This window comes from Muntiacus reevesi, chromosome 9 (assembly GCF_963930625.1).
Source record: "Muntiacus reevesi chromosome 9, mMunRee1.1, whole genome shotgun sequence".
Taxonomy (NCBI): Eukaryota; Metazoa; Chordata; class Mammalia; order Artiodactyla; family Cervidae; genus Muntiacus; species Muntiacus reevesi.
The window spans coordinates 46,087,421-46,159,509 of NC_089257.1; the positions used below are offsets into that span (position 1 = coordinate 46,087,421).

At 38.8% G+C, this 72,089-nt stretch overlaps 5 protein-coding genes and 1 pseudogene across 5 annotated transcripts in view; 1 reads left to right on the forward strand and 5 right to left on the reverse strand.

The window, feature by feature from the left end:
- The first annotated feature begins 3,018 nt into the window (after positions 1-3,018).
- On the forward strand, positions 3,019-3,951 carry LOC136174864 (olfactory receptor 2AG1-like). Its single transcript, XM_065945123.1, has one exon. The coding sequence runs from the start codon at positions 3,019-3,021 to the stop codon at positions 3,949-3,951; it is 933 nt and encodes a 310-aa protein (XP_065801195.1).
- A 6,920-nt stretch (positions 3,952-10,871) lies between these two features.
- On the reverse strand, positions 10,872-11,841 carry LOC136174807 (olfactory receptor 2D3-like; annotated as a pseudogene).
- Positions 11,842-24,580: 12,739 nt separating this feature from the next.
- Positions 24,581-25,495, reverse strand: LOC136174803 (olfactory receptor 2D3-like). The gene has a single exon (XM_065945018.1). It carries the CDS (start codon positions 25,493-25,495, stop codon positions 24,581-24,583), a length of 915 nt encoding a protein of 304 aa, XP_065801090.1.
- Positions 25,496-33,554: 8,059 nt separating this feature from the next.
- LOC136175917 (olfactory receptor 2AG2-like) lies at positions 33,555-34,520 on the reverse strand. Its single transcript, XM_065946104.1, has one exon. The coding sequence runs from the start codon at positions 34,518-34,520 to the stop codon at positions 33,555-33,557; it is 966 nt and encodes a 321-aa protein (XP_065802176.1).
- A 13,308-nt stretch (positions 34,521-47,828) lies between these two features.
- LOC136175918 (olfactory receptor 6B9-like) lies at positions 47,829-55,698 on the reverse strand. Its single transcript, XM_065946105.1, has 3 exons — positions 54,772-55,698; positions 54,382-54,417; positions 47,829-48,173 (listed from the first exon to the last, which is right to left on the reverse strand). The coding sequence occupies exons 1-3, from the start codon at positions 55,696-55,698 to the stop codon at positions 47,829-47,831; spliced, it is 1,308 nt and encodes a 435-aa protein (XP_065802177.1).
- A 16,222-nt stretch (positions 55,699-71,920) lies between these two features.
- The window catches only part of LOC136175919 (olfactory receptor 6B9-like), a 945-nt gene continuing 776 nt past the window's right edge, over positions 71,921-72,089 (reverse strand). Inside the window, exon 1 of the mRNA XM_065946106.1 lies at positions 71,921-72,089. This exon is cut by the window's right edge and continues 776 nt beyond it. Coding sequence (XP_065802178.1) covers positions 71,921-72,089 — 169 coding nt within the window.

Genomic DNA, 72,089 nt, shown 5'->3' on the forward strand with positions numbered 1-72,089 from the left:
TAATAACATACAATAACAGACAATAATAACATCAAAGACACATACTTATGTAGAGGATACAACAGATTGCCAGAGGTGCCTCAGACGGTAAAGAACGCACCTGCAATGCAGGAGACCTGGGTTTGAATCCTGGGTTGGGAAGATCCCCTGGAGAAGGGGACAGCTACCTTCTCCAATATTCTGGCCTGGAGAATTCTGGCTTGGATTGTAATTCCCCCAGGCCTGGGTCACAAAGAGTTGGACACAACTGAGCGACTTTCACACAAAGGTCAGTGAAGGGAAGACCTGGTAATTACAGACTTCACAGAACACAGCCATATTGAATTAAATGGTCCAGTCTAAGAGGATGATAAGAGAGGCCAGGGTTATGGAGGTGAGAAGCAACATTCCACAGATGCCCTAAAACCCACCTTAAATCTGGGGTAGAGGGCTGGCTGGCCAAGAAAGGGACATTTGCTTCCTGCTCAGTTCTGTCAGTAATTTGGAAACGGGCCATCAGTGCCTCCCTTAGGCGAAACAGAAACCCAGGGCCTCCAAGGTCATTTAGTGAGAGAAGAGTGCAGGGATACAGCACCAGGAAACAGGCCCAAAGGGATTCATTACCATCCTGTTTCTACGACCAGCATTTCTAGGGGAGACCATTTCAGCTGAGAGGTTAGGCTACACCCCTCTAAACACAGGGGTAGAATAGAGGGGGTGGGGTTATGGGATGAGGAAACGGGGCAGCTTCCCCCAGGACAGGCCCTGACTTGATATTGGCCCCAGGGACAGTGAGATCAGTCATTGGTGGGTCTCCTTTGAGCAGCCTTTCTAATATCTACTTCCTCCAGATTCCCACTGCTTTCATTTTTTCCCCCCAGACCTCAGCAAGAGTAGCATCAGTACCCATGAACTTTGTCTGACAAATGCACCATGGCTAGATGAGACACTTACTTGAGGAGCTGTGTGACAGAAGCAATTTCTCCTAATTCTCTACAGGTTTGAGAAAAGGTAAGCCATATTCTTGTTCTATAGAAACTTCCAAGGCCCAAGGAGTCAATTAGCTCTCTGTCTGTAAGTGCCACATTTCCAGAGCGCATCTGCAGAGGAACTGAAGGAATAGGAGTCCTATACTTCTCTTGGTCAGACTCCTCAGACTTCTAATCCAACTTAGCGAAAATTTTACAAATTGAATACTGCTGGAAAGGTCTTATCTTCCTTCTCTTCATAGAAAATTTATTTTACTTTATTTATTCAACTTTTTGACTGCACTGTACTGCATGTGGGATCTTGGTTCCCAGACCAGGGCTTGAACCCTTGCTCCTTGCAGGAGAAGTGCAGAATCTTAACCTCTGAACCACCAGGGAAGTCCCCTTCCTTCTCCTTTTCTACTGGATCTTCCTTGACCCTCAAACAATCCCCTGGGTAGTCAGTGTGGTTAGGCAGCTGGGTTTCTCAACCACCTGAGGTAAGAATATTGTCTCACTTTCAGGGATATGTGCAGCCTCTTAAAAGATGAAACCCAGTGCAGACCTAAGAACCTCAGCTACTCTGTCTTCTAGGATCTCTGGTGCTTGGACTCTATACCTCATCCCAACTCCCTCTATTCTTGGCTTTCTAAAAATGAAGAGGAATCAGTGAGGACTGATGGAAGATTCTATGCTACATCCCAGGCCAGGGTATCTACTTCCTGGTGAAAACATCAGGACCTGTCTACAGACCCCATGTGCTTTTTCTGGCTTCTGATAAACATATTTACATTTAGATTATAATAAATGCCTCCAAAGGAACTTTAAAAAGCACCTGATAGGTCTATCACATGCTCTAACACCTTTTTACCATTAAAATCCTGTAAACCCCTTACGGACTAATAGAAACCAGTAAATGTCAAATCTGTGACACGGTAGAGGAAAATGACTTCGAGAAATATGTTTCACTTACAGATTCCTATGTTCAGAGTTGGATTTATCTGCCCAGTTCCTAAGATGCATGAGGCTGATTTCTGTCAACCTCAGATCCCTCTTTGGTTTTCTCCCTGAGATTGGGTACCACACCCCAAGAGCAGCTTCCAGAACAGGAACTCATCTTCCTCCTCTTTGTGGCTCCTCAGTCTTGTGTGGATACCCTGGCCCTGCAGGAGGGAGAAGGGGATCTGGATACGGTGCAAGAAGCTAAGATTATTGAGCCTGATTACAACATACAACACAAACTCTTTTGCTTCTGACATCTTTTACCACTTCTGCCCCAAACAAACAATCTGAATTTCCTGAGTAGGTCCTTATTTTTTTTATCATATTTCTAAGTAATCTCAGGCTGACCTTTTATCATAACCTGTTTAAAAAAAACTCCTTTTTTTTCTTTTGCTTTAGTCCTAAAGATTTAGCTTTAATAGTGACAGTACCTCAAACTCACCAATCTCTAGTCTCAGACAGTCTATCATCCCTTCCCTCTTAGGCTCATAGAGTGAGAGCCTGGTCCAGTGAACTAAGTCACACATAATTTGTCTCTTCTAATGAGGCTGTGACTACAGTTTTGAATGCTGTAAGCAAAGTGTACATAAGTTATTTGGGGAAGTCTATTGAGGTGCTTTATTGAAATCACATTTCTGTACATGTTTTAGTATTAATTTTCAAAACAGACTTATGCAGAACACTGATTGGGTATGTAAATCATTTGATTAAACATTATACTTAAAACCTAAGTACCAGAAAAATCAGAAGCATGGATGTCAGAATATTGCTTTATTGTTAGAAGAGAGGTGATTTGATCTTTCTGGGGAGATACATATTTAGGTTTTAGATCTTGAATAATATTCTCAGGTAGTGACCTCTTATTATTTAGCTATTACTGTGATGCTTATTCTCCAACTAGATGGGTTCTTTTTATCAAGATATAAAGAGTCAGAAATTGAGAGATCAAGAGGAAAAATCAGTTACCATTGGATTGGCCATCCTCTGATGTTACAAAACTATGGAGCTATCATAACAAAAATTCACCTAGAATCTACTTGGTTCCAGGCAACTAAAGAAACAACACAGAATGGAACACTGGAACTCCACCCTGGGAAGTGGCTTCATATTGATGGGGATTCTGAATGACAGTGGGTCTCCTGAGCTGCTCTGTGCTACAATGACAGTCCTGTACATGCTGGCCCTCACCAGCAATGGCCTGCTGCTCCTGGCCATCACAATGGATGCCCAGCTCCACGTGCCCATGTACCTCCTGCTCGGGCAGCTCTCTCTCATGGACCTCCTCTTCACGTCTGTTGTCACTCCTAAGGCTTTCATGGATTTTCTGCTCAGTGAAAACACCATCTCCTTTGGGGGCTGTGCCTTTCAGATGTTTCTGGCACTGACAGTGGGTGGTGCAGAGGACCTCCTACTGGCCTTCATGGCCTATGACAGGTATGTGGCCATTTGTCATCCTCTGAACTACATGGTCCTCATGAGGCCAAGGGTCTGCTGGCTCATGATGGCCACACCCTGGGTCCTGGCTTCCTTGAATGCATTATGTCATACTCTGTATACCATGCACTTCCCTTTCTGCATGTCCCGGAATATCAACCACCTACTCTGTGAGATTCCACCTCTATTGAAGTTGGCCTGTGAAGATGCCTCTAGATATGAACTCATGTTGTATGTGACTGGTGTGACCTTCCTGATTCCACCTCTTGTTGCTATTCTTGCCTCCTACACACTGATCCTACTTACTGTGCTCCACATGCCCTCAAATGAAGGGAGGCAGAAAGCCCTGGTCACCTGCTCTTCCCACTTGACTGTGGTCGGGATGTTCTATGGAGCTGCCACATTCATGTATGTTCTGCCCAGTTCCCTCCACAGCCCCAAGCAGGACAATGTTATTTCTGTCTTCTACACGATTGTCACCCCAGCCCTGAACCCACTCATCTATAGCCTGAGGAATAAAGAGGTTATGGGGGCCTTGAGGAGGGTCCTACGAAAATATATTCTGTGAACACACTTCACCATCTTGGGAGAGCTTATAGCTTGACACCAAAATTCATTCCTCCTCAAAGTCAGAAGCTTTCTTCTAAAAGTGAAATACTTATGGCAAAAGCACCATAGTGGAGAGTATATCTTTTAATAGAAAAATGAAGAATGTAGCTTTACTTGTCAAATGCTATTTTAAATTGTCTTTCTGTGAAGTAATTTATGAGCTATGTATCCGACTGTATTTATTTAATTATTCACTTATTTATTTTTATTGAATTATAGTTGTTTTACAATGTTGTATTGATTTTCTCTATATAGCAAAGTGACTCAGTTATACATATATATATATATATTCATTTTTATATTCTTATCCATTATGGCTTATCTCAGGATATTGAATATAACTTCCTCTGCTATGCAGTAAGATCTTGTTGTTTATTCATTCCGTATGTAATGGTTTGATTTGCTAACCCCAAACTCCTAGTCTATCCCTGCTCTTCCTGCCCTCTTCCTTGGCAACCCGAAGTCTGTTCTCTGTGTCTGTGAGTCTGTTTCTATTTTGTAAGTAGGTTCCTTTGTGTTATAGTTTAGGTTCCACATATATGGGATATCCTATGGTATTCTTCTTTCTCTTTCTGACCTACTTCACTTGGTATGATGATCTATATTTCCATCCATGTTCCTGTTATGTGCTTGGGCTTGGCTGTTCAGTCATATCCAACTCTTTGTGACCCCATGAACTGTGTAGTTCGACCAGGCTCCTCTGTCCATAGAATTCTCCAGGCAAGAATAATGGAGTGGGTAGCCATTCCCTACTCCAGGGGATCCTCCTGACCCAAGGATCAAACCCAGCCCTCTGCATTGCAGGCATATTCTTTACCATCTGAGCCATCAGTGACGCCCCCATCTTCCTATAACCACCCTTTTAAGAAGGTACGTGGGCCTAAAATTTGTACAAAACCCAAGGTCTTTGTCCTTGCTATATGGTCTTTGCTTAGGTTTTCCAGTTGAAATTTTCTGTTTTGGGACCTTATATTGGTTCAGTATGGACTCCTGCAAGTCAGAGGTCTTGTCCCAAGTTTTCAAAAACTCCTCTTCCCATTTAACACTGTAGTTAATTGGGAAAACAAAGAGTAAATTTTAAATACAATATGATCAAATAACAAATGCTGGAGAGGGTATAGAGAAAAGAGAACCCTCCTACACTGTTGGGGGGAATGTAGTTAGTGTAGCCACTATACAAAACAGTATAGTGGTTCTTAAAAAAAAAAATTGAGTTACCATATGGTCCAACAATTCCACTCCTGGACGCCTATCTGGACAAAACTGCGTCAAAAAGATACATGCACCCTTATGTTCATATCAGCACTACTCACAATAGCCAAGACATGGAAGTAACCTAAATGCCCATTAACAGATGAGCAGATGAAGGTATGGCACATATATACAGTGGAATATTACTCAGACATAAAAAGAATAAATTAATTCATTAGTTGTTAATTAAGTCCATGGGGTCACAAAGAGTCAGACATGACTAACTAAGCACAGCACATGATAATTATAATTACTTATTAATATTAAATCAAGTATATAATTAAATCAATAAATGTATACTAGTTGTATTCAATATAATTGTTTAATTATAGTTATTTATACCATAATTAAATGTTGTAATTATACTTCATTATTAATTCATTCTTTTTTATGGCTGTGTAGTAGTCCATTATATACCTATACCACATCTTCACCCATTCATCTGTTAATGGGCATTTAGTTTATTTCCACATCTTGGCTATTGTGAATAGTGCTGGTATGACCAAAGGGGTGCATGTATCTTTTTGACTTGTAGTTTTGTCCAGGTAGATGCCCAAGAGTGGGCTTGCTGAATCATATGGTAATTCAATTTTTCTCTTTTGGGGGAATCTCTATATTGTTTTCTATAGTGGCTGCACTTACATTCCCCCCAACAGTATAGGAGGGTTCTCTTTTCTCCACACCCTCTCCAGTATTAGTTGTTTGATCACATTGTATTTAAAATTTACTCTTTGTTTTCCCAATTAACTACAGTGTTAAATGGGGAGGGAGGTTTTGCAAACTTCAGACATGACCTCTGATTTGGAGGAGTCCATGCTGAACCAATATAAGGTCCCAAAAAAGAAAGTTTCAACTAGGAAGCCTAAGCAAGGACCATACAGCTGATGAGATGTAGTTATCAAGGGCAGAGACTTGAGTTTTATACAAATTTTAGACCAACTGACCTTCTTAAAAGGGTTTTCTAGGTGGCTCAGTGGTAAAGAATACGCCTGCCAATACAGGAGATGCAGGAGACACAGGTTCAGTCCCTGGGTCGGGAAGATCCCCTGGAGGAGGAAACAGCAACCTGCTCCAGTATTCTTGCTTGGAAAATTCCATGAACAAAGGAGCCTGCTGGGCTATGGTCCAGTGGGTCACAAAGAGTTGAATGCGACTGAGCATACACATACGATCTTCTTAAAAGATCATGTTAGCAGCCTAGTTTAATGCCCACACTAGTAGTGGTTTGGATGTATTTGCATCATGTTCACTCCTCCTTTTTCCAAACATCAGCCATCATGGAAACTCCCCTGTCTGGACACTCCAACAAGTGTTTTTTATTTGTTTATTTTTGCTTGTTTTGTTTTTGACATGGAGACTTTTTAATGTTGCCTAAAATTCAAAAAATACTAAAATGAGTAAAAGAGAAAAACAAGGCATCAGCAAAGCCTGCAAGTAAACAGCTATGTTTATTATTTCACAATAAACAAGCACACAAACAAGACTGGTTTTCCATTATCTCAAGGCTATACTGAAATATCCTTACACTTGCAAAAGATATGTTTGACATGTGTAGATGTGTGAGTCTACAGATATGTATTTATGCTGAAAAGGAGGACTCACATGCACATACAAACACATATTATTCTCTAGTAGCTTAAATATGCTGTGCTGCTACCATTTACAGTACAACGAATAATAGACATTGTTTTCTCTTTTTGCTTATTGACTTATTTGCTTATTAAATCCTGTTGGTTTCATCTATACAATACATTCCAAATGTGGGCACTTGTTGCAGTCTCTCCCCAAAGCATCTTAGTCCAGTCACCATAATCTGTTGCCTATTGTTCCACAGTAGCTATTTCTTATTTCCATTCTTGTCCCTCTATAATCTGCTTTCTCCCTTTCTCCCTCCTTAAACTATTTACGATGGTTTAAGGTTGACCATCATAAACGTGTCAGAGCATTTCACTTTTCAAGAAGGATACACATGATCGTGGTGTGTCTACCCAGTCCACATTTGGAACTGTGCTCTCTTACATTCACCCTAACTCCTTTGACCTTCTTATTGTCCATTACACGGTTCAAAATTATTTCTGCTTTAGAGTCAGTTAGTAGCTATTCTTCTAGCTTGTGATGTTTTTCTGTCAAATCTGCTTGTCTTACTACTTCTTGTCATTCACACTCATATTAAAAATCTTAACTTTTCAAAAACGTTACCGATTGAAGTGTCATGCACCCAAACCAAAAGGCATTATCACACACTGTTTTAATTTTTTCATTGTATTTATCATTATGTAAAATTTTCTTACACCTTGGTTTACCTGCTCACTGTTTCCACTTTCCAAAATGAAAATTCCATGAGAGCATGAACTCTGCTATGTGTGTGTCATAGCTTCTTCGCCATAAAAATTGAGGTATGAATATAGAATAGTCTCTATAATAGCAATGTATATGCATGTAAGTGCATGTATATATCTTTGCTGATGAAATAGAGGAATATGCTATGTTTGTACATACAAAGATTACTATTTTATTTAAATACAATATATTAGCTTTTTGCTAAATAACCTATAAATTCAAAGTTATAACTATCAAAACTTTAATGGCATTTTTAAAAGTGAATTTGGATAAGCTAAGAAGTAGAAAATTGTAGAAGAGATGATATATAAGAGAGATGTCCTACCAACTAAAACTATAGTAACTGAAATATAACAAAGTGTAGTAGTTGATAAATATGCAATATTCAAATTGAAATTTAGTATATTTTATGGTGTATTTGATATTAATGGAAAAAGATGAGTAGCCATACTAGAAAAAATAGCTAAATATTTAGGAAAATAGTACCATATAAATTCATAATACATGAATATATATTTATGTATATTCTCCTAAAATAAATTCTAGATTTTTTAAAGATCTAATGGCTAAAGCACAGTCTAATGTCAAGCTGTCCACCCCGGATTCATGTCCCTCTTCTTTCTGTGCATATACGGGACCATGTGATTGAACTTCAACCAATAGAATATGATGTGTGCTCCTTCTAAGGCACAGAACCTACCAATGAAAAACTTTTTAATCTTCATTTTTCTGGATATTGACATGCAAGATAACCATGAAACCTGCAAATAGCAGAACTTCTGTCAACCTAGGTCTATACATCTTCCACTCCATCCCTCAACTAGAATTTGTATAAGTGGAAAATAAGCTTCTGCTTGTTAAACCACTGAGATTTTAGATTTATCTGTTAGAACAGGGATTGATAAACACACCTGGGGAAGTTTATGGGAACACATTCATTTTTGTATTGTCTATGACTTGTTGTCTCACTGCAATAGTAGTTGTGATGGGACAGTGTGGCCTGCAAAGGCTAAATATATTTAGTTTCTACCCCTTCACAGAAAAAGTTTGCTGACTACTATGCTAAAGCAAATAGTGTTATTTTACATAAGGGAAAACTGTAAGCAGATTAGGTAGGGGATCACCAAATAAAGAGAACCAGGCATGGCTTTCTTGACATAGGAAGAAGCCATTTTTCACCTAAAATATTTTGTGGTCTAAGTCGGGCCATATTGCCAGCCCTTGAGCAGGTCTCAATAATTAATGATCTTCAGCAAAAGAATACAGAAAAGGCAAGAAAAACAAGAAATCCTTCCTTCTCTTGACTTTGCCTTAGCTGTGTCTTTTGACTTGATACCCACTGAAAGGTGAATCCAGATTTGGGGTATCAAAACTAGAACTAAAACTGGAAGATGACATAGAATATTTTTGTTATATTAAGGGTGAGAAAAGCCTCTCTTAGTAAAAAGAAAAAGATTCTAGCCTTTTACCACTACCCCCCATCACACCTTTATCTGGTTGACTCTTTGATCCTTCAGGCAACTTAAAAGTTGCCTCCTCACAAATTGATTCTGTATGATTTCCAAAAGTCTATAATTATGCCATTCAATTATTCTGCTGTAATAATCTTTGCCAAGGTCAGTAATGACCAAATTGACAAATTCAATGGGCTTTTATCAAAAATATATAAAACTCTGAGTCATTTGAGAAATCTTTCCTGGACGGTCACTCCTCTCACCACATCTGACCCTCCATCTGTTTCTCTGATTCTTGCTGCCTCAGACTTGATTGGCTATACTTCCACCTTGAAATGTTGGTAACTGCAAGGTTCTGTCTTGGTTTCTTTCCCACTATCTTTCCTGAACATCACATCTCATCCACAATTGCACTTCAGATTTGCTTTGGGATATTGTTACAAAACATCTGTATTGCCTCCATCTTTGCCACCCCGTGGTCTATAATAGGACCAAGAATTTGCATTTTAATATAACTCCTTCAAGATTGCAATGCATAAGCTTGGTTTTCTGATTAAAACCTTTGGCACATATCCTGAGATATGTCAAATTTCACTTGCAAATATATACAGTAAACTTGAAGATCTATTTCTCCAGCCCATATCTCTCATTTAAACTCTAGCTTTATCCATTCATTCGAAAACAATGTTTCTTGAGCAATAACAATGGCTGGATACCTTACTATAAATGATAATGTAGAGATCAACAAAGCAGTCACAGTTTTTACTGCCGTGGAGTTTGCAGCCTAACGGATGACTCAGATGTTAAGCAAATAATTACACAATTGGCTTCTACAAAAGCCATTCCATTACCTAAAATGCAGTGTACAATTTTTAGTGTGCTTAAGAATCACCTGGGACTCATTACAAATGGAGAATCCTAAGATCAACTTCCCTACTCCATCGTGTATTGAGCAATATTTTCAAAAAACAACTTAGGAATCATTTTAAGTCATAATATGTAAAACTATGGTCTGCATTACAAATGTCTTACCAAGGCATAAAGTAGTGCCACAGTTCTCATTTTCTTAACTTCATCTATTACTGTCTTATAAATTACCCATATTCAACATTTTCAGAATTACATGCTGGGCAAATTCTTCAGTACAAAAAAGAGTATTTCTCAGTCTAGATTCTGTCTTACTTTCATCTTTATAGCTCATTATTTTCTTAACATATACATACTCTTAGAAAAATTCTGCCATTTGCTGTTCATTAAATATTCTCCCTTTAAAATTTCAGATATTGTTAAAATGAGAATTTTAAGCTATGCTAGAAATATAACACCATCAAGACTTCACTTGATCTTCCAGAAATATACCTGAAATATATGATGTATTCAAAATATATTTGATGAATGCATGCAAGTATGAAGAAAATGAATCCATTTGCCAGAAATACATTCTTGTGTTTGTTATAGTTTTGTTTGCATCTTTGTTTTTTTTGATGTACAGTTGTCTACTTGTTTTGATTTCCTTATTAGCTTGTATGGACTTGCAGAGTAGTGACTGTTTATTCATCAACTTTTCATTTCCTTCCTTCCTTTCTTTTCTCTTTCCCTTTCTTTCTATATTTTTCTCCCTTCTTTTCCTTTCTATATTACTTTCCTGTGTCTACCAAGGTCTCTTGCTTTGATTGGGCAACATGCTGAACTTATTTGAGAAGACGTGGGAAAATAGGAGAAGAAAACAAAAGTATAGGAATGGAATGAAAATGGGAAAATTTTATAATAAAGTCACTTCTCTCCACATCCCTAAAACTGTCATCAAAATCAGAGATTCCCACATTCAAAAAAACTATTTTGCAGTCACCCTCTTGAGAGCCCCTTTGACATCCTTGTTCCTCAGACTATAAATGATGGGGTTCAGCATGGGTGTGACTGCTGAGTAGAAAACAGAAATCACTTTATCTCTTTCATTTATTATCTTGGAGTTCGGTCTCATGTAGGCAAATATTGCTGAGCCATAGAAGAGGACAACGACAGTGAGATGGGAGCCACAGGTAGAGAAAGCCTTGAGCCGTCCCTCCCCAGATTGCATCTGGATCACAGTGGAGATGATATTCCAGTAGGAGACCAGGATCAGGGAGACAGGAGCTAGGAGGATGGCCACACCCATTGCAAAGATGGCCATTTCTGTCCTGTAGGTGTCTGCAGAAGCCAGCTTCAGGAGGGCAGGAGGTTCACAAAAAAAAATGGTTAATGACATTGTTCCCTCGGTAGGGCAGACACAACGTGAATGTGGTGTCCACCAGAGACACAAATGCTCCACTGGCCCAGGACCCTATGGCCAGCTGGACACATACCCAATGTGTCATGATGGTGGCATAGCGCAGGGGCTTGCAGACAGCTACATACCGGTCATAGGACATCACTGCCAGCAGTGCACACTCGGTACACCCAACCAGAAGTAAAACAACTGTCTGTGTTGAGCATCCAGCAAAGGAAATGGTTTTCCTTTTTACCAGGAAGTGGACTAGCACCTGGGGAACTGTAGTAGTAGAGAAACAGAGATCAGCAAAGGACAAGTTTCTAAGGAAAAAGTACATGGGTGTGTGGAGCCTGGAATCTATGTGAATGAGCACAACAATAAGCAGATTTCCCAGCACAGTCAGCAGGTAGATGATCAGAAAAAGGAAGAAGAGCAGGACTTGTGTGTGTGGGTCCTGTGAAAGGCCCAGGAAGACAAATTCAGTCACATATGTTTGGTTTTCTTCTCCCATGAATATTTAATACTCTTTATAGGTCAGCACCAAGAAAAAAAAAGCACACACATATTGATCAGTTAAAAACTATATGAGTAACAAGCATTTTATCAATCAATATACAAAACTGGGCCATTGACTTCCAACTTTTATCTGCTTCCATATGTTAGAAGAGTTTTCTTTTTGCTTGGTAGTCCTGACAATTGAAATCTATTTCTGATTTTTCTCTGCCCTTGAATCTTTCAGTAGAACCAGAGAGCCAGCAATCATCTTGAATATACTAGATGACCGAGCCTTGGCTGGACTACACATAGTTCTGAGAAGATTATAAGGGCTGCTCACAGTACATCCTTCCTTTTATATGAGCTTGGGAAACAAACATACTGCAGTTGCTTTTAACCTGTTAGATTTTTATATTGCAAACTGATAACATTTGTGAAGGCAGATTTTTGTCTTTATATTTATAAAGTAATCCTAAACAAGTGCTCTGAAGCCAGGAAAAGGAAGTTAAAGGGAGGTATTGTTGTTTGTAACCCTGGTCCTTAAATTCACCTGTCATTTGTTCTCATTGTGAAGAGGACGCTGAGGTGCATCAGTAAAAAATAGCTGCCTCTCTGTGGTGTCCCTTCAATATGCCCTATTCTGTCCTCAACACTCTTTTCTCTCTCTTTGCACAAAGCCCTTTGGCAAGAATAATACTAATTATCGTGTGTCAGGCAATGTCCTGGAGCCAGTCATTATTGTTTCTTTATCCTTTTAATTTTAAATTGTAATTCCATGAATTAATTATTATTATCCCCCAAATAACGGAAGATGAAACAAACTCAGAGAAATTTTCAAATTGGTTCCTCTAAGCCTTTGTCACCCTTTCTATATCCTGCAATTATGTTCCTTTCTTACTAAAAAACTGGTTGTAAAGAAGGTTAAGGTTTAACCCAGTTCTCTCCACTCCTTGAAGATAAATCCACAGACTTTCTCCATTTTAAGGGTTTTAGAGCTCATCCACTATGGCAGAGCTATTTATCAGTTCAATTCAATCACTCAGTCGTGTCTGACTATTTTCAACCCCATGAACTGTAGCACCCCAGGCCTCCCTGTCCATCACCAACTCCCAGAGTTAACTCAAACTCATATTTATAGGCCCACAAATAACAGGCATATTTGAACATATTTTAAAGCATTTTGAGGTGTCTTGCCTAAAGGACAATAGAGAGAATTCATGGAAAAATGTTGAGAAAACTGACAAAGATTATTTGCAGATCTCTAATTGTACATCTTTAAAAAGCTCAAAGGGATCTAAAGCAAGCTGAGTAAGATGAGTAAGTGAAAAATAAGTAGAAATTTTAGTAAAAAAATAATTCCTTCACAGTCACTAAACTTAACAGTATACAGTTAAAAAACATTCAAAGACCTATGTGAAGAAAACCAGGAAACATTATATTTGAATAAATGAATAGGCATATTAATTTTATGCATCAATTCAGTCAGCTGTTAAGTTGTGTCTGACTTACATAGAACATAATCTTGTAAAAATGTTCATTTCATCCAAATTAATCCATAAGTTGATTGAAATTCCAACCAAATTCACAGAAGATTTTTGTAATGGAATTTAATAAGCTTATTTTTAATTTCTTCTAGAGTAGTAATTTTATAGTAGAAAATGAGGTGTGGAAAAGAAAAATGATGGAGTAGAGGAAACATACTCAACCAGATATAAAATATATAATAAGATTTTCCATCCTTACTAATATTGTATATACTGAACCAGTATAAAGCATTTGACCAATAAATATATTATAGAACAGAAATATTTCCTAGTAGGTATGAAAATTTTATATTTGACAAATGTGGCCTCTGAAGTGTATCACTTAGTAAAAGGTATAGAACAATTGGATATTCACTTTAGACTATTACACGTATATGTTTATGTAAGCATATTTATACATACATATAAGTATAAGCAGTAATTAATCCCAATTGAATTATCTAATTTTTAAAATCACTTTAATTTTCTATGTAACTAGATAGTCTATCTATTTTTTTATTTATCTATCTATTGGTCTATTCAATCTTTGGGTAGTAAAAACTTCCCTAAACAAGCACACACATACATACACACAAAGAAAAAGAAATCATAAAGAAAAATGCCCACAAAACTGGCAATTTAAGAATATCAGGATGCTATGAGTGGATGCCACTCTAAACAAAATTTAAAATAAATAAATCTGAGAAAATATTTGCAAACAGTTTAACAGAATTTTAAAATTGTTCTTAACATAAAAAGGACTTACAAAATCAATTGTATATAACTGTATAGCATAAACACATATATAGGCAAATTGTCAGACTTTGTATGTGATACCTCATTTTAATCTTTTAAATGGAGTGTGAATGGGTGTGTGTACCTGTATATACATGTATATTTGTGGCATACGTGTGTTTCCACAGTCATTTCTCCTATAGTGAGAGTCAACTGCTCATGGGCTGCTGCCATTTGTCAGGAGACGGCATAACTCCCTGATGGGCAGTTGGGGCTCGGTAGTTAAACTGCAGGGTTTAAATCCTAGTTTTTCTGGTTGATATGTGACTAATAGCAAATTACTTGGCTTTTCTGTGCCTTGCTTTCCTCATCTGCAAAATGATGAGATTAATAATACATATCTTATAGTGTTTATGTAAACATTAAATAACATACAAAGCATTTAAAGAAATTAGGACAGTAAACAAAGCTAGCCCATAATATTATATATAATATCCCATTACAGTAATGGGATTGTAATCTAGAAGTAACTGAATATTAGTAAAATGAAGGACAAAGCATAGTAACACCTGGCTGCTATGCCTGAGTGAGGAAAATGCTTCTTCTCCCTGCTTTTACACTTTTCCTTCTTTTGCCCTTTGTTCATCTTTTGGAACTGGATCTGTGTTGCTAGCTAAATTCAATGTTAAGGCCAAATATGATAGGGGATGGAGAGGCTTCTACGTATGTGGAATGAAGGGGCAAAGACAAACTTAATAGTTTGATTTAGTCATGTTTTTCTCTCTTTTTGAAAGTCTTACTGTGGAAATTTCCAAACATATATGAAAGTGAAGAGAATAGTAAATAAAATGTCAAACACTTAATAATAAGATTCAAATGCATTAATCAGTTTTGATAATTTGATCATCTAATTTATTAGAGTTTGACATAATAAAATATACAAATAGCTATTTAAAAGCTCCTTTATTGCTGAAAGTCTAAAAGAGAAATTATTGTCATATAAGTCTGACGTTAGAACCTAGCTTTTTCTCAAAATTCAAACATAAAAAATAAAAATAACCATATTTAAAGATTCTTACAAAGTCTATTGTGCTATAAAAGAATAGTTTGTATACATGATTTGTAGATCAATAGAAATTAATCTGTTAACAGTGATTATCCCCAGAAAGTAGAATTCTCGAGGGAGCAGGGCAAGTGACTGAGATCACACTTTTATTTTTTAACCTTATCTATACTGTTTGACTTGTACAATGCAGCCTGCATTTTCTAAGTAAAGAAGAAAATTTAAATTATTTAAAATGAAAAACCTGAAGGAATTACAATGATAATACAGTACAAACAATATAAATTGTAACAATGAAGATAATATTAGAATAATGTAAAAGCTGAAAGATATATCACTGGATCAGAATAAAAATTAGAACCTTCCAAGGCTGTGCAAGAATTGTGTAAATGCTTCTGATAAGTCAGTAAAGCACATATTATTCAGCAAATCATGCTGAAATGATTGACCACAGGCATACCTTTTTGTATTGCACTTCACTTTACTATGCTTTGCAGATACTGCATTTTTTTTAAAATAAATTGAAGATCTGTGGCAATTCTGAGTTGAGCAAGTCCACTTGCACCATTTTTTTCTGAAAGCATTTTTGCACTTAGTGTATCTGTATTGTGTTTTGGTAATTCTCACAATATTTTAAAGCTTCCACTAGCAAAAAGATTACAACTTGCTGAAGACTCAGATAATGGTTAGCATTTTTAGTAATAAAGTATTTTTTTAATTAAGGCATGTACATTGTATTTTTAGACATAATGTCATGACACCCCTAATAGTCTTTAGTATATTTAGTGTGCTGGGAAGCCAAAAAACTCACATAACTCACTTTATTGCAATACTCACTTTACTGCAGTGGTCTGCAGCTGAACCCATAGTATCTCTGAGGTATGCCTAGAGCTGACAAGCAACTGAAATGTGTCCACTTCACTCATTACAAAGAAAACACTGCAGAAGGGTGAAGGACATGTGTCTGCTCATTACACATGGACACACACATATAAATAACCTTAAACATTTAAAAATAAGGTAACTATCCATTGATCTCATGTAGTAGAATACCTTTCTGAGCATTACAACAGAAGTGCAAACTATAAAAACCCTAACTTACTTTACTTCAATTTTAATCTTTACACATTCATTCAAACAGGACAATAGCAAGAAAATACATAACCTGATTTTAAAGTGAAAGAACTGAATAGATATTTCTCAAAAGAAGGCATACAAATGGCCAACAGGGATATGAAAAGAGGCTCAATATCACTAATCATCAGGGAAATACAAATAAAACCACAATGACAAATAATCTCACACCTATTAGGAGAACTACTATTAAAAAGACAAAAGATAATGCATTTTGACGGAATGCGGAGAAAAGGGGACACTTACATTGTTGGTGGGAAGCGATTTGAAAAACAGTATGGAATTTCCCCTCAAAATTAAAAACAGAACTACCAAATGATCCAGTGGTCCCTCTTCTGGATATATGATCAAAAGAAGTGAAATTTGTATCTCAGAGAGACATCTGCACTCCCAAGTTCATTACAGCATTATTCACAATAGCCAAGATTATGGAAGGAGCCTAAGAATCTATTCATGGGTGATTGGATAAAGAAATTGTGGTACAGACCCCCACACACATATGCAATGGATATTATTCAGTCTTAAAGAAGAAGGAAATTTTGCCATCTGTGACAATTTGGATGAACCTGATGGACATTATGCTAATTGAAATAAACCAGAGACAGAGAGACAAGTACTTTATGTCCTAATGTGTATGTGGCATCTGAAAAATTGATCTCATAGAAGCAAAGAGTAGAATAGTGGTTACCAGGGACTGGCAAGTAGGAAAAATAAGAAAATGTTGATAAAAGGGTGAAAAGTTTCAATCAGACAGGATGAATAAATTCTGAAGCTCTAATATATAGCACAGTGACTATGGTTAATAATATTGTACTGTACCCTTATTTGCTGAGAATAAATTTTAATTTTTCTCCCCCTGCCAAAAGTAACTGTGAGGAGACAGATATATTAATTAACTTAATTTTGGTAATCATTTCACAATGTATACATACATCAAAACCTCACATTGTGTACCTTAACTATATGCAATATATATGCAATTTTTATTTGCCAGTTATACCTCAGTAAAGCTGGGGGAAAGTTTTTAATGCATTCACAAAACAAAATTTGAAAGTAAACAACATGCAAAAATTAACTTTAGCAAATGTAGGAGATCAAGGATTAATATTCTTGATATTAATTTTATAAGTAGTATAAAAAGTCTAATGATAATCAGAAAATAAATTATAAATATTATAGGAAAAAGGTATACACATAAGTTGACAATTCATAATTAGTAAATTTCAATCTCAATACAAGAAAAAGCACGTTAAAATTGGATCTCTTTTTGACTATCACATTGGCATGAATTTTTAAAATTTGTAGTATTCAATGATAATGAAGTTCTTGTGTTTTTGGAAACAAAAATATTAAAACCTGCATAATGGGTAATTTGTCAACATAGAGAAAATGCATTAAAATGAGCAGTATACTTTGATAAAGTAAATCAGACTTACTATTTTGTCATGAATAAATATAATAATATTTCATCAAAAAACAATATGGATAAAATAAATCTGTGAGGATTTTGTTACAATATTATAACTACAACTCTTTAAAAGATGAAATGTTCTCAAAAAATCAAATATAGAACATCCAAATGATGGAATACTATGCAGCCCCTGAAAAACTATAAAATGACTTAATATCAAAATTTTGCAAAATATTTAAGAAGAAATGTGAATTATAAAAAAATTTTATATTTTAAAATTTGCCTGGCCAAGTTGTTCATATGTGTGTCTTTCTGGGTGATGGGATTATAAAAATTTTTTCTTTCCATTTTTATGTGATTTTATATCTCTAATAAAAACAAATTATTTTGTATGCAGAAAATAAGCAATCTTTCACTCAATCCTTTGTTCTCTATTTTCTGCCTACCTCTTCACTCTCATCTCTTGCCTCTTCCTATCCTCTGACTTTACATTCTGGACCATTATAAATATTGTTTCTTAAATCTGCTTTTCACTGAGAAGTCCTGCATTAAACTCTTGATAGTCATTATCCCATTCATTCTTTAGAATGATCTTACTCTTTGGTAATATCATCCAATTATTTTTCATAAATAGTGAAACTGAGCCTTAAGATAGTTAAGTAACTTTTAAATTTTAACTACCTTAACTTTTTCCTCTAGGGGGGAAAAAAAAAGAAGCTACACAACCTTCCTTCATCATACTATTCCTTGTTGCTATCTGACTTCTATTCCTAAATTCATCAGTTACTCATTACCCATCACTTCTACTTTTTTATCATATTGTCAGGCAAGTGTATGCTCCTCGGTTCCTGTCTCATCACAACGATGATTTGGAGTGACGGACATTAAAGCCCTCAGCGCATCACAGCTCTCAGGTCTTGGACAAACCGTGTCATGGCTCTTAGACAAATCAGTGTGACAGCTCAATTTTATTTAGAAGAGAGCAGGAGAATCAGAGAGTGGAGGAGTGCACCAGCGTGGGGTGGCAGTGGGGAGAGGGAGAGGGGGAGAGATGGGGAGAGAGAGTGCGAGAGAGCGAGGGCTCCTCTTTTTATATGTTCCCCGCCCCCCCGCCCCCAGGCCTGTCTTATGCAAATTGGGTTTAGTGAGGAGTGCTGTTCTACCTGAAGTCCTCCCTCCGGTCCTCAGACCTTCCTTTGACCTTCCTCTGTTCTATTTTCACGGGCTTTTCCCTTCCTTATCTTTTAGCCACCGCCATTTTGGACTCCTTTTCCCTGTTCTAGCTACCTAACAATATCACTGACTCTTCAAATCCTTTCAGTCTCTTTTTTTATTTTTATGATTGTATTGAAATCAAAGATACTCTTTTGTCCATTCAATGACCTTTTCTCATCCCATATCATCTTCAATGTCTAAGGAATTGGGCATAACTTAACTATAAATATTTCTTTAAAATTTCTCACTTTTGCTATTGTAAGATCACTTTCTGCTCTTCTTTTATTTTTCTACATCTTAATTATGTCTTCTCAACCCCATCCTGAATTTTTACTTATAATTTCTGGTTGTCTCAAGCCATGTGAGAAAACAAATCTAAAAAGTGCAAATGATACTACTGTAGAATTGTGAATTCTCTTCTCAACTTCATAGCATTCTTTTAATTCTTTTCAAATTCTTTGAGTGATCTGTCTTCTGCCAACATAGACATCATAAATTTTCTCTTTTTAACCTATTAGACTAGACTGCAGTCAAAGCAATCATCTATAGTTCTCTAAAACTTTGCATTCCTTCACATAAATATTCTGGTTCCTCTATTTTAACCACCCATTTAGTTACCTGGAGTCAGCTTTAATGTAATCACTTTCTTAAATGTCTGTAATCAGAATACAGAGTAGAACTGACTGTTATCTTCACAATGTCCAGAAAATGATTTATACATCCTTGTTTTTGTGAAAATGTTACACTGTACATGAAGTATTTGATTAAACGTCTATCTTCTTGGACTAAGTTGTTTTTTCAAGATAGTAAAATCTATCTCACTTATCTGTATGCTAACATCACCTGACACATAGTAGAGGTTTAAAAATGAGTTAAATGAATCAATAAATAGACTCAGGCCTCCACAGCACATCAATACATTCACTCTCTCAAGAGAAATTTAAGCGAAAAAGAGAGGGCTATGTTAGCTGTTGGGACGTCAAACTCTGACCTGAGGTGGAAGATCTTGATTTAGAAAATCCTTGGTTAAAGATTAAAATCCTAGGTTAAATCCTGGATTACCAGATTAAAGAGGGTGAGTGAACTGTCAGCCACATCCAAATGAAGGACAATTTCAGTGTGATAAAGGACAAGATACCAAGATCAGTGTATGTCAGCACACACAAATGAGCAGACCCATGTAGCCTTGTGTGGCCATTCAGGGACCTCCAGACACAACAAGATCTCACCAGGACAGGAGGTTCAGGTTCCATCCTTGTCTCCTTTCCTCCTAGTGTTCAAACCTAAGTGGTTAAAAGGAAGGAGGAAGCAGTCTCTGAAAGGAGAGCACTGAGATAGCAATAGGCAGAGGAGAATCTGGCAGATTAGCTTTTGATGCAAAAAGAGAGGCAGTGGGTATCCACAGCCTTGCAGTCACTCTAGTATCCCCGGTTAATAGCTTAATCCTCCTTGGAGTTGCGGAAAAGAATTCATGAGGCCGTTATTCAGGAGAAGCTGCAAAAGATGAGCAAATATTCTCTCTAGAAACCAGGTTGAAAAGAGAGAGGAACAGGAGAGTGAAAGGCAAAGTCCAATTCCAAAGAACAAACTCGAGATTTCAGACTCCCTAAGAGAATCAATGCTCCATAGTTACCCTACCCACTCTCACCTGGGTGATGGGTGGTGAGGCAAACACAGGACAGTGGGATCAGTGATGAAGAGATAAGTTAATGAATGAAGAAAGCTGTGGTTTCTGCAGTCTGCTAATCCATATCCTAATAGTCAACCTCCACTGCAGTTTATAAAATATTCTGAAGGCTTGGACATCACCTGGGCTATAAGTCTTATTCTATACCAAGCCAAGATGTGCCTTTTCACTAACAGTTCAAACTTCTCTGGAGGATTTTCCTTGAAGGAAGTCTTTAAACCTAAGATCCTAAGAGCTATTGTAAACAGGGCATTCCCTGGAGCAACCTGCACTTTTACCTCTTTTTTTTTTTTTTTTTTTTTTTTAACCTTTCCACAAGGACAGATACCCTGGGGCATTCTTTATGGTAATCACAAACTGAAATACCTGAATCTTACCTGATGTCAATTTCTTCACTACTGTTTTTCACATCAGTCTGAGGAACTCTGAGGTCTCCAAGTTCTGTCAGAATTTTTAAAATAGTTTTCAATAATGACGGTATGAATCACATAAAATATAGCTGACATACGTATATGCTGCATTATTTTGATGATACCTCCCAATCTAAAAAGTGCCAGGAGATTTCAGAATCTCTGTCTGCAGCTATACTAAGAATGCTTTAATCATTTTCAGCTAATGGGACAAAAAACTAGAGGTACAAGATGGCATTTAAGATGTCATGACTGTTTAAATGAAAGCTTTATTATAACTACTCAAATACAGAAGACTTTGAGGACTAAACATATAATACAGGACTATATAAATAATTCCAAAGGAGAATTCTTAATTTTCCAACCAAACTCCCCCTGTTTTGAGTCCTCTTCATTATACACAGAATTGCTCAAAGCCTTGGCAGAGACATTTCATTCCTCTCTTTTTCCATCTCTATTTCTTATCTACTCCTAAGTCTTACCATCTCTCCTCTCCTCTCCATTGCTATAAGTCTAGTTAAGACCATCATCTCTCTCCTGGGTTACCAGAGCAAAGCTCAGTCTTACTGATTGCTTTTCTTGCTTCCATCCTTGTCCACTTACAATCCATTCTCCATATAATGCTCAAAGGGAATTTTTAAAAACATATTGGGATGACTTTCTATTGAACATAAAATCAAACACTTTTTTTCAGGACTTCCAAGGTTGTAATGAATTGAATTGTGTCACCCTAAAAGATGCTTACTTGGAATCTCAGAACATGACTTTTTTTGGAACAAAGTTCTTTGCAGAAGTAATTATGGGAAATCTCAAGATGACATCATCCTTAGCTAGTAGACCCTAAACCCAGTGAAGGATTCCTTTTACAGAAAAGAGGCAGACAAAGAGAATGAAGGAACAAGGCATTTTGAAGACAAAGGCAGAGATTGGAGTTATGGTTCCACAAACCAAGGAAGTGCCCTCCACTAGAGTCTTCTGAGAGAGCATAATCTGCAGATATCTTTAACTTCAGACTTCTTGCTTCTAGAACTATGAATTTCTATTGTTCTAAGTCACAGAGTTTGTGAAAATTTGTTATGGCAGCCCTAGGAAGCTAATACCAAGACCCTACCAATCTGTCCTCTGCTTCTGTCTATGACCTCATTCATTGCACTCCCCCTGTCACTCATCAGCCTGCAAACATTCTGATCTGTTTCTGTCCTTATTGCAAAAAAACTCATTCCAATCCAAGCCTTTTAGACTCTGTGTTTTCTCTGCCCAAACACTCCTCTCTAAATCTCTTCTTGGTTGGTTCTTTCTTCTCAACCTTCTGGTCACAGCACAAATGTTGATTTCTACAAGATATAAGATGTCCTTTAATGAAATATCACCTTCTCAGAAAGTTCTTTCTTGACGACCTGCTTAAAACGGCAGCCTGCCTTTCCTTGCTTTTATTTTCTCAAAGCACTTATCACCATCAGACATGTTATGTGTTTTATTGTTTATTCATTTTTATCACCCCCTTCTAAAATGTAAGTTCAGTGGGGATAGGAATTTTAAGCTGTCCAGTCCTATATATCCAGCACCTAGAAGAGATCTCAATAAATATTTAGTTAATAAATCAATTAGATATTCATTGCATAAATAAACTCAAACTGTGCTATTGAAAGCAATACTATATGGGTTGATTTAACACAAAAATAACAGTCATACAACCTGTAGGATAATGAAAGGAAATTTATTTATTTAAGGCTTGGAAAACTATTTTCTCTAGAAAACAGGAGTAGTTCCCAGATTGTGGTGACTTCAGGAGCTTGTTAGTTTCTCACATGCTTTAATTCATCTGTCTTCTGTGGCTCAGACAGTAAAGCGTCTGCCTGCAATGTGGGAGACCTGGGTTCGATTCCTGGGTTGGGAAGGTCCCCTGGAGAAGGAAATGGCGACCTACTCTAGTACTCTTGCCTAGAAAACTCTATGGATGGAGGAGCCTGGTGGGCTACAGTCCACGGGGTCACAAAGAGTCAGACACAACTGAGCAACTTCACTTTCTGCTGCACAGTCATCAGTAGTCTGGCATCCAGTCAGAGGTGGGTGTTTTCTTTCAAAAATGTATCTAAGAATCTGTATTTTCTTATCCTGTTTGAGTTTTCTATAACTCAAAGTGAACCATGGCCACTTTTGCAACCATCATTCAATTATGTGCTACAACTTCCCTTATACTAAATGGAAAGAAAAGAGCAAGTAATGGACTGAGCTTTTGAATGGTCGTGAGGCAGCAGCATGCGTAAGTAGTTGCTGTTGTTTATAACATAGTTTCTCAAATAATCTTTGGAGCAGGATTTTGTTTCCTTGTATAGGTGCATGCTGGTTCACATAATCTGAAAACAATATGTACATGGTAGATCTAGTATTGCACAGATTTATTCTCCCATGCAGGATCATTCTACACGATGCATTCAATTCAGCAAGGGCCTTGTCACATATAATGAACAGCACTGGGTATTCACAAAAGGTCATGGACATGGAAGCTGGAATTGCCAGAAATCAGTGTGGCAAATTTGACTTTCATGAGGGCAGTGTACCATGCTGGGAGTTGATTAGAAGCTGCAGGTCTGTCAGTGATGCTGCTTCTGCTCTTACAGAGGGTTATAGCAGAGTTAGAAAAGACTAAAGGCATCCTTTCACCCTACAGAGCAATCTTCACCTTCTAGGATTGCTTCTCATAGTCAGTGATTCTCTTCCACTTTCCAAAAGAGAGGACTGATGGGTGTTGGCAAGTCAAACCTGCAGAAGAGGGGAGAGCATGTCTGAGGGGGAGCAGCTGTGGCATATTGGTGTCACAGGTAAAGGCCCTGAGAGTTCTGATGTAGGCAGTGTTCCTCTCCATTCTAGTTCCCTTACCGGCAATGACCCTTGGAGAGAAACTGCGTGATATACAGAAGATGTACCATATTTACTAGAATCTGAGGTCCCACACATTATTGTCTGAGCCAACAGCGCCCCCATGTGCAGCTGAATTGGCTATAGGAGTATTTTGAGACTGCAGGAAATGAAACAAAAAGCCAAGGGTCCAGTATCAGAGTTTCAGGGTAAAAAAAGTCATTGATATCTTCTCACTAGAACTTTTAGAGTCTAATGTAGGACTCCAAGACCTGTAGAAGACTGTATTTGATGTTAGCATGGGATGAGACTGACAACTAGCTGTGCAGTTTAGAATCAAAAGGTAATATCACTGGGTGAATATGGATTAGTGAATGAATAGTGCAGTGTAAATAAGGATCCTATTCAATATTTTTAAGTATTCATATAATGTAATGTATAATCAATATAATATAATATTATACTACACAATACAACAGCAAAGCTCTATTTTACTTGCCTCATAATAATAATTAATAATATTAGTAATAGATTATTATTATTATGAGGCAAGCAATCTATAAACACAAAGAATAATCTTGATCAAGATGCAGTAGACAAACTTGAAACATTCTAGATGTACAAGGGCACCTGTATGTGCCTTACTGATGTATCAGCCTAGAGACACTTCAGAGAGAAAGCTGTTACAGATGTTGAATCACTTTAAAATGTCTTCATTCCCATGATGGTATGTCAATACAGAGATCATTGGCTCTAAGGGACTCTATCTTCCAAATACCTTTCTAAATGCCTGCTTAACATCTTTGTTCCTTAGGTTATAAATGAATGGGTTCATCATAGATGTTATGACTGAATAGAACACCTTATCCCCCTCATTCTTTTTCTTGGAATTTGGACGCATATAGGTAAATATTGTTGATCCGTAGAAGAAGACAACAACAATGAGATGAGAACCACATGTAGAAAAGACCTTGAGTCTCCTCTCCCCTGCCCGTATCTGAATCACAGTGGAGATAATATTCCAGTAAGAGAAAAGGATAAGGGAGAGAGGACCTAGGAGGATTATCACACCCATGGCAAAGATGGCCATCTCAGCTTTGTAGGTTTCTTCTGAAGCCAACTTCAAGAGGGCAGGAGGTTCACAAAAATAGTGATCAATTATGTTCTGGCCATGGTATGAAAGATATAGAGTAAATGTTGTATCTACTAGAGACACAAGCGCTCCACTAGCCCAAGATCCTATGGACAGCTGAACACAAATGCTCTGGGTCATGAGGGTGGAGTAGTGAAGGGGCTTGCAGACAGCCACATAGCGGTCATAGGACATCACTGCTAGCAGGGAGCTTTCTGTACACCCAGCTAATAGAAAAAAAATCATCTGAATTGAGCACCGTGGCTTGGAAATGGTCTTTCTTGTTACCAGAAAATGGAAGAGCATTTGGGGGACAATTGTCGTAGAGAAAAGGAGATCACTAAACGACAGGTTTTTAAGGAAGAAATACATTGGTGTATGCAATCGAGAGTCAATATGAATTAATAGTATGATGAGCAGATTCCCAAATACAGTCAGCAGGTAGATGATGAGAAATATCACAAACAGCATGAGCTGGGTCTGCTGATCTGAAGAAAGGCCCAGCAAGATGAACTCAGTCAGATAGGTTTGGTTTTTTGTGCCCATGGATGTTTATTCCTAGCTACACAATAAGCATCAACAGAGCCATAAAAATCTGACTACATTTGAGCATCAGATCCTGAAAGTAAAGATCTCACTGGAATAAAAAATGTATTTGATTTTTAAAAATTCTTACAAATATTAAAATAAATAAATAAATAAATAAAAATTCTCATAAATATTTGACATAAATTTCTAAAAAGTTCCACCACCATATTTCTACAGAAGCTGTCTAAAGAGAACACTAACATATTATGTGGATTTGAAAAATTATAAAGTTTTCTGCACTTAGCAGAGAACACAGGTTTTTATTTTTTGTAGTTTACTTTTTAATCAGCAGACTTTCACTTTTATTTCATCAAGAAGCAGAACAAATAATTTTTCCTTTGTGATTCCAAGAGATGCCGTATCATCCTTCCAAGTAGAAAGTAAATTTTATGAGACCATTTTATGATTGTATAATCCACTGTCCTGATTATGTCCTAAATTCTTCACTGGATCAGAGAATCAAGGTTTGATGGAAGTGCTCAAGAGTAAGGCATGATCAGACTTCTGCATGAGAGAGGCAGGACAGTGGAGACCAGTCCAGACTTAGACAGCACCACACACTTGGGAAATAGGGAGGGTCTTTTGTGGTGATACAATGCAGTCACAACAGCTGCCTGCAGAGTTGCAGGGTCTTATCTGGCATAACCATGTTCGAGCTCCTTCAAGCTGCAGATGTATCAGAAGTCTGATCAGTCGGAGAGGTGCATGAGGCACTGGTTCAATACTCTGCAACCAGGCAGGAAACACCAGTCAAAGTCTATAGCTTTACCTCAGGAACAAGCAAGGAATAACCTGCTGAATCCAGGCTTCTGGGGAAAGAGTTTAGAAAGACTTAGGGATGGTAGCAGGGTCATGGGCAAATGGCTAGGAATCAGGGCTGGAGTCTGATATTCCAGGGAAAGGCTGGAGTACTAGTCCTAGAACTGCCCTTTACAACGAAGGAGATGTCAGAGCAGAAAGTCAGCTACCTGGCAGGGACATCTAGGGATGGGGGCGGGGGAGAGTCAAAGACTGCCAACATACAAGGGTTTGTTTTCACAGATAAAACCACACATCTAACTGGCAATATAGGACAAATGTGGCCTGATCAGTTGTGACTGGACCACCTGCTCATGAACTGCTAAGTAGAACTGAAAGACCACATGGTTACAGTGAGGTTTCTATTCATAAATATCTATCCAGGTGGAAATGCAATGGATCCACCCTGAACCAACTGTATAATATATTGGCCTTGAGGAACCAGGAAGGCAGAGTCAGGAAATAATTTGAGGAACTGGTAAAACATAATGAGAAATATCTTTTCCATTGATACAATGTAAAGGGAATACACAAGAGAATCATTGATAAACTGCCACCTCAGTAGCCAAAATAATCCACTACTGATTTCATTTCCCAATGATTTCTGACAAGCCCAATTTTTTTCACTGCTTCATCATTGTAAATTTACTTGTAATGAACTGTGCAAATTTCATGTGTACAATTTGATGAGTTTTGATATATGTATATAATTACATGCTTTTTTAAAGTTCTCATTAATTTATACATAATTACTTGTTCACAAGCTTGTCTCCCAGACTAGGTTTTATGTTTCTTCAGTGTAAAAATCCTATCTCAATCCATATAACTGCATCACCCAGTATATAGTAAATTTTTAGGAAATGTTCACTGATTGAATTAGTATGTGAATGATGGAATACATGCAGAAATGAATAGATTCCTCTCATACTCATAGACACTGTCACAAACCTGCACTCAAACACTCCTAAGCTAATAATCCTTTTAAAAGCATAGTATGAAGTTTGGAAGACACAGGTGATGCAGGTCCAGCTTCACGTTATCTTTGGGACGAGGGGATCCTGTGACCACGAAGAGGGAGTAACACTAGGTGTGACCACCTGGAACACCGGTATAAGAGAGTGGCGTCAGCGGTGGTTGTTCCTCTTCCAGTAGAAAGAGGAACAGACCCTCCAAATGCATCCTGTTCTCTTTTTCACTCTTACGCGCGAGAGCAGACATGCAATGCGGCAGCAGCCTGAATACCAGGTACTGGAGCAGGAAGTGTCCGCACACCTAACACTAGCACTCCTGTGCCTGGACTCTTCCCACCTCCCAGATAATGCCTAGTACGTTTCAAGAAGCTCTGTCTTCTGTCCTAGGTATTTTCCTGTGAGTTCAGTGGGAATCACCCAGAGAGTGTGGAGAATGTGAAACAGGAAGAGAACACCTATGTAGCAGGGATGAAAGGTAAGAACACAGGAAGAGTCTTATAGTTGAAAAGGGGTAGCGAGTTTGAGAGACAACGGATCTTTTGATTTCTTGTGCCTTTTAGCACACAAACTGAGCACCTCAGTAAGTGCCCGGTAGCCAGATTTCTAAGGGTGAGAATTCATGAGAAGAGAGATAAAGAAAAATCCCTTTTCCCAAATAGATTGTGGATTGTAAAAATAAAGACACAGCCCTTCTCCCAGGGTAAACTCTGGTTCTGCAGAGACTTGATGCCTTCAGCATCTTCCTCCTTCTCACCTGGAGACCAAGGATGAGTTTGTTCTAGAGACGGGGAGCTGTAGGTAAGTGGACCTGCCAGTGAGTCCAGCAGAGTGAGATCCAGAGATCCAAGCTGCACATCCAGACTTTGGTTTTGGATGACAGTGATTCTCAGTCCTCTTTCCTAACAGCTGGGTATGAAATGGACTTTTCTGTGGATTCTATTTCAATCTCTGACTGTTTTCTTGGGTGAATTTTACACTACTTTTTAAGCACCAACACTAAATTGAGTCATTCTCTGAGAGGATCATAAAAGATGAGGTCCTGAGAGATGACGCCAGCAGGAGGTCCCCAGGGTATCGCTGAGCACACCTCCCTCTATTATCTCTACACAATGAGATACCATGGGATATTTTGTAGATTTTTCTTTTTTCTGTTTATAATCATAGATTGAGTTCTGTGAATATCCTCTAATTCCCAGACTTTTTCTAATCAAAGAAAAAATTCTATAGACTCTGAATATAAGAAAGAATCAAGTCTCCCTTCTTGGGAGTGGAAGCAATATGTAAAATATATGCCAACATGCATTTGTCCAGCCTTTAATTTAAATCCTTAGAAAAGTGGAAGTATGCATCCTTTCTCATATTTCTCACTTTAATTGCTTTTAAAATTATTGTTAATTTGAGGATATTATGGCTACCTTTTACAAAAGCTTAACTCGTCTTAGAAAATAACAGGTTTGAGATACTTTGTGTAAAAATCAAATGTTTGAACTATATGCTAAAGACAGATCCATACTTTTCTAAAACGTACTAGATTTAAACTACTTAATGCTTTATTTACTCATCGATATTTAGTTCTTTGTAATAAAAGAAAAATACTGTAGTCATTTATTATCTTTGCTACTAAATTTTCCCATCTATCTTTCTTTCCTTTTTATTCTGGCAGTAGGAAAATTATTTATTTATTGCTCAGGGGTAATTTTTAAAATTTATCAGTCAAGTTATATTTCTTATTGTAATTTTTCTGTTGAATACAAACTGCATTCTTTATATTATAGATAAGTGATTAAATTTTTCTTATCTTTCTTCCTTGTTAATTTTTACCTCTTTTTTCAATCACATCATGATGTATTCTGGTTTATGAAATCTCCTTGTGATTTCATGTGTCCTTACAACTATCCAGGGAAATAGGACTAATTTACTCTGTCAAATTATCTCCACTACATCTTTATTGCTTTTTGTTTATTCATATCTGTTTGTCATGTTATATTTTCAATTTGTGAGTATATTGTAAAGAAAGTTTTATCTTTCTTTTTAAGTTCATTTTTTAATTGAGGAATAATTGATTCATAATATCGTGTTAGTTTCAAGTGTACAGCAGAGTGATTCTATTTTTTTTTTTGGCAGAATATATTCCTTTATAGGCTATTATAAGATATTTGGTATACTTCTCCGTGCTATACAGTAAATCCTTGTTGCTTACCGATTTTATGTATAGCAGTTTATTTCTGTTGATCCCATACTCCTAATTTGTCCTCCGTGCCCCATTTTCCTATTTGGTAATTGTAATTTGTTTTCTATGTCTGTGAGTCTGTTTCTGTTTTCCACAAAGTTTCATTTAGATTACTTTTTAGATTTCTCATATAACTGATGTCATATAGTATTTATCTTTCTATGTCTGAAATATTAATCAGCCACAAAAATATTGCCATTTGCATCAACATGGATGGAACTAGAAAATTTAATGCTTAGTAAAATAAGTTAGACATATATATAATACAATTTGAAAATATTTCACCCATTGTGTTGTAGGTTTCCGTTTTATTTTTCTGATGGTTTCCTTTGCTGTGGAGAGGATTTTTAGTTTGATGTAGCCCTACTTGTTTATTTTGCTTTTGTTGTCTATGTCTTTGGTCTGAGATCTGAAAGATAATTTGCAAAGACCAGTGTTAATGGATTTTGCCCTGTTTTCTTCTAGGAATGGGAACGTATTTAATCAATTCCAACTTTATAACTGTTGGAGTAGAAAATTAGCTACTGGAATATCTTATCCTTAGGGCAAATGGGTGAAGAAAAGTCTTATGATGGCAATTAGAGAAAAAATCAAAGTCCAGGGACTTTTGATCAGGATTTATTTCTCACACAAGTTATTTATATTTCATCTGGCAGTAAAAACTCTTGTTGTGTAAATCTTGGGGTACACACATACACACACTCATGGGCACACATATCTGATTGTGTACTTAGTGATTGATTTATTTCTTCTTTTGTTATGTTTCTCCTGTTTGCTATTTTTTGATACTATATCAAAAACATATTTTGATATGTTTCTCCTGTTCCTGGAGAAGGGAATGGCTACCCACTCCAGTATTCTGGCCTGGAGAATTCCATGGACTCTATAGTCCAGGGGGTCACAAAGAGTCGGACACGATTGAGCGCCTTTCATTTTCTTTCTTTCCTGTTAGCTATGTGCTGTGTGCTGTGCTTAGTCACTCAGTCGTGTCCGACTCTTTGTGACCCCATGGAGTACAGCCAGCCAGGTTTCTCTGTCCATGGGGATTCACCAGGCAAGAATACTGGAGTGGATTGCCATGCCCTCGTCCAGATGATCCTCCCACCCCAGAGATCGAACCCAGGTCTCCCTCATTGCATACGGATTCTTTACCACCTGAGCCAACAAGGAAGCCAAATAATACTGAAGTGGGTAACCTATTTCTTCAGGGGAACTTCCCAACCCAAGAATTGAAGTGGGGTCTCCTGCAATGCAGGCAGATTCTTTACCAGCTCAGTATCAGGGAAGCCCTCTGTTAGTTATAGATCTTCAAAACTATGTCACAATTCTATAGCGATGTGTATGGACTTTTTTCATTCACAGTTATTTCATTGATGCTACTTTGTTTTTACTTTTGTACAATCAACAATAATACATTTTTACAATGCTGTCAAAGGGTAATTGAACAATACAGATCACTGATGATTTCTCTGTTAAAGGCAGCTGAAAATTAGAGTAATATTCGCTCAGTTAGCACTGAATAAAGATAATTTGTCCAGCAGAAACAAAGGCGAGACCATTTCTAATTACAACACTTAATAGTTGTATAAATATGGAAAACCATCAACTCTTTCTGAGAAGCAGTCATTTTATCTGTGAAATGGGGATAGTATTTGTCCTGCTTTAATCTTTATAATTCTAAAGTCTTAAAGTAACTAATATTTATATATCCAATAATAACTTTTAAAAAGCAGACTGTATAGAAGCTGCAATGAGGAATAGAGAAATATACATATAAAGGAGAAGATTTTGATAAACCTTTCCCAATTCAAGACAGAGCAAATGGACAAAAAATAGCAAAAATAAAAAAGTTAAAGATACAATCAATTAAAAAGTACAAATACATATCAAACTGAAAACTATCATAATAAAAATTATATCTCTTTCCAATGTACATGGAATGTTCACAAATATTGTTACAAACATAATCTCAATAAATTTCAAAAAAATAGTTATTATGCAAGCAGCATGTATATATCATTAGCTGTAGGGAATGGGACTGAGAAGTTTGGAGAAGGCAAAAACACCAGCTAGACTTCTCGGGATAGATATTACTTCATAGGTTGATTTTTTAATCAGGTAAATATTTTATATAATTTAAAATAAAATAAAAAAATTTAAAATAAATTCATAAAAATGGAAAGAAAAATGTAATAAACAAACCTAGCTATGTATCCAGATTGTGATGTATGTGTGGTGAGATAAAACAGCTGAGGGCTGTGTTGTTGCCATCAGGACCTGGAACATTTGATGAGAGGCAAAAAGATGAGACTAGGGAAGAGAAGCAAAGGCGTCAGTGGTGTTGCTAACGCTAGATGGTGAATACGTAAGAATGTTATATGTACATACATAGAACTAGTTTATTTATATACATACACGCTGTGCTGTGTTTAGCTGCTTAGTCACGTCTGACTCTGTGACCCATGGACTTTAGCCTGTCAGACTCCTCTGTCCATGGGGATTCTCCAGGCAAGAACACACGAGTGGGTTGCCATGCTCCTCCAGGGAACCCAGGTCTCCCGCACTGCAGGCGGATTCTTTACTGCCTGAGCCATCAGAGAAATCCAGGAATACTGGAGCGGGTAACCTATCCCTGCTCCAGGGGATCTTCCCAACTCAGGAACTGAGCCAAGGTCTCCTGCCTTACAGGAGGATTCTTTACCAGTTGAGTTACCAGGAAAGCCCTTATACATACATACATATGTATATATTACTTGTGGATACATTATGCATTAAAATAAGGGTATATTATCTAACTCCTGGTATTACGAAGACCAGTTAGTAATCTGCTATAGTAAAAGTCCAGGGCAGAGATAATGGTAATTGGGACCAGAGTGAAATATTTGAGTGTTGAAAACTGGGATGTTTTTAGGGAAAGAAAAATACCACAGAACTCGCTGATAGATTGGATCTTTGCTAAATCTTGTCCAAAGGAAATATTAGTTCTTTTTTTTCTTTGTTCATGGAAAGGTATCTTTTTTTAAATCTGTTTCCTTATGTAATTAGCTTCAAGCATTACAGAGTAGCTAAAAGTTTCCAGGCAAGGTATGTGGAGCAGAGGAGTTCATTTTAAATTCAGTATTTAAGAAATCTTCAAAGGGTCTGAGGCAGAAAGGAGGTAATAAAGGAAAAACAAGGTCACTGGGCAAAGTGTAAGTGGTTATGATGCAGATATTGGCAAGACTGCTTCCATTTCAGATGTCGATTTTGACCATTAATTCCTATTCAGGAGTACCAATCAGGGCTGAGGCTTTAAAGGAGTATGTTCCCAGCAGCGAGCTCTTGAATCATGATGCTCATTACCAAGTGTGCTGGCTGCTTTCACACATGACCTTTAAGGCATCAATAATTTATAATGTGATTTATTTGTAAATAATGTGAAAAGAAAGTACTTGGCTGTCCTGATACAACATGAGTAGCTTGAGGAGTTGATGCAGAAACCAAGGCATAGGTAACTGATAAGAATTTTTTTTTCCAGTGTCTAGGACTCTGATATAAACCTGGGAAGTTCTGCCCACAGTAAAGTGTCTAATATTATATGACTACAAATGCTCACTAATAAGAAGGTAAGAACTGAGAAATTCTGTCAATAGCAACAAGTAAAATTCAACATTTGTATCTTCATTTTATCTTCATTTTCCTCTCTAGTTTTTATTTCTACTTTAAATTGAGCTGTACAAAAAATCTGGCTAACTTTCTTTGTGATTGGGTGTAGGATTGTCATAGGGTAAGAAGAGAAAATACTGAAGTAAAATGTAAGGTCACTCTGTCAGAACAGAAAAAGAATTTCAAACATATCCTGGGATATTGATCAGAGAAATGAATGCTTCTTAACTATCGAAATACAGAGTTGATGAAGACAAAATTGTGTCTCTAAGACCAAATGAGGACTTAGTTCTAATGTGGCAGATTTTCAGAATTTTCATAGTATAGAAGAACCACATAAAACCAAGACCGGATATGAAGCGCCGTCTAGGAGTTATAGGGCTTCAATATGACAGCCACCATCCTGGATAAAAGAAAACCTCCCTAATACTCTCCTGAAGGCCCCCATTACCTCCTTGTTTCTCAGACTATAGATGAGAGGGTTCAGTGCTGGAGTAATGACAGTGTAAAATACAGAGAGGATGTTGTCCTGTCGGGGACTGTGGTAGGAGCTGGGCTGGACATACATAAACATGGCAGCTCCATAGTACATCCCCACCACAGTCAGATGAGAAGAACATGTGAGGAGGGCTTTCTGCCTTCCTTCTCCTGAGGACATGTGAAGGACAGCAACCAGGACAAACATATAAGAGGCAAGGATAGCAGCAAGGGAAGGCATGAGAAAGATGGAACCTGACACATACACCATGAACTCGTATCTGGAGGTATCTGCACAGGCCAATTTCAGCAAGGGTGGGATCTCACAGAGGAGGTGCCTGATTTCCCGGGTCATACAGAAAGGAAAATGCATGGTATATGAAGTGTGTATCACAGAATTCAGGAATGCCAGGATCCAAGATGTGGCCATCATGAGCCAGCAGATCCTGGGCCTCATGAGCACCGTGTAGTTCAGAGGATGACAAATGGCCACATACCTGTCATAGGCCATGAAGGCCAATAAGAGGCCCTCTGCACCACCAAGGGTCAGTACTAGGAATATCTGAAGGGCACAGCCCTCAAAGGAGATGGCATTCTCTCCACGCAGATAATCCACAAGTGTTTTAGGAATAACTACAGATGTAAGCATCAAATCCATGAGAGAAAGCTGGCCGAGCAGGAGGTACATGGGCACGTGGAGCCGGGCATCCACCGTGATGACCAGGAGCAGCAGGCCATTGCTGGTGAGGGCCAGAGTGTACAGGACTGAGATTGTAGTGTAGAGCAGTCCAGGAGACCCACTGTCGGTCAGAATCCCCACCAAGATGAAACCACTTTCCAAGGTGGAGTTACAGAGCTCCATCCTGTGGTTTTTTTGGTTATCTGAAATTATGAAAAATCAGGTAAGGTAGTTCTGATGTGGTCACTGGGGACTCCTTGCCTTTACAGTGTTACAGCCCTTGATCAAAAGAAATTAGTTGCTCCGTTTATCATACCATGTGTTAGTCTTTCATTCATAAATTAAATCACCAAATATGTACTGATAACATATTGTTAAAATAGCACTTTTCTTTCCCATTGCTGATGTTTCCTTCAATGTTAGGCAAGTTCCATTTGGGCAGTAATTCTGCATTTGCTCTGCTTCACCATCCCACTTCCTTCTCTTGAGAAACAAGAGCAACCTAACCAATGGGAAACATTAAAGGGAAAATCTAGGCATATAGACATATGGAGTGCATTAAATAGCTTCAGTCATGTCCAATTCTTTGCGATCCTATGGACTGTAGCCCACCAGGTGCCTCTGTCCAAGGGATTCTCTAAACAAGAATACTGGAGTGGGTTTCTGTGCCCTCCTCCAGGGGGATCTTCCCGACCCAGTGATCGAACCCATGTCTCCTTTCATCTCCTGCATTGGCAGGTAGGTTCTCTAGCACTAGCACCACCTCGGAAGCCCAGACATATGGTATCCAGCTTCTTTTTCCTTCCCTTCTTTTCAGGAGTTGCAGCATCTTTGAGAAGTCCCAACATATATTTCCCTCTCTCCCACCCAGGTTGTGAAGCAATTGAGACAGGAGATATTTGTGCAGCCAAAACATCACCCTATTTTTCATAAAGCAGAAATTACGGGATGTAATTTCTGTGTCAGGGGATAATGGACTTCCTAAACCTCAAAATGAACATAATTGCCTTTGCAGTCACAAGCAATGCAGGACCAGGTCAGTACTTCCCACTTAAGAAGGACTGATGGACCAGGAGAACAAGAGATACAAGTACTGGTCATTGTATCTTCTAAGAAAAAGAGAGAATTTTATTCCGGTTCATTCTCCAATTAGATTAACTTCCTCCCTGAAACTTGAGAATAAAGGAGAGAGTAGAGGCTAAGGATTAACATTCAGTTCAGTTCAGTTCAGTCGCTCATTCATGTCTGACTCTTTGCGACCCCATGAATCGCAGGCCTCCCTGTCCATCACCAACTCCCTGAGTCTACCCAAACCCATGTTACCTTGATGTAAAAGAAAATTTTGGAAGAGAGAAAGAACCATTCCCTCTCGTACCTATTATGTGCCAGGCACTGTGCTAGCTCCCATTCATACAGGGAAGTACATAGTATATAAAATACCTGACCACATTCAGTTACACTCATAAGGAGCATTGAAAGGTAGGTGGAAAATTCCCTGGCTGTCCAGTGGTTGGGACTCCCCGCTCTCACTGCCCAGAGCCTGGATTCAGTCTTTGGTCAGGGAACTAAGTCCCCACAAGTTGCATGGCATAGCCAATAAATAAATAAAATAGATGTAACTATAAATAGTGAAAAGCATCCTAAAGGAAAAAAAATGAACAGTGTTTCTCATGTAGACTGGTAGTTAAAGAAAGCCTTCTGAGTCTGAATTTTAAGCTCAGTTTTGAAAGACAACGTAAATTACCCAGTTGAGGAGGGATGAAGAGCTACCTGAGCAATATAAAATATGCAGAATATTTGAAACAGGAGAGAGCTTGTAATTTCTAAGAAGCTGAAAGACGACTGATGAGGACGGTACTGAATGAGAGACACTTGGAGAGACAAACAGGTTCCAAGTCCTGTTTGACCTTTCAGGGAATATGGACTATTGTTTTTGCTGTTTGTTAACTGAGTCATGTCTGTCTCTTTTGGAACTCCATGAACCGTAGCCTGCCAGGCTTCTCTGTCCATGAGGTTTCCTAGGCAAGAATACTGAGGTGGGTTGCTATTTCCTTCTCCAGAAGATCTTTCTGACCCAGGGATCGAATCCACCTCTCCTGCATTGCAGGCCGATTCTTTACCACTGAGTCTCCATGGAATCCCATATAGACTATAATTGAGAGCTGTTTTTTTTTTTTTTTTTTTAAAGTTTTATTTTGTATTGGGGTAAAGCCAATTAACAAAGTTGTGATAATTTCAGGTAAATAATGAAGGGATTCAGCCATACATAAACACGTTTACATGCCTGTCCCAAACTTCTAAATTATCCTTTCCCCCCTCCCTTCCCCTGGCAACCATAAGCTCATTCTCTAAGTCCGTAAGTCTGTTTCTGTTTTCTAAGTTCATTTGTATCATTTCTTTTTAGATTCCACATATAAGGGGTGTCTATAATCTGTAAACACAAGAGTGATTCATACTTTTAAAAGATAACTCTGATAGTCTCATGGAGGAGTACAAGTAGAAGATGGGCAAGAACAGACCCAGGGAGATATGTGCAGAGGTGATTGTGGTCATCTAGGTAAAATGGACCAGGGAAATGGCACAGATATGATAGAGTCAAGATTCATGTTGGAAGTAGAATCAACAATTGGTGACTGATATGATTCTTGAGATGGAATTCAGTCATGAGGAGCTAGTTTGGAGGGTGATAAATAGAAGAATTGAGTATGTTAAGGGACTAGAAACTTTCATGAGAATGGAGAATCTATTTTTCTCAGAGTGAGTAAGTGAATAGAATGGATAGGACTTTATGTGAAAGCTTGGAATTCAAGGACTGTTTTCTCTTGCAAAGTGCGTAGTTTGCTGATTCTTCATCATGGTGTCCTTCTTACTACCACCAATTTAGCACTCACTCTCTTTTTGTTGATATTTTGTGATAATGATTTATACCTAATATTTTGATTTATCTCAGACATTGTGAATAAAACACAAAGCAAGGTCAAACTCTCTGGCTTGAGTTATATCTTTCCTACTGATCACATGATCTTATTTTAGCATGTAGCTGTCACATTGTTCTCACTTGTAAAGTAGGAGTGATCTTAGCTCTTTGTAACTATTTCAGTGGCCCTGTGATTTTTTAATTTTTATAACTATTTTATATGTCATATTTTAACATATTTTTATGGCTATAGTCACAGAGTTCAGCTCAGTTCAGTTGCTCAGTCGTGTCTGACTCTTTGCAACCCCATAGACTGCAGCACACCAGGCCTCCCTATCACCAACTCCCTGAGTTTACCCAAACTCATGTCCATTGAGTCGGTGATACCGTCCAACCATCTTATCCTCTGTCATCCCCTTCTCCTCCTGTCTTCAATCTTTCCCAGCATCAGGGTCTTTTCAAATGAGTCAGCTCTTCGCATCAGGTGGCCAAAGTATTGGAGTTTCAGTTTCAACATCAGTCCTTCCAATAAACACCCAGTACTGATATCCTTCAGGATGGACTGATTGAATCTCCTTGCAGTCCAAGGGACTCTCAAGAGTCTTCTTCAACACCACAGTTCAAAAGCATCAATTCTTTAGCACTCAGCTTTCTTTATAGTCCAACCGTCACATCCACCCGTAACCAATGGAAAAACCACAGCCTTGACTAGATGGACCTTTGTTGGCAATGTCTCTGCTTTTTAATACGGTGTTTAGGTTGGTCATAACTTTCCTTCCAAGCAGTAAGCATCTTTTAATTTCATGGCTGCAGTCACCATCTGCAGTGATTTTGGAGCCCCCCAAAATAAAGTCAGCCCCCCAAAATAACCCCCCCCCAAAAAACAAAAAACTGTTTCCCCATCTATTTGCCATGAACTGATGGGACCAGATGCCATGATCTTAGTTTTCTGAATGTTGATAGATTCTCAATAAATGTAAAGTATGAGCACTATATAGAAACCAGTTTACAGAGAATTTTGTTCAATTACTCTCTTTTTTAATTGGTGGTAAAAACAAACAACATGTGATCTGCTCTTGTAAAGTTCTAAGTGTCCAGTACAGCCAACTATAAGCACACTGTTGTACACTAGATCTCCTGAACTTTCTCATTTTGCATGACTGAGACTTTACACTCACTCAACAGCAGCTCTTCTTTTCCACATCCCAGCAGCCCCTGGAAGCCGCCATTCTTTCTGCTACAATATGACTACTTTAGATGACATAAGAGGAATCGTGTAGTATTTAGACTTCTGTGGCTGACTTCACTTAACACAGTGTATTCCAATTTCTTACATGTTGTAGCACAGGACCAGATTTCTTTCTCTTTATAGTTGAATAAAATTCCATTATATTTATATCACATTTTCTTTAGTCATTCATCTGTCAGTGGACGTTTAAGTTGTTCCTCCCTTTTGGCTATTAACATACTTTATCGATTGCCCTCCAAATCAGTTCATCATCTGGCCAGCTGACCTCCCCTGCCTCATTTCTGCCTGTGGGTCCTAGCCTCTGCACCCTCCTCCGTCCCTATCTGGGCCCCAAATCCCTCCATGTTGATTCAGTTGAATTCTCTAGGAAATTGTGTTTCCTCTTGCCTCTAGGCTTTTGCACTTGCAGCTCCTCTTCCTAGAAAGTGCCATTTCTTTCCCCTTTCCCATTCCTCATGCTCTAATCCTTTTTCTCAGTTAAAACTTCCTGGTACTTCAGAACATCTCTGTTACTACCTCCCAGAAGTTTGCCTTGCTTCTCTCAGAGTAAGCAGCTTCCCAGACTATTGCAGTCAAATATTTTAATGCTAATCTTTAAGCATAAGGATTATGTCCTATTCACAGTGTTTGCTCTGTATATGGCACAGCTCCTCAATTAGAGAATATCCTTGATGATTATTTGTTGAATAAATGAGACCAACATTAATGACATGTGCAAGACCTAGGGAACAAATAACATTTCCTAACCATCTACATTTCCTAACTAGGGTCCTGCTCCCATTTCCTGATCATTCACTTACAGAAAGCTCATAATACCCCCCAAACAGAGATAAAATCCTTACCTCTGATAGACAGGAGATACTGCTGGTCAACTTCACTGTTGGTTGTGTGTCTTATTTGGAGAGTGAAGAAGTGAAACTAGAAATTGGTGAGTAAATAAAGTGGATTTTGTACCAGTGCATGAAGGGGACCAGCTGTGAGGAGGTATGTGGGATCAGTGGGTCAGGGTGTTCCCACCCACTTGGCTTTGCAGGGCCTCCCTGGGATGGGCCACCTGGTCTTTGAATGACCTCCACTTCAGAGAGAAGGGTCTCATAGGAACCTGAAACAGCCTGTCCCCTCTCTTATGAGAAGGGTTAAGACAGGCTGTGTCTCTGACCCAGTCACCTGGTGAAGGAATTTTCCTAGCCATTAAGCAATTGTCTAACTAAGGTAAATGCTTAACTTTTAAAAACAGTTTCACTCCTATTTGGCTGTGGAGGAAAAACTAAATTAAGGAAAACCAGTGCAGATGATCCAGGAAGAGGACCCAAAGGAAGGCCTGCACAGCCTGGCCTCACTTTCTCAGGGGCCACCGTGAGACAGGGCCTGTCCTTGGGGGTGGCTTTTCTGCCTCCCTGTATGATGACAATGACTTTACCCCTCTATTCAGAAGCTTTGTTTAAAAGGAACTCTCTCCCCAGCTGAATTGATCCCTTCCTGGAAGTGCTGGGAGATAGGACTTCTAATAAGTCTCCTGGATGTGATACCTGACCTCTTAACTCTTCTTTCATCTCTCAATAAATGAGTTCTGCACCCCAGTAGAAAAAACATGGAGGGGGTGCTCCTATTTACAATCCCTGAGTTCACACCTAATGACCAGGCCTTGGGCTAGTACTGTGCATCTCTGCCAAATTCACAGGGATTTGAGAAGACCCAATGAGGTCTCAGGAGAGCTGTGAAAGCAGGACTCTATCTCAGTCTTTCCTCTGGAGGGATCTGCTGCACTGAGCACCAGTGAGTATCTCAGAGCAAATTAATTAAGACTAAAGCACATAGCGCATCCTGCTTTGTTTTCCCTCCATAGTTGTTTTTTTTTTTTTCTCTCATTCAATATGTAACCCTAACTTTTCATGCTTTGTTTTCCTCCCATTATTCTGTCTTTTTTTTCTCATTCAATTTGTATTAACTTCAACTGTGCACTGAACACAACATTATATAGCAATAATATAGAAAAAAATAACCAACCATCCTTTCTTAGGGATGTTACCTTCTAGGTGGTGGAGAACAGGAAATAAAATATCATAAGTGTTACATTGTATATTAGGAGTTTTCAAGTGCTTTGGAGCTAAAAAAGGTAAGAGGAACAGAGAATGTTGGGAGAAATTGTTAACTTTAAATAGAAGGGTTAGAGCACAGCTTACTGAGAAAATGTCCTTTGAGCAAAACTGTGAAGATCATTTTAGACAGAGAGAAGAGCCACTGAAAAGGTTCTGAGGTCAAGCTGAGGTAGGCAAACAAGGAGACCAATGGAGCTGGACTGGAGTGAGCAAGCTGGGTTGGATGGAGTAGGAGATGAGGTCAGAGAGGAAGCGGAGTAAGCACATAGAACTACTGTGAAGGTTTCGACTTTTGTTCTAAGTGAATTGGGGAATGACTGGGGGTCTTTGAATAGGAAATTGAAATAATTTGAATTTTGCTTAAGAGGAATTGTCACTTTGTTAAAGACTTTGCTTTGTTACTCTGTTAAAGACTTTACAGGGACCAGAAGGAAGCAAGCAGACTGGTTAGGAACCTGTTGCAGGGACCCAGAAAGGAGCCAATGACTTGGGTCAGGGGGTGGCAGTGGAAGAGCTGTTAAGTGATAATCCTGGATGTAGTCAGAGAAAGGACGTGTGTATCTTTAAATGTCAGTTTTATGAGTTCACTGCTGCTCAGTTAAGTCAGGTGATTAGAACTTAGTGCTGGTGGCCTCTATTTTAGTCCATTAAATGTTTTCTCTGATGCTGAGATTCTTTATGAATTCATCAAACGTTATTTAATTTCTACTTTGTGCCAGCTATGGTGCCAGGCTAAGTGACCCCGCTGTGGAAAATATGTAGTTTCTGCCCTACTTATATGGTTGTGGGGAAGATATTGAAAACTGTAGTCAAAGCTCACATCTTAATACAGAAGATCCTAGACAGTCTAGCTTGTGAAGGAGGTGGATTTCTGTAGATTCCACAATAGCACACCACCAAGCTCTTCCTAGAAACACACACACAAACACACACACATGTTAGTGGTCTGTATTAATATGATTTAGTCATCTTCTTCTTAAGATAAAGTGGGATCTATAAGTCATCACTCCATATTTCCTTCTGCTCCCTGGGAAGGGTATTAGAGGGCAGGGAATTCATAATTACCTCCAAGAAGAGGAGAGCATTTCTTGTTCAAAGAGTGGACGTTTGCTGAGTCAGAAGACCTACAGATCTTGCCTCAATGACTCTCAAGTATGAGGAAAACGGTAGACATGTTATTCTCCTCATATGGCCCTAAAGAAACCTCTAGCTAAGCTTTCTCAAAACCAAACCCAGAGTCTCAGTCTGTTAGTAGTTGAATTATAATGCAAATTGAATTCCTAAATTTCCAGGGTGTCTTCTTCTAAAGTGAAGGTATTGATTAGGGAAGAATGGGAACCTGACAATTGGACTAGGGGCAAATAGATTCCCATGACTCTGAAGACATTGTTCTGCTAATTTTTTGACCAATAATAAGCTGTTTCATGAGAGTTTGGCCCTCATTTGCCTTAGAAATGTGTAATAAATGCCCCTGAGGTTGTTGCCATTAAGACACAGCAGATTCTCCTCAGGGACCACTCTCACCTTCCCTCTTTGCTTCCAAACTTGTAAGTAAACTCAAGTTCCAGCAAACTCAAAGAGTGAGAGTTGCTATATATCAAAGGAGCAGCATGATTTTTCTGATGTATACAGACAGAAATCTGGGAAATAAGTGTGGGGATGGAGCTCATGGGTATGGAATTATGGTGGGAGGAAAAAAAGTTAGATCAGGCTAAACTCATTGATATGGCCCACTAAGTAGAGACCTTGGATTCAGTGTTTCAGCTCAAGAGGTTAGAAAAGGCTCTACAGATCGTTTAGTTGGCTGGCTAAAACAGGAGCCCAAGGGTAGGTCTACTACAGTAAATAGAATTTAAAGTGTAAGATTTACATTTATATACTATAGAATAAGTTGTCCAAAAGCTTTGGGAGATAAACTGTTCAATGGGTTTATCAAATAAGACCTGCTCACCCACTCTGGGAGAATATATCTTTCACTATGACTGTGAGAAACAAATTTATGAGAGAAGACCCAGCATCCTTTAAGGGCCCTGTGGTTGGTCTTCTGTGTAGGTCAGAAATTATAGTGGGAGCGGCTACCACTGAACTGGGATCTCTAAATGCAATGGGAATAGTGGGATCTCATGTGGCATGGCCATCATCATATCTTAATCATCAAAGATTAGTTGAATGTGGCTGCTGTAATGGGTGGAGGAGTGAAAGCAGTAAGCATAGCAGTCTGACTCACAGAGACTGATGGTTAGTGGATGATGATGTTCTTAGAAAATAACTTCTTGGTTTCAAATCCTTTGTTCTTGAGGTTAAGTCATGGTCAGCAAATGACATTCCAGTAAATCTCTACCAAACAAATGTCATTTTCTGATCTGACAAGAAAGGCAAGGTGCCAAGGCACAGCTCTCCCCTGCCAAGGTCCTGGTCCTGGCTAAGAGAAGGCAGATCTCAGCTGGTACCTTCCTCAGGTCCAGGTCCCCAGACCTTGCCCAGCTGTCATCACTGAGGGAGCCAGGCACCCAGGACTCAACTGGCTCTCAGGCCCCCTAAACAGTGGAGTGGGGTTGGGGGATCAGCCAGGTCCCATAGACTGTGAACCCAGGCAGACTGCCACTGCTATTAGGTCACAGAAACAGGGATGGGGGAGAAGCTTACCACTACCTCAAGGCCTGGGCCAAGCCAGTGGGTAGCCTTGATGAGGGCTCTGGAGACCTGTAAGACATAACCCCCAGCCTCATTCTGTGGCCTCTCAACTCACTCATTGGCCCAAGGCCAGGCGAGCTGGAAGACCCTAGTGAGAAGGCCAGGATCCCCCCTTTACCTCACTCTTCAACTGACAACCACCACTCCCACTGGACCTTTGGCTGAATTCCTCACTAACATGGCTCATTAATGGTTGGTTGCTTATGGGCGGGGCCCACGTGGTGCTGACCAATGGCCAAGAATGACAGCTACAGACAGCTTAGGGTGAACAGTGTCGGATTCATGGCCTACAAAGAAGATTCAGCTTCGGGACTAGAGACCAGGCTTGGTTACTCAAGAGCTTTTGTGTAGCTGAGTTTTATTAAAGTGAAAAAGGAACAGGAAAGCTTCTGACATAGACATCAGAAGGGGGATGGAGACTGCCCCCTGTGCTAGTCCTAGCAAGTTGTTTTATGTCTGTTAGAAAGTTATTAATTAGATAAGAGAGACAGCTCAAGGCTGAGGGAGTTTCACTGGGCCTCTCTCCCACAAAATGCATTTTTGAGATAGAATGGCACGAGGTGTGTCATCCCCCAGCCATGAAACAATTGATATGAATACTGGTTTGTTGAGCTATTACCAGCCCAAGGTTTGAGGAGAAAAAAAAAGTTAGTCTTCGGCGGACCCATTTTGAAGAAAGGCAAATTCCAAAGCAAACACATAGTTTCATTAACATAGCTTAAGAAAAACTTTTCCTTGGAGAGTTTGTTTCCTCCTGCCACTTAAGGGAGAGACAAAAATGTCTAACTCTTGCAGCCTGTTTTCTCTGTTTGGAGACCCCTGGCCTTCCTCCCTGTTACCTTTTCATCCCCCTCTTTTCTTTTAGGAGAATTATGTTGCCTAGGGAAAGGGGCGTCATTCTCATTCTGTAACTGCTTCTGAGCTGATAAGGGGCATTGTCCCTAAATTGGTGAAGCAACATATTCTCCTTACCCTCATATTGAAGGTCTCTGATGCAGGGGCGCCAAGTAGTAATTGGAGGAAGCTGTCCCAGTCACAGGAGTTTAAGCAACCATTTGTAACTAAAAGTTTCAGATGGTTAGAAACAAACCCCATTTTACAGTTACAGATGTTAAGACAAAATAGTCATTAAACCAAGTTAAAAGCTAATCAAAATCATGTGTCCATAAGGCTCCAACAGTACGTGAACTGTGAACCTAAAGATGTTCAGGCTGGATTTAAAAAATGCAGAGGAACCAGAGATCAAATTGTCAACATCTGCTGGATCACCAAATAAGCAAGAGAGTTTCAGAAAAGCATCTGCTTTTGCTTTATTGACAACATTATAGCCTTTGACTGTGTGGATCACAACAACCTGTGGAAAATTATGAAAGAGATGGGAATACCAGACCACCTAACCTGCCTCTTGAGAAATCTGTATGCAGGTCAGGAAGCAACAGTTAGAACTAGACATGGAACAGCAGACTGGTTCCAAATGGGGAAAGGAGTATGACAAGGCTGTATATCGTCACCCTGCCTATTTAACTTATATGCAGAGTACATCATGAGAAATGTCAGGCTGGATGAAGCACAAGCTGGAATCAAGATTGCCAGGAGAAATATCAATAGCCTCAGATATGCAGATGACACCACCATTATGGCAGAAAGTGAAGAAGAACTAAAGAGCCTCTTGAAGAAAGTGAAAGAAGAGAGTAAAAATGTTGGTTTAAAACTCAACATGCAGAAAACTAACATAGTTAGTAAAGTAAAGGCCCCTGACCTTCCTGCCTGTTACCCTCTCACTACCAGTCCCATGGCAACTGTTGCCTGGTAACACTGTAGGGGAAGAGGGGAAGAATAATGCACAGCAATGGCCTCATGCAAAGAGCTGCACTTGGCTTGCTCTATTACAAAGATATTATGCTTATTGTTTTTTCTTATCATGGAATGGTGAGGTCAAGTGGGCCTTAGGCAGCTTTACTACAAAAAAAGCTAGTGGAGGTGATGGAATTCCAGCTGAGCTATTTCAAATCCTGAAAGATGATGCTGTAAAAATGCTGCACTCAATATGTCAGCAAATTTGGAAAACTCAGCAGTGGCCACAGGACTGGAAAAAGGTCAATTTTCATTCTAATCCCAAAGAAAGGTAGTGCCAAAGAATGTTCAAACTACTGGACAGTTGAGTTCAGTTCAGTCACTCAGTCATGTCTGACTCTTTGCGACCCTATGGAGTGCAGCATGCCAGGCTTCCCTGTTCATCATTACCTCCTGGAGCTTGCTCAAATTCATGTCTACTGAGTTGGTGATGCCATTCAACCATCTCACCCTCTGTCATCCCCTTCTCCTCCTGCCTTCAATCTTTCCCAGCAAAAAGATGTTTTCCAAGGAATCAGTTCTTTGCATCAGGTGGCCAAAGTATTGGAGCTTCAGCTTCAGCATCAGTTCTTCCAATGAATATTCAGGACTGATTTCCTTTAGGATTGACTGGTTTGATCTCCTTGCAGTCCAACTACTGTACAATTGCTCTCATTTCTCATGTTAGTAAGGTTATGCTCAAAATTCTTTAAGCTAGGCTTCAGTAGTATGTGAACCGAGAACTTCCAGATGTACAAGCTGGTTTTGAACAGTCAAAGGAGCCAGAGATCAAATTGCCAATATTCATTGAATCATGGAGAAAGCAAGGGAGAAAAACATCTACTTCATTGACTACCCTAATGCCTTTGGCCATGTGGATCATAGCAAACTGTGGAAAATTCTTAAAAAGATGGAATACCAGACCACCTTACCTGTCTCCTGAGAAACCTATATGTGGATCAAGAAGCAAGAGTTAGAAGCTTACCTGGAACAACTGACTGGTTCCAAATTGGGAAAGGAGTACAACAAGGTTGTTTACTGTCACCCTATTTATTTAACATATATACAGAGCACATCACGCAAAATGCATGGCTGGATAAATCAAAGCTGCAATCAAGATTGCCAGGAGAAAAATTAATGACCTTAGGTATGCAGATGATACTGCTTTAATGGCAGAAAGTGAAGAGGAACTAACAAGCCTCTTGATGAGGGTGAGAGAGGAGAGTGAAAAAGCTGGTTTAAAACTCAGCATTCAAAACACTAAGATCATGGCATCTGGTCCCATAACTTTATGGTAAATAGAAGGAGAAAAAGTAGAAGCAGTAACAGATTTTATTTTCTTGGGCTCCAAAATCACTGCAGATGGTACTATAGCCATGAAACTAAAAGATGCTTGCTCCTTGGAAGAAAAGCTATGACTAACCTAGACAATGTATTGAAAAGCAAAGACATCAGTTTGCCAACAAAGATCCTTATAGTCAAAGCTATGGTTTTTCCAGTAGTCATGTATGGATGTGAGAGACAAAATGTAAAGAAGGCTGAGTGCCGAGGAATTTATGCTTTTGAATTGTGGTGCTGGAAAAGATTTTTAAGAGTCCCTTGGAGAGCAAGATCAGACCAACCCTAAAGGAAGTCAACCCTGAATATTCATTGGAAAGACTGATGCTGAAGCTGAAGGAAGCTGCAGTACTTTGGCCACCTGATGAAAAGAGTCGACTCATTGGAAAAGACCTTGATGTTGGGAAAGATTGAAGGCAAATGGAGAAGGGGGTGGGAGAAGATGAGATGGTTAGATAGCATCACCGGCTCAATGGACATAAATTTGAGCAAACTCCAGGAGATAATGAAGGACAGGGAAACCTGACATTCTGCAGTCCACAGAGTGGCAAAGAGTTGGACACGACTGAACAACAACACCAGGAAGCAGCAGTTACTCTAGACATTTCAACGAGACATTTACCTATCAGATGATCGTAGATAAATGTGACAAAAATTCAAGTACCTTCCACTGAAGTGAAATTTCTAGGTGTTTAGCGGTGTTGTTACCAAGCCCAAGCTTGTTCTGCTTGCTCCATGACAGACCAATAATTGAGAGATGAGTTGTTTAAACAAGGAATAACAACTTTAATCAGAAGCTAGCAGACTGAGCAAATGGCAGACTGTGTGTTCAGTTGTGTCTGACTTATTGCGACACCATGGGCAATAGCCCTCCGGGCTTCGCTGTCCGTGGGAATTTTTCAGGCAAGAATACTGGAATGGGCTACCATTTTCTTCTCCAGGTGATCTGTTCTTCCGGATCCAGGGATCAGATCTGTGTTTCCTGCATTCCAGGAGGATTCTTTACCATTGCACCACCTGGGAAGACCCAGAGGGCAGACTAGCAGTCTCAAAAGAATATTTTCCCTCAGTCTGAATTGGGGCTTCCTTTATAAGCAAGAGGGGGAGGGGCCCATTTCGGCACTGACCAATGGCTGAGCAGGGCCAATAAGGGCAGCTAGTCGTTCCCTCAGTCTGAATTGGGGCTCCCTTTATAAGCAAGAGGGGGAGGGGCCCATTTCGGCACTGACCAATGGCTGAGCAGGGCCAATAACGGCAGCTACTTGACCGTTACTCACGAACAGTCGCCTGCTTGGGGGAGGGGCTCACTGCGGTGACGGCTCACTGCGCCGCTGAGTGCAGGCAAATAGCTGGTGCCTGCCTCACTGCCACTGCACCCAGAGCAGAAAGGTGCGACTCCAGAAAGCCGGCGAGTCCAGAGCACCAGGTTGCTCCAGCAGTGTCGTCCTCCAGCCCTTGGTGGCCGAGGCGTGCAGGCTGCAGACAACATGGTGGCCACATAAAGATGGCTGACACGTCAGGCAATCATGATCACTGTCTGAGGCAACAGGCACTGTGGGCTCAGCCTGCTGCTGGCCCCAGCAGCCAGCCTCAGGAGTGCCGAGGTGGCCCCGGAGCTGACGCTCCCGGAGCGGAGCCCTGCCTGCCTGCTTGCGCAGTGGGTGAGTGACGGGAGCAGTGGCCTGACAGGTTAGGCTCAGTGAGGGCTGCCAGCAGAGAGGTGCGGCAGAGAGGCCACTGCCTCAACGGAGCACAAGCCGGCGCCAGGGAGGGAAGGGGGCATCACACCTCCGGGTTCAGGCTGGGGTGGCCACCACTACAGTGAGGGGCGTGTCGAGACATCCTTTGTAAGGTAAAGGAAAAATGAGGGGTAGCATCTAGTATGCTGCTTTGGTTTTAAAGGCAATATTCCTCACGTGGGTGAGCTATTCCAGCTCATCTACCAAATGACTCAAAAAGCAGGGTCCAGAATAAGAAAAGGCTCTGCCACAGGTCTAAGATTCTCCGTCTTATGGGCCGTATGATCCAACGGATGCACTGGTGTTGGAAGGGATGCTGTTTAGAACCTTTAGGAAACCCTTTCATATGAATCACAGAACAAGCACTTAGGATTTGGGAGCAAATCCCTAACATCTCTGTGAATAACTACTCTCCTTTTGAGAAACAGCTTTTAGCTTACTATTGGGCTTTGTCAGACAATGAACACTTAACCATAGGCCATGAGGGACCTGGCTGCCATTATAAATTGGGTGTTATCTGACCCACCAAGCTATATAGGGTTAGACATGGACAGTAGTGCCCTGTTATAGAATGGAAGTGGTATGTATGACATGGGGCTTGAACAGGCCATGAAGACATAAGTTGCATGGGGAAGTGGCCCAAATGCCCGTGGCTCTTATTCTTGCTAAATTACCTTCTATCTCCAAGGCCACACATACAACATCTTGGGGACTTCTTTGTGACCAGTTAGTTGGCTAAGGAAGGGAAAACCTGGACATGGTTTACAGATGATTCTGCACAACGTGAAGGAGCTACCCTAAAGTGGACAGCTACAGCAGCACAGCCGCTTTCCAGTGCATTGCTGAAGGACCATGGTAAAGGTAATTTGTCCCAATGGATAGAATCTTGACCAGGGTACCTGTTTGTCCATTTTGCCTAGTAAGAGAAATGATCAAAAGTATGAATCCATATACTTAATCAATGGTTTTTCTGGATGGTCCAGGATTTACAAGCAGCATGATTCAAAAATTGGAGACAAGGAAGTCAGGGAAGAGGAAATGTGATTATACTTCTCTGAATGGAGTCATGAAATTAAAAGATTCTTGCTCCTTGGAAGAAAAACTATGACCAACCTAGACAGCATATTAAAAAGCAGACATTACTTTGCCAATAAAGGTCCCATCTAATTAAAGCTATGGTTTCTCCAATAGTCATGTATGGATGTGAGAGTTGCATTATGAAGAAAGCTGAGCACCAAAGAATTGATGCTTTTGAACTGTGGTGTTGGAGAAGACTCTCGAGAGTCCCTTGGACTGCAAGGAGATCAAACCAGTCAACCTAAAGGAAATCAGTCCTGAATATTCATTGGAAGGACTGATGCTGAAGCTGAAATGCTCCAATACTTTGGGCACCTGATGCAAAGAACTGACTCATTGGAAAAGACCCTGATGTTGGGTAAGATTGAAGGCAGGAGGAGAAGGGGATGACAGGGTGAGATGGTTGGATGGCATCACTGACTCGATGGACATGAGTTTGAGTAAGCTCCAGGACTTGGTGATGGACAGGGAGGCCTGGTGTGCTGCAGTCCACGGGGTTGGAAAGAGTCAGACATGACTAAGGGACTGAACTGAACTGAACTGAATGGGAAAAAAATCATTAAGATATTTTGTGTTCCATGTGAATACTCACCGAAAGTTGACCTCATCAAAAAATTATTGTTTTAATGAGTGGATAGGATGACTTGTTCTGTGGATAATAGTCTTTTTCCCCAGCCACTTTTGTCATTTCCCAGTGGGCTCATAAGTGAAATGACCAGGATGGTAGGGGTGGAATTTATGCATGGGCTCAGAATCATTGACGTATACTTGCTAAGGATGACCTGGCTAGAGCTAGTGTCCAATCTGTCAGCAGTAGAGACCAACATTGAATCCCTAATATGGCAACATTTCCTGCCAATTACCTGATGATTACTGGTTACGTTGGACCACTTCCAACATGGAAGGGGCAACACTATGTTCTTCCTGGAATAGAGACTAACTTTTGATATAGTATTGCCTTCCCTAAATGCAGTACTTCTGTCAAAGCTACCATCTGTGGATTTACAGAATGATTTATCCATTCTTGTAGTTTTTCCACAGTGCATTGCTTCTGATCAATAAATGAAGTGTGTTTCACAGAAAATGAAATACAGCAATGTGTCCATGCTCATGGCATTCACTCATGTTACTGGGAAGAGTATGACTGGGATTCAGGAAATCCCTTAGGGACTCTCTTAGCACCATGGCTAATGGAAAATTACAACAAGTTGGTTCAGGCAGGATTTCTAATAGCCCAGACCCTTCAGGAATGAAGATTTCAGTCACCATATGGGGCAAAGAACAGTGGACAGCTGAGGTGTTTTTTGAGAGCAGAGACTATGGAACGGGTTGTTTAAGATGATTACAAACATTAGTAAAGACCATGTGACCAGTTGCATAAATGAAATAAAATTTGTGATAGTTTAATATTAAAAATATTAATTTTGTTATAGATATATGTATACCCATACATACATCCCCAAGGATTTTGCAGCTTCTGGAGAAAGGATTAGCGTAGATTTGGTTTTACACAGGATAGTTGTATTGTGTTAGGTGGAAGAATGACCTTGTTATTGTCTTTATTTTGGAGATTGCATGATTTAAGGAGATAAATGTGAGCTCTAAGTTGACAAAGGAAGACCGTGGTGACCAATTTTATGTATCAACTTGGCTAGGTTTTATTTCCCAGTTTTTCAATCAAACACTAATCCAGGTGTGACTGTGAAGGTATTTTATTAGAGGTGATTCAAGTCCATGTTCAGTTCACTTTAAGTACAAAAGATTATTCTAGATAATTTAGAGGAACTTTGTTCAATCAAGTGAAGGGCCTTAAGAGGACTGAGGGCGAAGAAATTTCACCTGTGAGAAGTAGCTTAATCTCATGCCCAAGAATTCCAGGCTACCCTTCCTGACAGCCTGCCCTCTGAATTTCAAATTTGTGTTGCCAACTCCCACAGTTTCATAAGTTAGTTCCATGTAATAAATATTTTAATACACATCTTCTACTGGGTCTGCTTTATCTGATTGAACCCTTACTTATACAGTCAATACATTTTTTTCCTGCAACAAAGGGGAAATTTTACCAATTTAGTTACCTGGAAAACTTTCTGCTACCATCATCTTTGGCAATCTATCTTACTTTTTCTGGTTCACTGTCTGATGGTTGTCCAGGTAAACATTTACCTATTTCCATCCTTCTCTGAAGATTTCTAGTCAGCTACAAGTCATTCCATCTTTCCTTCTTGAAAACCACTCTTCTGATTTTGAATATAGTAGCATAACTATAATTGGAGTACAATATTAAACAGGCAATATAATTATAAAATCCATGTACAAATTTTTTCCTTTTTTTTGATTTTTTCATTTTGTATTGGGGCATAGCTGATTAACAATGTTGTGATAGTTTCAAGTGAACAGCGAAGGGACTCAGCCACCCATATACATGTATCCATTCTCCCCCAAAACCCCCTCCCATCCAGGCTGCCACATAACATTGAGTAGAGTTCCATGTGCTATACAGTAAGTCCTTGTTGATTATCCTTTTTAAACCATCCCTAATGGTCAGTGTGTACATAACCTTTTCAAACTCCCTAACTATTCCTTCGCCTGGTGACCACAAGTTCATTTTCTAAGTCTGTGAGTCTCTTTGGTTTGTAAGTAAGGATCATTTGTATTGTTTCTTTTTAGAGTCCACATATAAGGGATGTCATAGACTATTTCGCCTCTGTCTGACTTACTTCACCTAGTAGTATGTACAGTCTTTAATCATTAATTTAAGAAAGCTGAATTGTGGACAAAGTTTTCAGTTATACTATTTTCTCTACTTTTCTGTATGATTTAAACATTTAAAAATAAAATATTAAAAATGTTAAAGTAAAATAAATATTAAAAGCAAAAAATAACAAAGGAGAGAGAAAAATGTACTGTTGTATGGACAATAAAATACCTCCCTTGGAAATACAATTCATCAAGTAAAATAGAACATAAGTAAGGACACAGAGGATTTGTATAACACATGACCTAATGGCTACACAGAAAATGTTTAAATCAGGTGATCTAAACCAGAAAAGGAACGTCAGTTTATAAATATAGATGATGGTTGAGGTTATAATAAAAGTAATTCTACAGCTGCTTAATTAAAATTAATTAAAAATTAATTAAAATATTTTTAGAATAAAAAACAATCTCAGATTTCAAAGCAGAAAGTGTTAGTTGATCAGTCATGTCTGACACTTTTCAACCCTGTGGTCTGTCCATGAAATTCTCTAGGTAAGAATACTGGAGTGGATTTCCATTCCCTTCTCCAGGGGATGATCATGACCCAGGGATCAAACTCAGGTCTCCTGCATTGCAGGCAGTTTCTTTACCCTCTGAGCTAACAGAGAAACCTGTGTGATTTCAAAAAACATTAATTGTATAATAATGATTAATATAGGTTTTCAAGCATAAATATATACTGCTGTCTTTTGACAAAAAGACTGAGAAGTCTAACACTTGGCTCAGGAATTATATGATTCAAGATAAAGTATCTTATATTGTTTTTAGTGCTTATGTGAGGGCCATAACCCATACCACTACCTTTTGACTAAAGAAAAGTGGTAGTGGTGGTACTTAAGTCTCTCTCAGTCATGTCCGGTTCTTGAGATCCTATGGATTGCAGACTGTCAGGCTCCTCTGTCCATGGGATTTCCCAGGCAAGAATACTGGAGTGGGTTGCCATTTCCTTCTCCGAGGGATTCTTCCTGACTTGGGAATTGAATCCAGGTGTCCTGCATTGCAGGCGAATGCTTTACTGACTGAGTTACGAGGGATATTACTAGAAATTACAGTGGTTAGACTAAAAATCATGAGGGCCAGGAAAATAAATCAAGTTTAGATAAGTTGAAAACTACCACAGTTTATAAAACCAAATTAAAACAATCTTATCGGATATTTTTTCTTAAATTTATTTATTTTTGGCTGTGCTTGTTCTTCATTGCTGCCTGGGCTTTCTCTAGTTGCAGTAGGTGGGCTTCTCATTGCTGTGGCTTCTTCTGTTGCAGAGCACTCGACTCTATTGAAGTGGGCTTCAGTAGCTGCTGTGGGTGGGTTCAGTAGTTGTGGCTCCTAGGCTTTAGAGCACAGGCTGAATAGTTGTGTCTCATAAGCCTAGTTGCTTCACAAAACGTGGGACCTTCCTGGATCAGGGATCAAACCTGTGTCTCCTGTCTTAGCAGGCAGATTCCTTACTACTGAGACAACAGGAAAGCCTCTCATCTGATCTTATATAAAAACTTAATACAAAAGTCAAAACAAAACAAATGTAGCATATAAATTAACAATCCAATTGAAACTTATGAAATGTGGCTTCCAAGTTGTTAGGGTGAAATGGCATGCCTGCCATCCTTAAACTCTTGGGAGAACATATTTTGTTAATTCACTCATCCAATATGTTTGATAAGCCAGACAGAATTCATCTTTCCTCTATCATTTTATAATAGCTGAATGAAAGCATGTAATACTTCTTAGCATATTGCATTCACCATTACAAAATTAAAAAAAAAATTTAGAAGGTAGATGTTCTGGGAAACTTGGAAAAATCTTATACATCCAGGACAAGTACCACCTAACAAAAGCAGTTTCATGACTCTTGTCAATGCCAATGCTTACTTTACCTGAAAACTAGGTGGCTTTAATGAACTGCTTCTAGTTTTTCTGAGTCTAACCCTCAACTATAACACCCCCAAAATTATATATGTAGAAGTTCCAATAAAGGAAGAGAACTAAAGTGTGAAATTATGTATTTTATAAATATATCCCATTTGTAGGAAAATTTACATTGTATGTATTTTATATTATAAAAATATATATTACATATCATATAATACATTTATAAGTGGGTTTTATTATAAAATGGGCCAAGATATTATATATATGTATGTATACATATATATGTATATAAAATCCTGTTTTCTCTCTACCAAGGTAAGTTTTGCACGCTGTCTTGTATTTGAAAGGTATTTCTTTCTCATTTTTTCATAGATTTTAAAAAGCAATTAAATGAAATATCATTAAGGTCAATTGATTAAAAAAGGAACAAGTTCCCTAACCCACTAGGAAGCAAGCAACAGATCATTACATTGACTATTGCAGAACTTCTTTTTGTATGTGCCTCCTAAGATAGAAACAGCTTTTAAAACAAAACAAAATTAAACTGGAAAAATGTCATTAATGAAACTCTAAAAACTAGTTGTATAACTATTTCTGAATATCTTCTTGAAAAATAAAATTATTTTTTAATGATTTTACTAATGTATGTGTTTTAGAGTTTTGATTATTTAACTCTTTGCCTTCTAAAATAAAGAATTTAATTAATACAAGAAAGAAAATGGGATTTTCTTTGATATATAGCCTCTTATTCCTTAATTATTGTATTAAGTCAGTATGTTTATCATGGCAGATGATGAAAAAAAGAAGAAAATCTGAAATCTGAATTTCTTCAGCAAAGAGAATCTCTCAAGAAAAAGGCTTGGCCACTTGCCATGGTTTTTCTGATGGCATTTTTGACCTCCTTGTTCCTCAGGCAGTAGATGATAGGGTTGAGCATGGGAGTAAAGACTGCATATATGGCTGAGATCAATTTGTTAGAATTGAATGAAGCAATGGCCCGAGGTCGGACATACATGAAGATCACGGCTGTGTAGAAGATGACTACCACTACAAGGTGAGAAGCACAGGTAGAGAAGGTCTTCCGCTGCCCAGTGGCTGAAGGAATGTGCAGGATGGCAGAGACAATGAAGGCATAGGAAAGGATGGTGGCTGAGAGAGGAAACACAAGGATGATGATGGCTAGCACAAAGTCTACCATCTCTGCCACAGACGAGTCCATGCAAGCCAGTGTGAGGATGGGGGAAACATCACAGAAAAAATGGTTCAAGATATTATTACCACAGAAGGAAACTTGGGAGATGAAGTATACTTTTGCCATGGAGACAGTAAAGCCACTCAGCCAGGAACTGATGGTTAGCTGAACACAAAGTTCTGTGGTCATCATAACCGGATAGCGAAGAGGCCAACATATAGCCACATAACGGTCATAGGCCATGGCAGCCAAGAGCACACACTCAGTACAGGCAAGTGACATGAAGAAATAGAGTTGGGTCATGCATCCCGAGAAGGAGATGGTATTGGGACAAAGCAGGAATCCAGCCAGCATCTTGGGGACTGTGACAGATATATACCAGGTCTCCAGAAAGGACATGGTGCCCAGAAAGTAATACATGGGCTTGTGCAGGGATCCAGTTACCCAGACAGTGAGGATGATGACTGCATTCTCCAACAGCACAAACAGGTAGGTGATGAGGAAGAGGAGGAAAAGCAGAACTTGCAGCCAAGGGTAAGTGGGGAAGCCCACCAGGACAAATTCACTAACATGAGTGATATTTTCCTTCCACATAATTAGGACATCAAAAGACAAAAGATTTAGTGATGGCAGCACCAGATTGAAGAGTGAATTCACACTGGAGCAAGGGGCCCTCAGGCTACATTAAACATAACCCTAGGATCATAGTCTGGTTCTGGGGTATAGTTTGGGTCACTAGAGGCCACAGCATCTTCTCCAGAAAATCAGGTGTCAGAACAGGACCTGAAAACAAATAGAACAGAGACACAAAGCTAAGAATCTCAAAGTAGAATCGTGAGGTCAGATTCAGGGTTCAGGCCTTTGGATCTGAAGAGGCCTCCAGGTAGAACTAGGAGAAAATCCTTTCCTTATCATCATATTCACAGATTTCAGGGGCAGCTAGCTATAAGGTAGGAAATCATCACAATTAGAGAAAGTGCCAGGGATTGTCCAGGAAGTGAGGAAGTTTGAAGTCTGGAGAAAATGGAAGCAGAATGTCAACTAGGAAAGACCCTCCTGGCTAGAAGAATTGCTGACTTTGGTCTACTCCTCAGCTATGCCCTACGTCTTTTGAAGACACTGGCAACAGTACTTAATAATTCACTGCCTATTTTTAGGTCCAGAGCTTTAAAAAAATTGAATAAAGAAATGTTTACCCTCTTAGAATAATTAAATATATTTTTGTGTTTTAGATGACTTCTAATAACACTAATGCTAATAATCACATATGTAAAAGTTATACATAATAGTTTTATTTATACATATGTAATATTATATATACATATCTACTAGTTATATATTTATAGAATAGTTCACAGTTGATCTCAAATTAATCTGTATAATTCATCTACATCTTCTTCAAAGACTGGCTCAAATATTTTATACTTCTGGAAGAAGTTCTACTTGACTAATTATATCTACTTCCTGACTCTGAGACTCCTTATTATGGACACTACTTGAGGGCAAGTTGCATTTAAGAAGCTGCCTTGGGAGTGGGAAGTCAGGAGATTTGACAATTTGAAAGGGTCCTGGGCTTCCCAGGGCACAATATATAATCTAAGGAAATTTAAAAATACTTTCTTCATAAGTGGAGACAGAAGTAAAAGAACAGATAAAAATTGGGTTGAGATTATAAATTAAATGAATCTTAAAAGAGAAACATATTCTTTGAGAAGCCCAATAGAAATCAGGGAAATGGAAAGAAGAATAAGATTTGAAATTTCCTAAGCAGGAGATGTAGGAGATGCAGGTTCGATTGTTGGGTTGGGAAGATCCCCTGGAGTAGGAAATGGCAACCTACTCCAGTATTCTTGCCTGGAAAATCCCATGGATAGAGGAGCCTAGTGGCCTCAGTCCATGGAGTTGCAAAGAGTCAGACTGAGCGACTGAGCACTCACACGCAAATATTTAGTAATTATTTCTGATTTATATGTACTTTGTAGCCTAACCCCCCTACCCCCCCCCCCAGATCTCTAATAAAGTAGTTGGTTATATGTGTTGGGAAAATTACAATAAAATGGATTCAAATTTGACTTCTTTCTCCATTCAAAAGCATTATCCTTTAATTAAGCTTAACAACTCTCTCAGGGAGATCAATTTGCCTAAGAGAGTGAAACAATATGGAAGCACATAGCCTAAATCCTATCAATTATAGAACAAGGTCATGAAGGAATTTTAACATGTAAATGCACACTCACTTTTGTCTGATATTTCAGGAATAACAGAACACAAAAGAGTAATGCAACAAGAGACTCGATATGGACAAAAGAAAGCCCAATATTCAGAAGGTACCGCATTAAGGAAACTGCTGAAGAGTGGGACAAATAATTGGAAGACCTGAATTCTAGTCCATGATTTCTCTCTTATTAACTTTATAGTCTGATGCAAACTTCAAGTTACCAAACTTTGATTCCCTTAAAATAAGGTTATAATGCTAAAAAATTCAACAAATTATGGATGCAGACAATTTATAGAATTGTTAGTGGTTATGATAAAGATCTAGGCTTCCTTGGTAGCTCAGATGGTAAAGAATCCGCCTGCAATGCAGGAGACCAGGGTTTATTCCTGGATGGGGAAGATCCCCTGGAGAAGGGAATGGTTACCCACTCTAGTATTCTTACCTGGGAAATCCCACAGAGAGAGATGCCTGATGGTTACAATCCATGGGCCACAAAGAGTCTGAGTGACAGACTGAGTGACTAAGCACATAAGATAAAGATCTACTTCACGCTCATTGGTGACTTGGTCCCATATGGCATTTTGAAAGTATGAAGATGAAAAGGTAGAATTTAAGCCATTACAGTACTCTGTGTTACAGCCACAAGTAAGATAGGTAGCCCCTGGGAAGAAGATCTTAACATTGCCTTCAGTGGTGCCTTCAAAGAAAGCAATAAGGCTTTATCTGCACCTGGGCAAGTGAGTCCTACTGGAGAAAAATCACAAAGCGGGACAAATGATATCAACATAAATTTATAGTTATGTAGCTCAACTGAACCACAGACAATGGCTAGTATTCTACACTATGTTTTAAATTGATTCACTCTCCACATTTCCCAAAGATTTCTTGGTTTTGATCTCTAATCTGCTATTCCACTCTCTTCTCCAACTCTCAGCAGACAATTTCTCCTCTTATAAAGACTAACAAGACTATTGATGCATATCTTATTCAGTTTTCCACTTCCAAATCATTATGCTAAACTCTGACATCTCTGCTCATTCTTTCCTTAATTCTTATCTAAGACTCCATCTGTTCTACATCTTATCCCTCCATCTGTTCTACATCTCATTTTTCAGGAAGCTGTTGTCAGAAATCCCATCTCTTTTTGTATATTAAATTCTTTACACAGACATTCATTGAGCATCTATTACATGCCAGGCCCTATTCTAGATGCTTGAAACAGCTCACTGAACACAGAAAAGAAAAAAAAAAAGGCAAAAAACTGCTAATCTTAAGAAGTTACATGCTAGTGAAGGGATACAGGCAGTAAATTCAGTCTTTCTCAAGACTTTGAATAAATATAATATGGATATAAATGTAGGAGTTGACACATTCTATGGAAAAATCACAGCAAAGTAACTGAAATTAAGAGTGTATGGCAGTGTAGTGGGTTCATGTTTTATACAGGATGGTCAGGGTAAGCCTCATTGAGCAGTCATCTGCTAACAGTCATCTGACTGTCTGATGAAATAGTTTTCCAAAAAAAGAGAATAGATCTAGTATGGTTGGAGTAGAGTGAGTGGGAGAAATGAAGTCAGAGAAGTAAGGACAGGTGATGATGAGCAGGTCACCATGGGCTTTTCAAGCCTTTGTAATCATGTTGGCCTTTACTCTGTGTGGATTGGAGCCACTTTGGAAAGTTCTGAGCAGTTGACTAACCTAATCTTACTGATGTTTTAAGAACTCTTCTGGCTGGTTCTTATCTGAGTCATTTCTGACAACTTTTAAGAATGGTCAATCAGTTATTCTTCTTCCTAAACATAATCCTTCTTTTCTGATCATATTTTTGTATCTGCTTCAGAACACTGTACCATCCATCAAGCCCTTTCTTTCCTTTCCTTTACTTTCTACTGTTACTACCTCTGTGGTAATATTCAGGTTTTTCCCATTTGAAAAGACTACTTAGTTTCTCAATCTGCTCACCCTAGTCCCCACACCTTTAACTCTACTGTGGGTCAAGTAGTTCCCTGCACTGAGAACACCAAGATAAATAGACATTGGAGCAGTCTAGTAAAGGGGACAGAGAAGGGGTCAGAAAATCAGAGTATAATGCAGTATGCATCATGATAGGATACTGAGTGTTAGGAATCCAGGGTAGAACAATTCTTTGTTAAAAGAACCCTGAAAGATGTCATTAAAAAGTGCCATTTTAACTGAAATGAAGCATCGTAGAGTTTTGGAGGGAAGGAGAAATACCAAAGAGAGCAAAAAGCAAATGCAAAGGCACAGAATAAAACATTAAAATGCTGGTTATGGGATGATTTGCATTTTGACTAGAAAGCACTGATAGCCTGGAAGAAAGAAATGGATCCAGACAAGGCTGGAAGATGAGGTTATACACAGTTACTCCTCACTGTTTCCTATACCTTTCTACTAGTTCTCCCCATTTCTGATACACTGAGTCCTATAACATCTGACAAAATACTTCTTTTTTTAACTTTTTATTTTATATTTGAATGCAGCTGATTGACAATGTTCTGATAAGTTTCAGGTGGATAGTGAAGGGACTCAGTCATACACATAGATGTATCTATTCTCCCTTAAACTCTCCTCCCATCCAGGCTGCCACATAACATTGAGCAAAGTTGCCTGTGCTATATACAGTAGGTTCTGTTGGTTATCCATTTTAAATATAGCAATGTGTACATGTCCATCCCAAACTCCCTAGCTATCCCTTCCCCACATTATTCCCCCCTGGTAACCATAAGTTTGCTGTGAGTCTGTTTCTCCTTTGTAAATATGTTCATTTGTATTCATTTTTTTAGATTCTGCATATAAGGGATGTCATGCAGTATTTCTCCTTGTTTCTGACAGAGTACCTCTTGTCTCACTGACATCATATGGAAAACAAAATGAGTTCCATTTACATATTCTCTAACATTAGCCTGAACCCTCTTGATTTTCTTTAAAAGATAGTAAAAATTTAATTTTTTTATTGAAGTATAGTAGATTTTCAGTAATATGGTCAATTCAAGTTGTTAATTCACTCCACAGCAAAAGAATTCAGTTATATATACATATATATCTATTTTTTCAGATTATTTCCTCTTATAGGTTATTACAAAATATTGAGTATAGTTTCCTGTGCTGTGCAGTAGGTCTTTGCTGGTTATCTATTTTACATATAGTAATGTGTATATGTTAATCCCAAACTCCTAATTAATCCCTTCCTCCCCTTCCCCCTATGGTAACCATAAATTTGTTTTCTATGTCTGTGACTCTATTTCTGTTGTGTATATAAGGTCATCTGTATCATTCTTTTTTTCTTAGAGTCCACATATAAGCAATATCATATTTATCTTTCTCCCTCTGGCTTACTTCACTTAGCATGATAATCTCTAGGTCTATGAACTCCCTTGATTTTTAAGATCCACGTTTTATTCTTAAAACTTTGAGCCAGTACAGTATTGCCTCTGGCATGACCAGGATCTCTGCATACACCCACCATTCTGAGCACACATGAGTCCCACATGAGACTACTGTCCTATACTTTCTCCCTGCTGAAAGCTCACGCAGTTTTCCTGCTTGGTCTTTATCATCTTCATCCTCATCCCTGCCTTCGCCTGTATAACCAGTCCAATAATAAAAATATTCACTGATTGCTGGGTGTCTATTATATGGCAGAATTTGTACTCAGTCTTTCCTATACTTCATCTCACTCAATTCTCACAATAACCTGATAGATATTATTGGTTCCCCATTACAGATACTAGGTAAACAATTTGGCTAAATTCATACAAGTAAAAAGTGGTAGAGATGGAATTATAACCTAACACTGTAGGTCTCCAAAGCCTATACTCTTTCTACTATGTAGCATTCCTCTTTCTTTACTTATTGTTTCCCTCCTCTCTTTCCACTGCCATATTCCCAGTTAATGTCCCCAATTTTGTGCATCCCTAGTCTGCTCTTTCCCACTTTCTGTACCACCCATTCTCCTGATCCCTGGTCTTGACCATATTGGCATCAATTTCCTTTTCAATCAAGCCTTTCTTGCACAAATTTCTCACTTTTGAATTTAGCCTTCACACTCCATCTGAGCTTTTAGAGATCAGTCTAAAGTTCCAAAATCTGGTTTGCCTAATTTTCTTTTCTTGAGCAACATGCGTCCTAAGTCCATGTAATATTCCAAACATCCTAATACTCATGATGATCCTTCCCCCAACCCTCATTGACCCTTACATGTATCTAAATCAATGTGACCTCTCCCCACTCTATATTGACCTCTCACCCAGCCACTGACTTGTCATGTTTCACTGAGCCACCATTTCCTAGCTGAAAGTCTGTTAGGAAAAGAATGTTGGCTCAGAAAGGAGGATGGACTCACCTACTGAATCAAAGAAATGGATTGATGTGTATTACTTAGAAGATACTACAGATGGGAAAAAGATTTTCTTAAGAAGGAAGAGGAAGTTAGATGAGAACGAGAGGAATATTATAAATAGAGGGAAGTGGTTTGTTCAATTCAGGGGGAAGGTAGATGGAAAGGAAAATAAAAAGTTCAAGTTTCAGAAGAGGTAGAGTGGGCTTGCACTCCAAAGGACTGGGAACATACAGTGTCTGTTGCCTATATGAGACAACACACAAAGATACTAAATAGTATCCTGTTTCCAGACTAAATATATAGTAAAATATAAGCATAAATAAGTGATTCTCCAGTTCAAATCCTTCAGTGACCATACTGTACCAACTGAACTCCTTACATCACATAGCAAGTGCCTCAGGGTCTGACTCCCACATTCTTAATATTCTTTCTCAGCTACTCAATCCAAGCTCAAGCTCCACTGAAGAATTTTATGTTTTTTAGTGCAATATCCTCCTTCAAGACTCTATGCAGTTGCACATACTCTATCTTCTACCTGAAATTCACTCTAAATCTTGCTACCTGGTAAATGCCTATTCAGATTCATCCTCCCTATCAAACTATGCCTAACCACCCCTTGCTGTCCCCTACCCATCGTTCCAGCTGATTTTGTAACATTTTGAACTACAGAGCATCATATCATGATAACATGTATCATTTTGCTTACTTATCACCACTACTAGATTTATGGATGCCTTGAAAATACCAATCTTACACTATTTTCAGCTTGGTCATGTTTTTATCTCTAGGTGTCTAACTTAGTTCCTGAAGCATGGTTGTCACTAAACAAGCAAATAAATTTGTGATGTTTATTAAGATCAGATGTCTCACCAAGGTGCACTCCGTTTTTTTGCTTTAGGAACTCAAGTGAAGTAGGTCATCTTGGTTGAATCTAGCTTGGAGATCTTGGTTCAGTTGTCCAGTATGCTGACCAGTGGAGAGGTGTTTGGAAAATCACCTGTGCCACCCCTGTGAGTCTTTTCCTCTTCACCTGAAAGGACTTGAAGTTAGGGGATAAAAATGAAAATGGGGAAGGGAAAGGAAATAAAGGAGAAGTTTTGGAATAACCTAATCTAAATCCTTGAAAATTGCTTCTCTGTGAAACTCAAGAGTTCCATGACTTTGTAATTCTCCTCACTTGGGAAAGATACTAGGGTCCAGATGGATTATAGAGAAACGGAAATTTTTTTCTTCTATTTACTCAAAGAAGAGGCAAAATCAACTCAATACATATGTGTGACAAGACGTTTAAGTCCAAAATTCAAAAGTTACTTCTGGGCCTGTTAGATGGCCCCTTTTGGATGGTAAGAGCCCATGGTGGGAGAGATTGTTTTTTTTCTGTCTTATATGCTTTTTCTCTGTATCTATTCAATGTGTGCCTCTTCCTACTCCTCTCTTCTTGCCCTTGTTCTGTTTCTCTGCCACTGAACTTGGGCTGGTTTTATATGTTGACTCTTCCCACAGACCTCATTCAGGCAGAACCTAGAGCTGGACAATTCCAGGATGCAATGAGCCAACTGCTCAGTAGAGGCAACTGTTCTTTAAAAGACACATCCTTGGGGATTTGGTTCACAAATGCTATACGATTTTCAAGAGCAATAAAGATGAAGAAGTTAAAGAAATTTCCCTAGTGACCTCCTAGGGTCACTAGACAGGGTAATTATCAGTTGGAGAAACAGAATAGTAACAATTTTATGTAATATCAATCTGGTAATTTATCCTAATCTTCGTTCTAAAGCTTGATTTTCTTCCACTCTCTGGTTGTCTGGGAAGTAACTATTACTCATGACTTATTACTTTAAGACATTAACATTATTCAAAGGGGGTGCTGGTGAGATGATCAAAATACCCAAAAGAGTATTTAGTAGTGTTAACAGTACACACTAAGTGCCAAAGAGAACTTTCTCTTCACCTCCACTTCCCCCACTCAAGAGATCAAGAGATCTCCACCTCCACTTCTCCCACTCAAGAGATCAAGAGATCTCCACCTCCACTTCCCCCACTCAAGAGATCAAGAGATCTCCACCTCCAATTCCCTGACTCAAGAGATCAAGACATCTCCACCTCCACTTCCCCCACCCCTGAACATCAAAGAAACAATTGCACACAGGGGTAGGGAATCAAGTTTTGGTCAGTAAAGCAATTTTTTTTTTTAAAAGTTGCTCAATCACGTCTGACTCTTTGTGACCCCATGAACTAAACAGTTCGTGGAATTCTCAAGGCCAGAATACTGGAACGGGTAGCCTTTCCCTTCTTCAGGGGATCTTCCCAACTCAGGGATCAAACCCAGGTCTCTCACATTGTAGGCAGATTCTTTACCAGCTGAGCCACAAGGGAAGCCCAAGAATACTGGAGTGGGTAGCCTATCCCTTCTCCAGCGGATCTTCCGACCCAGGAATTGAACCGGGGTCTCCTGCATTGCACATGGATTCTTTACCAACTGAGCCATTAGGTAATTTTGACTCTTTAACTTTTAACTTCTTTTGTCTTGGCTCTAGTTCTTGTCTGGAAAATTCCACAGACAGAGGAGCCTGGAAGGCTACGGTCCAGGGGGGTCGCAGAGAGTTGGACATGACTGAGAGACTGCATGCGCACGTGCACACACACACACACACACACACACACACACACACACACACACACTGGGGGAAAGTATAAGGAGACTGCTGTAGACTGTTCAAACTCTAGGAGTTCGACCAGTAAAACAAGAAATGACCTTATGGAAACTTCCCTAGTGGTCCTGTTGCTAAGACTGAGATTCCAATATAGGGGGCCTGGGTTCAATCCCTGGTCAAGGAATTAGATCCCACATGCCTCAATTAAGAGTTTGCATGATACAACTATAGATCCTCCATGCTACAACTAAAAATGATCCCTCATGTCAAATGAAGATTGAAGATCCCACGAGCTGCAACTAAGACCTGCATGGTCAAGTAAATAAATAAATATTTTTTAAAAAAGAAAAGAAATGAGCTTATGTTTCATATCTGGTCCAGCCTGATCACCAGTTAAGAGACTGAGGACACAGATCTAACATGTGATAAAATGTGTCTTTGCCCTCTATATCCCCTCTGTATATTTCTCTCTTTGAAAACGGCAAGTGTTGTGACAGCAGATGATGGTTACTGTCCGATATATGGAGATTTTCTCAACTTCCTGTTAAATGTTTTTCTATTAGAGATAAGATTAACAAACGTAAATATATTGATAGGTAGAATTTTGGTGTCATCTATAAAGCATTCGTGGGATCATATTTTCTGGGCTAAAATTCATGAACCAGAACAAAGAGAAATTTTTAAATTTTTATTTTTATAAAAACAAAGAGAAAGTTTAAATAATATATCAATTTATTAATACCCTTTAGTAAAAATGAAGCTAGGTGAAATAATTATAAAATCCAGTAGGAAAATACTTACTGCTACTGCTAACTCACTTCAGTCGTGTCCGACTCTGTGCGACCCCATAGACGTCAGCCCACTAGGCTCCCTCATCCCTGAGATTCTCCAGGCAAGAACACTGGAGTGGGTTGTCATTTCCTTCTCCAATGCGGGAAAGTGAAGTCGCTCAGTCGTGTCCAACACTTAGCGACCTCATGGACTGCAGCCTACCAGGTTCCTCCGTCCATAGGATTGTCCAGGCAAGAGTACTGGAGTGGGGTGCCATTGATTTCTCCGAAAATACTTACTACTGTGTTATATTATTCACTTAATATAGGTGTTTATGTCATATTTTTACATGTATGCTTAAAAAGAATTCTGCTTCTCAATAGTCATCAGATTTACTGATTCAGATTTATCAATAGCTGAAACACTGGAGTTCTAGGATAATTCCAGATACTTCAGGAAATAGTAAAGTTATCCATTCAGTCTCTCAAGCCATCAATCTTTGAATTATTCTAAATTTTAATTCTTTTAACCTGAAACACCCCAGTTAATCAAATGATTAAAGACATCTCTTTTTAAAGTGCGAGGACTGCTATCAGTAGGGTTGTACAAACATCTGTCAATACAAAAAAGCAACAACTCTCTGTAGAAGCTAACATTAATAATCTGTGTGCGCCTGCTATGTTCTAAAGACTTCACATACGTGTTATCTAATTTAACACTTTGAACAACTCTATAAAATGTTACTAATATTCCCAATTTCCAAACAAGAAAGTGAAGGTTCATAATAAATAAAAATTTCCCCAAGTAGTGATTGTGTCAGTAAATGTTGTGTTACAGGTAATCAAATTTATCTTAGGTAGCTTAAGCAGAAAGAGAATTTGATTATTATAAAGTCATTGAGAAGACTGGATTCAGGAGTTTAGGATGAACCCCAGAAACAAGTTTGAGCCTCCACAACCACCTTGTCTCAGACACAATAGAGAAAACTGTTGCTGTTGCTGCTGCTTCCTCTCTGCGGCTCATGAACCAAATCTGTTGCCTGCAGAACTTTGGCCATAAGCCATAACAGCTAAATGAATGTCCCACACACTGACTCCTTCTGCCTATGATTTATGTGAGAATCAAAGTGTTATATAAATGCATCATACAGGAACCTAAATATTAATGAAAACATGAGGTCTGTAATTTTAAGCTTTCCAGCCTTAACATGTTAGAAAATATTGAAATGGGTATGAAGAAAGACTTGATGTTTGCTTCAATCTAAAAATTAGAGGAGTTGGAGAGAACAGAATGTTTAAAAATTGGAACTAAGCCAAAAAATGTGGAAGTTATGGGCACTGTGGCTATCAGTTGGAAATCTGACATTCAGACAGGGATTTATTCCTCATATATCTATTGATCACTGAAAGCATGATGATAACTTTTAGTAACTGTGAGACATAAAGAAACTTATAATCTAGTGTTTTAAATAAGATGTATATTTCAATTATTATCAGTATAAGATAGAGTCTAAAAAGTGTTACAACCAAGATATCGTCACTGTGAACACAACTTACACACAACTAGAGTCATTTCTTCCTGATAGGTATGAAGACAAGTCAGCACAAGCGGGAAGTTGGAAGAAACAGAAAAACCATCATAGATGACTTGCAGTCCAGGTGAGTTTTAAAGACACTATGAGCAGCCCTGTGCCTTGGGTTCTGTCGGATGATGTAGAGTAGTATGTGCCAAATACTGTACCAGGTGCCTTCACGTGTATCTATTTTCATTTAACCTTCATATCAACATTGGAAGTAGATATCATGATCTACTTTCAACTGATGAGGAAACTGAAGCTCAAAGAAACCAAAATTCTAATTTGCTGCAAAAGCTACAAATTTAACTCCTGATAATACTGTAGACTCAAACTGAATATTTGCCTCACAAGATCACGTACTTTCCCAATATTTTTCCACTTACCCAGTTGCCAGTGAGGCTCTTTTAAAAGCCTGATTATGCTATTTATTAGAAGATAGTAAACCTGAGTGTGTGAAATAGAAGCAACTGGGAAAATATATTGGAGAAATTCTCCTACAGATCTTATAGTATAATTTACTGTGATAAGACAAGAAATGCAACCTAAAAGGGGAAAAGGGAAAAAGCAGTTCTGTGCAGTAAACTAGCTTAAACCTGGAAACAGACAGCCAAGTATCTATCTACTGTGTCAGGTGGTGAGGCTGGTATTATAGCTTCAGGAATGAATGAGGTTAATTTCTGCGCTAAAGAAACTCACAATATGCTCAGAGTCAAGCACCAGCTGCCATCTGTCATTCAAAATGAAGAGGTGCTCCGGTCGGGGCTGAATGTTGACAGACAATGCCCCTCGTCCCTGCTTCACGGTGTAAGTGGCTGCATTTACCCGATAAAATGCAGCAAGCTGAAGATCTAATGCTTGCAGAGACTGAAAACGCCTCTGTGGAACTTACTGTATGTCCACAAACCTATATGGTAAGAGGAATTCACAAATTAGTAAGACTTGGGTTGGTGAGCATGAATCTACTTCCTCTTGTGACCCCTTCCTTCATTATGTCACTGTGTTAATCATCTTTCAGGTTTTTTAGTGGGCTGGTATCTCTCTTGACTCTTGTCTTTTTCCATCTTTGCAAGCCCTGATCTTTATTACTGTCCATCATTTTCATCTATCTAATTCCTGCAAGTGTTAGCCTAAATACTACTTCTACTGGAACATTTTCTCTGATCATCCTAGGTGTAACTATTATTTGTTTCCAAAGAATCCTGTATTCATATCATCACACTTAACGCTGGAGGCAGTTGTGCCTTTATCTTCCTCACTCATCTCTGGGCTATTAGAAGGAAGACTCTGTGTTTTTTTGGTAGTTGTTGTCCACTGTAGTCTATCACAAAACTTGGCAAGAAATAGGGGCACAAGAAATAATGAATGAATGAAGTTAAGAAAGTTGAGTATATTGTAGTTACTGAGTGTGCTGCAGGGACTAATATCAGAATGGATGTTTCATATTGGAGATCAGTAAAAATAAGGCTGATTTGGTTCAGGTGGCAAAAATGTCAGACATTATTGAGCTTCATGAATGGTAGAGTGATTCTAAAATAATAAATAAGTGCACAGGGAACTCTGTTCAATATTATGTGGCAAACTAGATGGGAAGGGAGCTTGTGAAAGAATGGATACATATACGCGTGTGGCTGTATCTCTTTGCTGTACCCCTGAGGCTAGCACTATATTAATCAAGTATACTCCAGTGTAAAATAAAAAGTTTTTAAAAATGCTAGAATGAGTAGTTACTATTTAATTCAAATTAAGAATTACTAAATAGTAGAGTAGCATTTCAAAAGCAACAGATAAGAAAGATTAATACAGGAATGTTGAATAATATATTCAAGGGGCTTAGATCACAACTAGGAGACAAATTTTAGACTCCAGCTTTAAATGAACAAAATGTGGAGTCATAATAGCATTTTCTGATTTTTGTTTTCATATTTTAACCTCAGCTTGATCAAGTTTGTAGAATTCTTCTTGGTATTCTATATTTTCTTATCAGCAGATCCCATAATGATATATAACACTTGCGTTTGCCTTAGAAAATTTGTATTTGCTTTTACCTATTGTATGTAAGAACATGTTATATTGATGTATTGAGGGTTTCAGCTCAAGCATATACTATTGTGATGCTATTCTCTTAGTTTGCTTATAATAATCATATATAGCATGAAAGGCCACAAGAATCCAAAAGCCCAAAGGCGAGTGTCTCAAGAGATACATATCAACTGAAAAATTGCATTAACACTGATTCTTTCATCTCTCGTGAACTACAGATCCCATTCCTGTAATAAGAAATAAGCTCTTATAGTCCTTGAAGGGTTTTCCTGGTAGCTCAGACAGCAAAGAATCTGCTTGCAATGCAGGAGACCTGGGTTCAATCCCTGGGTCAAGAAGATCCTCTGGAGAAAGGAATAGCTACCTACTCCAGTATTCTTGCCTGGAGAATTCCAGAGGAGCCTGGTGGGCTATGGTCCCTGGTGTTACAAAGATTTGGACACAACTGAGTGATTTACACATTTGCTTTTTTTTACTTTCAAACATGGATGAGAACTGAGAAATGCTCAAAATTACTATTATTATCAATGGTAGTTGATCATCAATAACACAATATAATTGCAAAGAGCACTATCATCACCATCACTACCACACCATCATGTCTTTTCATCACATTTACAAATCTTATGTACTGAATTGCTTGATCGAGACACTGATGTTGTTAACAAAAGTCTCTTTTAGAGCTATGATCACAGACTCATATATTACTTAACACAGTTGTTAAAAGTTAGATTCTTTGGGTTCAAATAATGCTTTTGATATTTATTAGGTACACAATTTCAGGTAACTTATTTAAATCTCTCTGTGTATGCTTCACTTTCCTGATATTTAAAATCAAGTATCTAATCATAACTAACTCATGGAGGCATTTTGAGAATAAAATAGATTATCTTGTGTAAAGGGTTAATAAAACCAGTTTACATATGTTAATATTTACTACTGCTCTCTCATTTCAAGGAATATATTGTCATATACAGTGCATATTAAATACACTTAAAGATTAAAGATTATACAGTGAAAGTGACAAACAGATTCAAGATATTAGCTCTGATAGAGTGCCTGAAACTAGGGACAGAGGTTCATGACATTGTATAGCAGGTGGTGATCCAAACCATCCCCAAGAAAGAGAAATACAAAGTGGCAAAATGACTGAGGAGGCCTTACAAATCACTGAGAAAAGAAAAGCAAAAGGCAAAGGAGAAAAGGAAAGATATACCCATATGAATGCAGAGTTCCAAAGAATAGCAAGGAGAGATAAGAAAGCCTTCCTGAGTGAACAATGCAAAGAAATAAAGGAAAACAATAGAATGGAAAAGACTAGAGATCTCTTAAAGATAACTAGAGATGCCAAGGGAATATTTCATGCAAAGATGAGCACAACAACAAACAGAGACGGTGTGTACTAATAGAAGCAGAAGATATTAAGAAGAGGTGGCAAGAATACACAGAAGAACTATACAAAAAAGATCTTCATGACCCAGATAATCACAATGGTGTGATCACTCACCTAGAGTTAGACATCCTGGAATGCAAAGTCAAGTGGGCCTTAGGAAGCATCACGATGAACAAAGCTATTAGAGGTGTTGGAATTCCAGCTGAGCTATTTCAAATCCTAAAAGATGATGCTGTGAAAGTGCTGCACTCAATATGCCAACAAATATGGAAAACTCAGCAGTGGCCACAGGATTGGAAAAAGTCAGTTTTCATCCCAATCCCAAAGAAGGGCTATAGCAAAAAATGTTTAAACTACCTCACAATTGCACTCATTTCACACACTAGTAAAGTAATGCTCAAAATTCTCCAAGTCAGGTTTCAACAGTATGTGGACTGAGAAACTTCCAGATGTTCAAGCTGGGTTTACAAAAGGCAGAGGAATCAGAGATCAAATTGCCAACATCCACTGAATCATAGACAAAGCAAGAGAATTCCAGAAAAATATCTACTTCTGCTTCATTGACTATGCTAAAGCCTTTGACTGTGTGGATCACAACAAACAGTGGAAAATTCTTCAAGAGATGGGAAAACCATACCACCTGACCTGCCTCCTGAGAAATCTGTATGCAGTTCAAGAAGCAAGAGTTAGAACTGGACATGGAACAATCAACTGGTTCAAAATTAGGAAAGGGGTGCCTCAAGGCTGTATATTGTCACCTATTTAATTTATATGCAGAGTACATCATGTGAAATGCCAGGCAGGATGTAGCACAAGCTGGAATCAAGATTGCTGGGAGAAATATCAATAACTTCAGATATGAGGATGACAACCCTTGTTGCAGAAAGTGAAGAGAAACTAAAGAGCCTCTGTTGAAAGTGAAAGAGGAGAGTGAAAAAGCTGGCTTAAAACTCAACATTCAAAAAACTAAGATGATGGCATCTGGTCCCATCGCTTCATGGCAAATATGGGGTAACAATGGAAACAATGACAGACTTTATTTTCTTGGGCTCCAAAATCGTTGCATATGGTGGCTGCAGCCACAAAATTAGAAAACACTTGATCCTTGGAAGAAAAGCTATGACAAACATAGACAGCATGTTAAAAAGCAGAGATGTTGCTTTGCTGAAAAATGTCCATCTAGTCAAAGCTACGGTTTTTCCAGTAGTCATGTATGGATGTGAGACTTGGGCCATAAAGAGAGCTGAATGACAAAGAATTGATGCTTTTGAACTGTGCTGTTGGAGAAGACTCTTGAGAGTCCCTTGGACTGCAAGGAGATCAAATCAGTCTGTCCTAAAGGAAATCAATCCCAAATATTCATTAGAAGGACTCATGCTGAAGCTGAAGCTCCAATACTCTGGTCACCTTATGTGAAGGGCCAACTTATTAGAAAAGACCCTGATGCTGAGAAAGATTGAAGGCAGGAGGAGAAGGGGATGACAGAGGACAAGATGATTTGATGGCATCACCGACTCGGTGGATATGAGTTTGAGCAGCTCCAGGAGATGGCAAAAACAGGGAAGCCTGGACTACTGCAGTCCATGGGTCACAAAGAGACAAGATTGAGTGACTAAACAACATCAACGAAAGATTAAAGCAGTAAATAATGTGTTTTGTTTCTGTTTTTAATTTCTTCTGTCTTCAAATGCTGTGATTATTTTAAGAATCTAGATCTAGAGAGCAAGTAAGCATGCACAACCATTGGAAGTGTCTCGGGAATGACTTCCTTGCTGGATCAGTCTCCTCCTCAAGGCAGCAGGCCTCAGCTGAGCAGGAAGCACTGGCCAACACCCACTGTCTTTTTGATAGCATTCTTGACTTCCTGGTTCCTCAGACAGTAGATGAACGGATTTAGCATGGGTGTGAGGACTGCATACACAGCTGAGATGAGTTTGTTGGAGTTAAATGAAGCAATAGCTCTGGGCCGAACA

Coding starts and splice junctions, on each gene's coding strand:
- LOC136174864 (XM_065945123.1), top strand. CDS start 3,019: ATGGAACACTGGAACTCCACCCTGGGAAGTGGCTTCATATTGATGGGG.
- LOC136174803 (XM_065945018.1), bottom strand. CDS start 25,495: ATGGGCACAAAAAACCAAACCTATCTGACTGAGTTCATCTTGCTGGGC.
- LOC136175917 (XM_065946104.1), bottom strand. CDS start 34,520: ATGGAGCTCTGTAACTCCACCTTGGAAAGTGGTTTCATCTTGGTGGGG.
- LOC136175918 (XM_065946105.1), bottom strand. CDS start 55,698: ATGTGGAAGGAAAATATCACTCATGTTAGTGAATTTGTCCTGGTGGGC. Junction 54,418..54,771: donor AAACCATGGCAAGTGGCCAA/GCCTTTTTCTTG, acceptor TTTCTATCTTAG/GAGGCACATACAAAAAGAAG. Junction 48,174..54,381: donor GAAGTTCTGCAATAGTCAAT/GTAATGATCTGT, acceptor CTCTGCTGGCAG/CCCTCACTGAGCCTAACCTG.